At 49.2% G+C, this 57,836-nt stretch overlaps 3 protein-coding genes across 9 annotated transcripts; all 3 read right to left on the minus strand.

Annotated features, from left to right (window-relative positions):
* Positions 1–1,078: 1,078 nt before the first annotated feature.
* Positions 1,079–17,639, minus strand: NUCKS1 (nuclear casein kinase and cyclin dependent kinase substrate 1). 2 transcript variants are annotated; one of them, XM_056361460.1, is made up of 8 exons: positions 17,301–17,639; positions 9,162–9,211; positions 8,000–8,105; positions 5,905–5,960; positions 5,330–5,482; positions 4,929–5,081; positions 3,982–4,128; positions 1,079–3,290 (listed from the first exon to the last, which is right to left on the minus strand). In XM_056361460.1, exons 1-8 carry the CDS (start codon positions 17,315–17,317, stop codon positions 3,091–3,093), a joined length of 882 nt encoding a protein of 293 aa, XP_056217435.1. In that variant the 5' UTR covers positions 17,318–17,639; the 3' UTR covers positions 1,079–3,090. The 2 variants fall into 2 exon arrangements, with proteins under 2 accessions (XP_056217435.1, XP_056217434.1); XM_056361459.1 differs by having other exon boundaries at positions 3,982–4,131; positions 17,301–17,534.
* A 2,060-nt stretch (positions 17,640–19,699) lies between these two features.
* RAB29 (RAB29, member RAS oncogene family) lies at positions 19,700–29,341 on the minus strand. Of its 2 annotated transcripts, none has more exons than XM_056361665.1 (5): positions 29,185–29,341; positions 27,180–27,251; positions 25,302–25,483; positions 23,891–24,012; positions 19,700–23,214 (listed from the first exon to the last, which is right to left on the minus strand). In XM_056361665.1, the coding sequence occupies exons 1-5, from the start codon at positions 29,306–29,308 to the stop codon at positions 23,097–23,099; spliced, it is 618 nt and encodes a 205-aa protein (XP_056217640.1). In that variant the 5' UTR covers positions 29,309–29,341; the 3' UTR covers positions 19,700–23,096. The 2 variants fall into 2 exon arrangements, with proteins under 2 accessions (XP_056217640.1, XP_056217641.1); XM_056361666.1 differs by having other exon boundaries at positions 25,302–25,478; positions 29,185–29,200.
* Positions 29,342–30,710: 1,369 nt separating this feature from the next.
* Positions 30,711–52,177, minus strand: SLC41A1 (solute carrier family 41 member 1). Of its 5 annotated transcripts, XM_056361311.1 has the most exons (12): positions 52,056–52,177; positions 51,361–51,443; positions 50,217–50,972; positions 44,652–44,759; positions 40,507–40,578; positions 40,050–40,194; positions 39,807–39,953; positions 38,887–39,034; positions 38,182–38,261; positions 37,248–37,382; positions 36,113–36,261; positions 30,711–34,424 (listed from the first exon to the last, which is right to left on the minus strand). In XM_056361311.1, the coding sequence occupies exons 3-12, from the start codon at positions 50,589–50,591 to the stop codon at positions 34,239–34,241; spliced, it is 1,545 nt and encodes a 514-aa protein (XP_056217286.1). In that variant the 5' UTR covers positions 50,592–50,972; positions 51,361–51,443; positions 52,056–52,177; the 3' UTR covers positions 30,711–34,238. The 5 variants fall into 5 exon arrangements, with proteins under 5 accessions (XP_056217286.1, XP_056217285.1, XP_056217287.1 ...); XM_056361310.1 differs by having other exon boundaries at positions 50,217–51,443; XM_056361312.1 differs by lacking the exons at positions 50,217–50,972; positions 51,361–51,443; positions 52,056–52,177 and adding an exon at positions 49,618–49,717.
* Between the last annotated feature and the right edge of the window lie 5,659 nt (positions 52,178–57,836).

Below are 57,836 nucleotides of genomic sequence, written 5' to 3' on the forward strand. Positions count from 1 at the left end.
AAAGGCTCCAAAACTACAGCTGTAAAACAGAAGACAATCTTTTCAAAGTCATTTTCTTCTGTGAATGAAACTTTCTGCTTCGTGAAGAACTATTCACACTCCTAAAGAAAGGCATTTTTACAGCTCTCCTTCAAGAAATCAGAATGCTCAATACAAATTAATTAAAAAGGACATTTAAAAGTATTAAGTCTGCTGCTACTGAAAAATGTTGCATACTGAAGAAAAAAAAGTACTAACCTTCACACTTTTCTTCTATCTGTAAAAATGTAAACTGCTGTATTTCTAACAGAGTAACCAAGAGACTGTTAGGGCTTAGTGTTTGCACAAATCAGCAAAACAGTAAGATACAGAAAAAGTTACAAAATCCCAGTAGCAGTACAGGATTTACATAGTGTTTGGGTTGTGACAAACTCAAAGATAAGTATCATGCAGCCTGTAACAGCCATGAGAGATGAACATATGAGAAAGCAGAACAGTTCTGTAAGATAAAGGGCCAAAATTGCCAGGCATAAAATAATTCAGTCCAAAACCTGAACTGAGAACAACAGAAACATACTTTTCACAGCCTTAACTTTAGTTAACTGTGTTAGAAAAAACCCAAAGAATATATTTTAAGTGGAACTTACAAAATACACTCTTCAGGAAAAAAATCTCGTCTAGCGGGTAAAGAAACAGCTGTCTGACCAGATCAGCTAGAGGTATTCTATGTTTAAGTAATCCTTGTACTTGTGATACCAAAAAAACCGTAAGAACCCAACAGACAATAGCTTGAAACACAATCTGGACTGAAGGGGAACTGTGTGGACCAGACATTCACAAAAGTGTATGCTATCCCCAAATTTAATGCAAATGTTTTTTCTAAAATTCGGCCATTTATTTTCCCATATTACCTAAGAAGCACTGGACTAGGAGTGGAGGGAATGCAAGAGACTGCTCTCCCAGAAATCTGGAAGGTGAGAAGAGGTGTGGGAGAGGAGAGGGGATTACATTGGTTTCTTTTTCCAAGACTGACACTTGACTCCAGCCTTAAGCTGTTCTGCAAAACTAAACCACTTTAAAAAAAAAAAAAAAAAAAAGATTTACAATGGAAACACCGATCATCTTTATTGTAACGGCAACAGTAGTTTCATTATAGTAAAGAATGTTAGAGAACTTATTATAAGCCAAGGTAAAGTAATTTACCAGCCTCAATAAAATTCATGGCTATGAATCACACAAGACAATCACTCGGCTGTTATATTAATATTCCGTTCCACATTTTAGGTTCCACACTGTGCTCAACATCTTCAGGCTCCCTACGCCATTCAGCCAAGTGTCCTTCCTCTGGTCATATTAGTGTATCACACCTAAAAGCTCTCTAAAATCCAAAGAGGATTAAAAATCTGGTAGTATGTGCACCAGAAATCCAACTAATTAGCTGCCTTATGTTACCTTCAAGAGGCTGGTTACAAAATGTGTAGTTCTGTGACAAAAAAAAAAAAAAAAAAAAAAAAAAAAAAAAGATGCAAAGCTTGTCAGCTATAAGATAACTGTGAGCAACATACAGAAAGCACAAAGGGTTTAAGAAAAAAAAAAAAAAAAAAAGAAAAACGGCAGGTCCAGTTTTCAGTATTTCCACCAACAAACATGGCAGCAACCTCCATATTAGGGTTTGATAACCAAGGCTTGTGAAGTTTAATTGAAGTTAAAAAAAAAGGATATGGCTGCTTTCATAAAAACACATTAAAATGCCACCACACACATCTCAAGTGTCTTGCATTTCAAGAGACATCCTGCTTTTTTTAATAAAATGATAGCCCTGCTACACTGCTTCCAAACTCCCCTTCCTCCCAGCTTCATCCTTTAATACTGTCCCTATTCAGCACTTCTCAGGCTTAGGGAGCAGAATGATGACCAACAGTCAGAAGCAGACATGTCGATGGGGGAGCAAAAGCCTCCCACGCTGTAGGATGGAAGGATGAAGAAATGGAAGTGGTATCGTGGCGATGATCACTATCGATGGAAGTCTGCTGTCCAACACTGTAGCTGGAGAGGCTGAGAGGTATGACTACATAGCCTTTCTGAGGACAGATGGAGGGAGAGAAGAGAAACACTTAAGCGTGACTCATGGGATCCGAGACTGACCAGAGCATTACAGGAATCCTTTGCTTCACATTTATAAAAGGACATCCCTCGCCCCAAAAGCTAAAGAATTTAGTTTGATGCTACCCATTGATTTTTTTTTTTTTTTCCTTGGGACATCTTCCATAATATCAAATGGAAACCAGAGTTTTAAAAATTGTTTTCGATTTCTCTTCCCTATTCTGACCATCTACAGTCAACCTTGGAAGAAATAAAATAGGGTTAATGGATGTGAGAAGCTTGTAGGTTGTGTATCTGAGTTGTACAGGATGAGCTGCAATTTGCCTAAAGCAGAACAGTATTCTATCCAGTAAAGACAAAAGATCTCGCATCCTAATTGGAGGGTCTTTTCTAAATAAAAGACAGTGGACCATCTACAAGTCTCTTGATTGCTTTCCATGAAAAACGTGCCTGAATCCAAGAAACACAGGTTTCCTCCCCATGTTTCCTCTTCCTCAACTGGAATTCGTATCAACTACATTTTTTCTGAGAGTGAACTTGTATCAACAGAAGTCTGTTAAAGCATAGGTTCATTTTTTTCACATAATCAAATACAGAATAGTTTTAAGGAACTCTTACCAGCACTGGGAAATCTATTCTACTTAACGATTTGTAAGTATGGTTTCCACGTATCAGTCTCAAACCTTATTGCTTCACAACTGCAGTATCCCTTGAAAAAAATATATATTTAAATGGTCTGTTAATTTGTCTCAAATGGCTTTCAGATTTGGTGGGGGAGGGAGAACGGAATGGCCAACAGAGAACATTGACTTCAAAATATTACTGTATAAGGGTTTCCTCTTATTAAAAAAAGGATACACTGTATTAAACAGCTGAAAGTAAAGACAGCATTCAAAGCCCATGAGTCAAGCCACAGCCAAAACCGTGTTCTACCCCTAAGTATGTTTTCTTTTCCTTTTTCTTTTTTTTCTTTTTTTTTTTTTAAACAAAGATTTCCTCAACTGCCATTTAATCTTCACCAGAGGGTGCTTCATCTTCAGATCCCTCATCCCCTGACTTCTCTGGTGGAGGGCTGGCTGATTTTTTCTTTTCTGGGGGACTTTCAGGCTCTTCATCCTCTTCTTTGGGGGATGGGGTCTTTTCTTTTGTTGCCTTGGAAGCTGTGGGGCGGCCTGCCTTCCCTTTGCCTTTCACTGGACTGGGGGTCACTGAAAAAAAGAAAAAGCTTATAAAAGTTATGATCAGCAACAAAGACTAAAACATCACATGACTTTATATAAACAGGATTTACAAGACACTTTGGTAGCAGCTTTCATTTTGTTTTGTCCATACCCCACACACAGTGGGTTTGGCACTGCATATTAGTAAAGCTGAACTGAAAAGTTAACTAACAAGATTTAAAAGCTACTTAATTGCAAGTCCTAACAAATTACTGGATATGACATCATAAATGAATGTAACTAGCCTCCTGTCAAACCAGTACATACGTTGCTATTATGATTATAGACTTCCTGCAGAAATCAAATTTTCCTTTGGTTCAGATTTCTGCACCTTCCTCCACCCTGAAAACATCAAAGTCCACAAACTGTATTATTTGGCTACGATACACAGAAATTCAAGACTGCAGCATCTCAATAGGGAAAGTTTTGCAATCTAGGCAATTTTTGCCAACGAGACATAGATACCAACTCAATTTCTTATTTAAGAATTAAAGCCACCTTATTATTTCATAGTGCTGCCTTAAATCGTGGCATGAATCACGACGATACATGAATCAGCCCTTCACCATTACATGTGAATGCCTACCGACCCCTAGATTTCTATCGAGTCTTCTGTAGGAGAAAAAAAAAAATACTAACCCCTAAAGCAAACCATGTAACTTTCTTTGCATAGACTCACCTGTGGCCTTTAGCCTGGGCTTCGGCATTTTCTTTTCTTTCCTCTCAGGTTTGGATTTCTTGGAGACCTTTTTGTTTTTCTTTTTTGAACTGCCATAGTCACTATCATCATCATCTTCCATGAGGAAGTCTTCATCGCTTCCTGAATCTGCTGAAAGCACAGAGAAATTTAAGTTTGGGGGGGGGGAAAGGGAAGAGAAGATACAGTTGAGAGATCTGCAAGTTAAACTGCAGAGACAGGAAACCAGGACTCGCCAACCTTATGCGATTCCACCTATCTGCTTCTACTGTGCTAAAGAAATTTGACATAGCAGAAGATTTTACACTGGTAGGGATAAAGCACTAGTGTAGCAGTTACAAACAGTAAAGCGTTTTGAGGTCCTCAAAATATGCTCCATCTTAATACGTAACCCATCTCAAAATAAAGAGAATCTCTTGACAGGGAGAAGTTACGTGATCTTTTCAGTGATACCGTTACTCCATTCTGAAATCACGTTTGCACTCAGAACTTCAGGAACTTACTGCGGTTCATTACTAGCTGAACCCATCTCTTCTTGTGAAACAGAAGGTCCTACTTCGATCAATCAAGGATAAAGTACTTTTGCATCATCTGAAAGTAGCACCAATGCCTCAAAAACGAATGGGATAGCAAGCAGCAGCAAAAAGCATGACAAACTTTACAATAATCCTTTAGGGCTGCTTATAGAGACACACATACATCTTTGCTGGAAACTTCAAACAAGAATTCTACACATGAAAAACCCAAGTTCGATCTGTTGGAAAGATACACAGTAATAAGGAAGTTACTGAAAAGGACAACTTAGGTCTTCACTGTTGCTGTCAAAAAGCAAACTGCTCCTTCTGCTGTCTGGCCAGACCCATAAGCTCATGTGTGGTACTATACCCATGTCACATTGTAAAAAGTTAAAATCAGTCGCATTTACTCACTCTCCTGGAATTGTGCCTCATCATCCTCTTGTTCTTCCTCCTCACTACCCACATCATCCATAAGCATCTCTCGTTGTTTAGAAGCTGCTTTGGATGCTGCCTGTCGTTGCTGACGCACGTTTTTATGGTCTTCTTTCTCGTCCTCACTGTCCTCTGCAGCAAAAGTCACCAAGTGATAATGGAGATACAGAATACAAACTACTTGTCTTGAGGTAGCATGTGGGCAAGACAAAGGTCGAGTTATTCACAAGAAAGTTAATCAAGACACTCGCTGAGTAACTGAGCTACTAGGAGAACATGGTCACATTAAACCCAATAAGCACATTTCTGTAGTCACCCAACAATAATCATGTGCAATATCTTCCACTGCACGTACTAGCAACGACTTCTTTTTTTTTTACCTGCAGGCCTTTTCCTGGATTTGGAGGCTGCTCTCTTATTCTTCTCTGGTTTAGCCTTTTTTCCTTTTTTGCTTTTTTGAGAGCTCTCATAGTCACTGTCAGCTTTGCCATCATCTGCTCCTAAGTCGTCATCTTCACTGCCAAAATCTTCATCTGGAAGGAAAAGGTACAAATATGAAGTTTCTTCTATCATTCTGAAATACGGACAAGAACTACAGGGAAGAGATTAACATACAACTATCTACCTGTGAAGATAAGCTTTATAGCAGCATCATATTGCACCAAAAAAAATATGTTACCCCATACAGGGAAGAGATTAACATGTATATATGTTTATATGTATCTGTGAAGACAAACTATAGCAGCATCATATTACACACAAAAAAATGTTATCCCAAATCAGGGCTGGAAGTAAGAGCAGTAAAGGCAGCACCCAGTTTAAGATAAGTGTATTAGAAAAGTGCATGCTTCTCTACTCTGAGTATTTTCTTTCCTATGTCAAATCCTACACCAGTAACTCTTACAAACTGGTCTTCATTTTGAAGATACACTATCTGTACAATGTAGTTAGTTACCTGCCGAGTGTGAATCATCTTTCTTAGTCTTCACATCTTTTTCTTCTGAATCCTCACTGAAAATGAGAGGAAGACAGGGTCTGACTGCTGTTTTAACTTTGATTTCAGTCAGTGCTGTATGAAAAATATCAATTTTCAGAAAGCAAACTGATCTCTAGACTGGGAATATGCACTTTTTCTAGACATTACCACGTTATACTTCAGAATTACTCAGCTGTACATGTAGTTATCATGGTTGGAAAGATAATATTCAAACTCTGAATCACATACAAACTTACACGGAGTCAAGTAAACCAACCAGGAAATAATAAGGTTGAGCTGAACCATGCACTTCACTCTGAAACCTACCAATAATCCAGATGTCTTCCATTTTCCATTCAAATTCTGAAGTTTTACATGCTAATGCATGGCTGAGTCCATAAATGGAATAAATTCTGAATAGATTTATAGCCATCACTTGTCTTTATGTCATTGTTTTCCCCGACTCCTTCATTCTGTGTACATTGCTGTGCAGCACTTCACTAGCACATATTTGGTGTACAATCTCTCGGATGATCTGCTCTGATGGAGCTTCACCGCTCCCTTCTAGCGGTTTCAACCCTCATCAGAGGGTGTCCCTATCAAGCAGGTACTAATGTTCTGTTTTTATCCAAACCTCTATCATTACTCACTACCACTGTCCAAAGAGGGTTCTCCTTCCAGCATGTAAGAACATGCACTCCAATCAGAGAGTAAACAAGTGTTTTAAACAGAAAGGGTGAATAGTCTCTCGAGGGCCACTGATGTACAACATGTGCTTCGGGAACAGCTGAACTGCTGAGTTTGCCAAGGTCAAGAAATACAATAGATCAAATCTCTGCTACTTTCAAATTTGGCAGTTGAAGCCGACACACAACGTTTCTCAAGAACTCAGTTTAGATAACTGGCCACATTACAGCCCCTCAGGCCCATCTGTTTTCAGTCTCATACAGACAACTGTGTGTTTCAGTCACTGAAATGTATGAGTGCATTTTACATGCCAGCCCTCTGCAATGTTTGTAATACACATAGAAATGTTCTTACATACTTAAAAATCCTCAAAGCTAATAGGACATCAAGGTCAACTATTTAGTTGCTTTGGGAGCTGCCTAGCCCAATTTCTTTATATGTCACACCCATTAAATCTTTGATTTCAGGTGTTACAGGCATTTACCATGGTGAATACAGTCTCTCCCTCCCAGTTCACAACAGCAAGTGGTCCGTGCAAATATTCCCATGCCTACATTCAGCTTTCAATTTATAGAAAAGGAGCACAACAGGGAAGCCTCTGAAGCATACCTGCCAATAAGTTAGGTACATCCCAGCAAACAGTGCAACAGAATAAAGAGACACCTTGGGCTTATAGTGTAAGAACTAGCTGGCAGAACCTCCATCCCTGAAGCTGATGTCTGTCATGAAAGCAGTTAATTGGCTTAATAGTCTTATAGCAACTATTTGCTGACCATAATTATTGTAAAAAGGAAAATACCTTCACTCTACAGGAAAGACTTTCACTATTCCGTGGGCATCACTTAGAAAAGAGCCCTTTCCCACTGCTGGAGCTACTCAGTTATCAAAGCCAGTTACTTTGCTGATGAATTAGACAAACCCAGAAATAAAAGAACCACAAAACTAACAAATAGCCTAACTACTCCTAACTGCCACTGTACCATCCCATTTAATCTTTAACCACAGGAATGCTCTGAGCATACTGAAAAAACGATGGAAAATGAAATGCATCTTGCTGCTAACTTACCTGGATAACCATGCCAGCTGCCAATTTTTGTAACTTGGATCATACTCCTTCCTATTCCACCTATCTAGCTCTGGGAAACTGTTTTAATGACAAAGTGCTAATAACAAGTACTTTACACATTATTTCTGTGTCTACTCAGATAAGAAAGAACCACCTCAATGTCCAAGCTGGTTATGCAAGCTCTGTGATTGAGAGCTCTGTATCTTCTTACGCTGCAGGCCTTGAATTCCACTTACAATCGTTCCTCTTAGAAGATACTGCTCCCCACATAAAGAACAAGGTTTGGAGATACGTTCGTAACAGATTAAGTGCTTCTTTTACCTGTCCTCCTGAGAATTCTTCCCAGATCGCCTCTTATTTTTAGCCTCCCGGGGAGACGAACGGATTTTCTTGGATGGGGGGCCTGAATCTCTTCCATAATCTTCATCTGGACGGGACAGTACAAAATGGTTTTGAATCAAACTCCTAGTTCCCAGCAAACTGACTTCCTCAGCTATAACTTAAACTGACCATTTCATGCACATCAAAAAGAAGCCCTTCAAAAAAAAAAAAAAACAGACCACAAAGCTTCAAACAAAACTTTATAGAAGCAAAGTCCTGTCTTAAACTAGTGATTTACCTTTTCTTCTGCCAACAGCACAATAAAAATGCTGCGTACAATCAAGTCTGACACAGGAGTATTAGGAAACATATAAAAAGCCTCACAAAAGGACAGAGTAGCTCATTTTACAGCTAGTCACGAACAGAGTTATTTTGTAAACCTATTAAAAGTTAATATCCATACATATTTCTACATGCTTGTAACAGCAAAAACTATTTACTATCCTACGATAGGAAAAAGTACATCATTATATAGTAGCTTACAAAGTAACTTTTTACAACTATTACACAACACCTTATACGATATAAGTAACAGGACTGCAATTAAGAACTACATGTAATTGTTTTCCATTATTGATCAGTGCAACCTCATTTTGCAAACAGTAGCGGTATGTCTATTTTCTAAAACCACAAAACATATTCCATATGGTTTCCAGAAAACTTTGTTAATTCACACAGAACATAAACATATTTTTTTAGATGCAATTCACAAAAATGCCTGACATTATGGGATTAGTAAGTAGAGTCCACTAAAATAAATTGAAAACGTGTTTTACTGTAGAAAAAAAGTGGCATCAGGGAGATTCTGCCACAGAACATAACATAGACCAAGGAAGAAGACAGTTGCTGCCAACAGCCTCAAGGCACTACAACAATACAAGCATTAAATAATAAGATTTCTATCACCATTGTTTGTTTAATACAAAACATATGAGCATCATTATATTTTCAAATACTTATTAACAGTTCAGGCTGTGAAGAGCAGAAACTCCTTAGAATTTAAGTTAAAGATGTAACTAGAAGCAAAACAACTAACATGTGAAGCAATAAATGAACTGCTCTAGCCCAAGAATATTATATTGTTGAGAAAAAAGTCATTTACCAGCATCATCTGATTCCTGAAACTGGGAGTAATCGACCACCTTCCTGTTCCTGTTAAAAAGCCGGGGGGAATACAATAATTAGCAATTAATAATCTCAGAGTACAAAAAGGTTTCTTCAAGTTACAAGAAAGTGCCATATCCTTCTTCCAGTGCAGGATATGTAGCCCAAAAACATCCCATGAAAACTCTTACAAATAAGCCAACTATACCTTTGAAGTCAGAAATTAGTACACACAGTATATTCTAGCATTTTCCTAAGGAGGTATTAGAATATTCTCTGAATTTGAAAGTGCTTTCTGGTAAGAAGCACTCTCTTATGGCTCGTGACTGCAGCCAGGAAGAGCCATCTTAACCTATGCTATGCAGTTATTTCATTATTAAAAATATACATGTATCATCGTATACCACCATACCAGTGAAAACACTATTTTAAAGCGATGTCTTTACCCCAAGATTAAAGACACATTTAAAGAACACATCAGCCTGAAGTTTAAGCCACAGCTCCCCCTAACTCCCTGTCTCAAATCTATGATATTTAAGACTAGGATTCTAGGTATAAAACAAGTACACAGTCTTATCATTAATTAGATAAACATGTCTGAACTGCTCTTTTTTTAATTTCTGCTTCTCACAGCTCAATATAATCATGCCTGCTCTCTTACCTTCTCCTCGAGATTTCTGTTTTCCCATGTGATCCCTGTTTCTAAAGTATTTTAAGTTTTCACTGGGGACTTCTAGGAGCTTTCTCAATTAGTTACACTGATGCCCTAACAAGATGTAAGAGAGCTGTTACAATGCTTAATTATCACTAGGCTCAGCAAGGAAAGAAGATAGGAATTGCACCCAACTTGCATTTTTGGCTAGTGAATAAGCACAGACCAATACTTTCTTTACCTCATCAGCACCTTCTCTGCTCCCTAACCAAACTGAAACTAGCACAGGCAACAAGGTATCTATCATTAACAGTGAAAATGTGATGGTCAATTCTGGACAAAATTAGTTAACTACACAAGCAGCTATTACTGAAACCAATACCTCACTTGCCAACAAAATTAGAACCATTTCTCTAACTTCTGAAACCTAAAAACTGAGATGTCAGTAATCGTTGGCTGTTTTCTCAGCACCTGTCCCACCTACTTTACTGACAAGACATAACTGCCCTGTAATACAGCTACTCAAGGGAACCAAGAGAGCTACGCAACTGAATGATACTCGAGTTCTAGCTGGTAACGCCTCAGACTCCAAACATCCACCTCTTACAGCTGACGTGCAATAGGAGGAGGTGGCACAGCTGAAAAAGGCGCCAGAGATTCAGACACCCCTCCGCACATACTTTTTACAATCCCTCTGACCCAAAGCCAATGATTAATCTGATTCTACAGTAATCAGCACGTGATCTCACCTCCACAGCTAAAAAAGTCAGTCAAGCAGTAGGTTAAGTGACCTACCCAGCATCACAGCCTTCAGGACCTGCAAAGAGAAGCCAACACAAGCTCCATCCAGCACAGGAACCACAAAGCCCTTCCCCTGTCCCGCACCGCAGAGCACCAACTGTTGAATTCCACATTCTGTTCCCATAACCAAACTGCATTTGTGATTAACATTATGCATTGCTGATAAGACCCCTTAGCTGAAAGACACCCCAAAAGCCATCGTTTTGTTCTGGCTGTCGATCCATTCGAAATCAATTATAAGTTGCCCTCCTGTACAAGTACTTCTGTTCATGGCTTACAGCAGTAGCCTTCAAAAGACGAAGGAATATAATTGTTTTTCATCCAACCCTAGGCCAAGCCTCTTAAAAACAAAACAAAAAACCCCCACCAACCCCTCAAAAAACCAAAACCCCCCAAAACAAACAAGCAAACAAAAGGAAGGCTAGACCAGTCATTAGATTTCTACAGGTTGAATACCATCCAAGCTTCAGAGCAGGCGTGAGTGGAGCAAAGTACAACAGCAATGTGCTACAGAGAGCACTGCTCACTCACCCACAGCCCGAATATGGTAAAATACTGATTTAGGAATACAGCTACTGGCAAGCTTGTTATGGCATACCATCCAGGGCCTCAAATTTCTATTCCAACAGGCAGCCTTCCTGAAGATTGCCTCCTGAGCCATCTCACATGCGAAAAGACTGAATTTATTCTGGTAAGCATGTTAAGAACCATAAAGTTACTAAGTAAGATGTCTGATTCAGTGTAAGGATCAGGTATTAGGTTTTTTTCATCTAAAAGCGTAAAGAAGGAGGCGGGGGGGAGGGGGAAGTAGAACTGCCAGATATTTTGTTCTAGCAGCTTTGTAAAACAATGGTTTCTGACATCACTTCTCAAACAAGCAAGGTGGAAATTGCAGTATTACCACATTGTAGCAAGTTGGTCATACACAGCTTCATCTTGCTCATTTCAGTCAGACCCGTATTAGATCAGGTACTGAAAATGTAACAAGAGTCCGGTAAAACATTAAAGACATACATTGTCCCTATGGAAAACACCCTTCCTCTTCCTAAGCACTGTGTTTTCAGCTAGAAAGTAAACCATGCGAGGCTCTCATTACCTGATGAGCAGGAGCAGTGACACTTGTATTAAAAAACCCCAAGCAAACAAAACCAACACTATGGCAGAAGAAAAAAGAGAGAAGGCTGTTTGGCTTGCTTTATCTTGTTTTGCAGGGCAAGGAGAAGGGTGGAGGAAAGAAGGAATAGCTATACTGGTATTACTAAAGATAGAAACTTGCAAGTCTTCCCAACAGAACCAGAGAAGCTCACAGAGGCAGAAACATGAAACAAACTGCTCTTGCATCTGCCGTTCTCCTCACTCCACTCTTGTCTTTCACCCCATGTAGATCAACTTAGGTTTTTCTTTAAAACTGTCAACAGCAATGATGGGCAATGCTTAATAACTACGAATCTGTAAAGAGAGACTGCATCTTTCATCACACCAAGGTGATAAAAACACAGGAGTTAAGTTTGCTGGAGTTAAAAGCCAGGAAAAAAAAATGTTGCTGGTTTTGTCAATGGAAAGTCTCTCTTAGCCACTAGCAAAACCTAAATGTTAAGGCAAGCAGCCAGCCATAAAAAACAAAACTATTTGTTAAATTCATTTAGACTGAGCATAAAGACAGTCCAGTAGACATCCGGGATGGATATTGTTCAATCTGGTTTAAAACAGGCACTGAAATTTTAAGGTAACTTACTTGTTAATTCAGCTTAACATTTAAAGCGTGCATGTGAGAAGGGACTGGGGGAGGAAAGGTATATAGAGAAGTCCCGACAGCTTAAGTTTTAATAACAGCTGTCAGTCCTTCTGCAATAAAGAATAACTCATCTATTAAGTCATCAACATGTTACATCAGAAGCATTTACTTAGCAAAGCAATGCTCAAGTAATTTAATAAGAAATCAGAAATGCACAGTAATTCCTACAAGCCATACTTGGAGCCTACCAAACTGAAATTTTGAAATGACGAAAAGCATGTAATGATGTAAAAGGATTGCTTAACGCCTATACAACCGAATCAGGACTGCATAGTGATACCCCATCCTCAGCTAGTGAGGTCCCTAAACCTTCAGTCTTTAAGTCAGCATGTCAGAATACAAACTAACAATCAGTTAGAAAGCTTTTGTTTTTTTAAAATGGGAATGCTTAGATCCCCAGATATTTCCACAGGCATTAAAATCCACAGGTAAAGACCGTGTTTAAAAAATATACATGTACTTCTGAAAAGCAATGCTAGAAAGAGTCTTCAAAAAGCTAGTAACTGATCTCATCGTGCACTGAAGAGGAGTGTTTAGGTCAAATGGTTATCAGTAGAAGTATCAACCTTACACAACACTTACTCAACATGGCAAGTAAAATGAATGACATTAAATGGTTACTGAGATTTTTTATAATTATTATTATTATTATTTTAACTACAGCATTTAACCAATATAACCATCAAGCTAAGCATCTATGAAGTAAGTTATGGACCCTTCATCACTGTAAAGGCTCAGTGCGAGCCTGGCATAGACAAGAGTGGTCATTTTCACTTTCTGGTTCTCATTCCGGTTGATAAAGTTGTCCCACTTTGAGGTCAGCATATTATCAGTAAGTTTTGTCATTAAAAGCACCCCTTTGATGCCTTTTTTATACATAGGTAAGAAAAAATAGATATAGATAGGATATATTCCTTAGAGGTATTTTCAAAGTTGTGCAGAACAAAATATGCAGTGCTAGATTTAGGCCTTAAATGAACATTCACTTACAATTACGCATGAGAGTTGAAACATCGAAAACTAGTGACAGTTATGTACCTAAAACACGTCACTATGGTGTTAGTCTATTTAAAAATTGGCACAACTGTACTCAGACAAGACTCACCGACTAGAGGTTCCCAATTACAGAGGTCATTGTTTGGGTCTGGACTTGGTGTAACTCCAAACGTCTGTAAGACTAGGCACTGCTCATGGTATCTGCAGAATTTTTAGGGATACACATGACTTGAAACTCCATAAAGTAATTAAATTATTTATGCAGCAACAGTTTAAGCAGTCTTGTGCCCATCCTCCATTTGAACCTAACCACAATTGAGAAGATTTTAAAATACAGCAATGTTCTGATGCAGAGCAGGGGGTGAGGGAGGAGGGGGAAAACAAACCCAAAAAAACACACACACACAAATCAATTCTGCAACCTGTATTGTTCCTGGTATTTTGATTTTTTTTTTTTTTTTTGTACCTCTGCCTTGCTCTCTGTTTCTCTTTAGACTGGAAGCTTTCAGAGCAAGGATCACATCTTTTTACTTATCTGGAAAGCGCCTATAGCTTATCCCTGGACACTACCACACATTATTACTCAAGTTAAACGCCAGTCCCCAAGGAAGTGTTGCTTTCCCGCTACCCTATGGAAGTTTTCTAGCATCACAATACTTGTATTTTACATTGTCCAGGTACAACACTGGCAACAAGACAAGTTAAATTTAATAGATAAATATTTTCCCTGCGAGTAAAATTTCAAAGGACCACCCTTCCACCATTGTGCCAATGCAAGTCTGGGATTCAAGAGTTACTAATAAAGCAAAATTAAGTACATAAAGCCTTGAAGCACTGAGATAGATCAATTCTAACTGGCTTTAATCTTAAAATGAACAAACAAAACCACCCTGTGATTTCCATACTTGCTCACACTGTTTCATTTTGCAATGCCTGCAGGAGAGGAGTACCAGCAAGTGAAAGTGACCAGCAAGGAAAAGCAGAAGCAAGCTCCATCAAATTTAAAGTAAAAATTCTTAATTAAAGCATATTAATTGATGCTGTATACAAAAATAGTGGCTCAGAATGTTTTACTTCATTTGTATCCAAGTATAGATGGGCTGTAATAATGTAGCCACCAGTTCCAAATGTTCTTTGCAGTACTTCAGAAGAGTTAGCCACAAGATGCAGAGGCTCTGTAACTGTAAGTACCCTTACTTTTTACTTCTTGCTGTTTTCTAACAATAGTGCAGATACCATCATTATCCACGCAGGAGAACTTTAATTGTGTAGAAAGTACTTGGCTCTAAGTGCCAGACACATGAAGCCTGTAAATACCGGGACTTTATCACTACTATTTAACAATTTTAAGAAACTGACTTGAACAACCAGACTCAGACTTAAGGCAGTCTTCCACCAAGAACTGGAGTAGAAACTGGGGATATATGATGGATTTTATTAAGTTCATTGTTTCAGGTGTGCACATATTCACTAGACTAGCAGACGTAATACATCAATTCAAAGACCTCTGAATAAAGGAAAACCTTTCCAACACCAAATCTTATTCTGATGAGGAACCTTCCACCAGACTTCCGTATTACCAACAATATGCTGAGATAACTAGGACAAAAAATACAATTTAAAAAGTTTTAGGTTTAAATCCATTAGAAGAGTTCTCCAGTTACTACCCAGTAGAGCAATATAATGTATTAGCCACTGAATGTTTTCATTTTTTCCTCCTGAAAGGCTATTAAATACAGCTAAATAGCGCATTGCTAGATCTATTCCTGACACAAGCCAAAAAGTTTTCTGCTACTAACAGCCTGCTGGACTTTGGCACCTGATTTCCTGTAGCCCAGTGCCTGTCAACTGAGGGTAAAACAAGTCAGATCTTTCACAACAGTGCAGATTGTGGAGATATATATATATATCTTATTTTGAAATTATTATTTTTTAGAAACTGTCGCTTATGAAGTTATTTAATACAGAAACCTTAGAAGCTATACTTCTAAAGATACGAAACTTCCCTTACCTGTAGCAAGAGCCCAGTGCCGGCAAGTAAATCACCAGCAGAATGTACACTGAAATGTCACCCTGAGCAGCAAAGTCACATCACCACTGTATTTCAGAACACAGGCACTGTCATTCAAGATCAGACCACTAGTCCAACATCCTGCCTTGCAAAAGGCCAAAGACAGATGCTTCAGAGCAGTCCCATTAATCCACCTTTTTGACATGAAACAATTCCCTAAGGCTGGAACTTTAAGCTTAATCTGCCCTTACCTCTGCATGCAGGTATACACTATTGATCTAAGGAAGAGCTATAAACCCCCCAATTGTTTCACAAATCACTGTGCCAAACTCACCTACTTAGCAAGCAGTCCTAGCTTCCATTTTTTAACCTCATATTAGAGGTTAATAAGCATATTAGAGATATTACTTAAATATCAAGACTATAACCTATAAATGTACACCTGTCAAGTTTTACAGCTGCAACTGATTTTGTGTTTATTACTCCAAAAGATCCAAAATACCTAGGATCCACATCCCAGATCAGGCTTCCATGGAACACAAGTACAACCAGTTACTTAAAAGTATCTTGAGAACGAAAAAAAAATCAGAGCATTCAATGAAGACCTTATGAAACCTCTTATCTTTTCTATAAAGACAACTTAAACTACAAGTTCGCTCTCCGAGTACTTTCCAAAGAAAAGTAAAGAAGAATACATTCCTGCCCCCCAGTAAACTTTCAGACACATGGCAAGTTCTCTACACCGTAGGTTTCCAAAGTTACCGCGATTCAGCAACGCTGTTAAGATTACCCTGCAACTCCATGCTTCAGCGCCGTTTTAACTAAAGACACAAACACCCCGACCTACCTCCTTCACTGGTGGGGAGAAGACAGCCCGTTTAGCTAAACGGCCCTCGGTTTCCTCCTCTCCACGATCTAAAATAGGCCTTCTCGGGTGGGGAGGGGGAAACACCGGGAGGAAACCGACCCGGGAGAAGCAGTTACGCTACCGGGCGAGAGGGAAAGGGCGTGTGTTCACTGCTGTTCCTACCAGAGGGGGCGGCTCCTCCGAACTCCTCCCCTAAACGTGGTTTAACTTCTATGCACAGCCCCTCTCCTCCAGACCCTCGCTGGTCACGGCGTATTGCAGGCACATTCCCTCCCCCAACCAGCGCGGTCCGCTCTGCCCCCCCCCCTCCCCGGTTCCCCCCCCCCCCCCGCCTCTCCCCTGGAAGGGGGTGCAGGGGGCTGCGACAGAGGCCTGCTGGCGCACACCGCCTGTCTCCGCACGAAGTGGGTCACTAAGGTTCACTCTTCCCGTCAGAAAATGTGGGACGCGGGACGCGGCCTCCATCGAGGCCTCCGCCTCGCACCCCCCTCGCACCCCCGTAAGGGCGCAGCGAAACGCGCCGCCGCCTGCCTGCACCCCCGGCCAGCCCAGGGCCACGCTCACCGCCCGGCCAGCGAATCAGCAATAATAATAAAAAAAGAATTATATATATATATATATATATATAAAGTTGTGAGGAAAAGGGGGAAATACAAGAGCGAGCGGCCCATGCTGCATCCGCGCAGCCTCCCTGCCCCCTCCGCCGCGCACGCTCGCCGCCCCAGGCCACGCAGCCGCCCCTCGCCCTGCGGGAGCCCCGCCGCACGCCTGCCCTCCCCCGAGGGGGCACCGGCCTCCCCGCCCCGCTGGGGCCCGGCCCGCTTCGCCACGGGCTGCCCCTTCCCCGAGCACGGCCTGCGGCGAGGCCTGCAGGGGCGGGAGGGCCTACGCCGCCGGCCCGCCGCCGGGGGCCGGGCCCGTGAGGAGGGAGGGAGGGAGGGAGGGAGGCAGCGCTGGCGCCGCGGGTGGGAGGAGAGGCGGGAGCGGGGCCTCCGCGCTCCACCAAGGACTCACCTGACAGGCCTGGACATTTTCCCCGGCGGTTCGGGCCCGGCCCGGGGGACGCCGCCCAGCGCTGAGGGGAAGGAGGAAAAAAAACGGTCGCCTGGTGCGGGCTCGGCGTCGCCCGTCCCCTCCCCGGAGCGAGCGGGAGCCCTGGGCCCAGCGCCTCAGGCCGCGCCTCCGGAGCCGCCTCTTCCCCCTCAGGCGCTGCCGCCGCCGGCCCGCGCCCCGCCGCGGGAGACACCCGCTCCTCTGCGAGGGCTGCGCGGCCCCCCCGCCCCCGGTCACCGCTCCACCGCCGCCGCGGTCGCCGCCGCTCGCCGATCCCCCCCGCAAAATGGTCGCGTTCGCACCGCCGAGAGGATGCGAGCGGGGGGCGGTGCAGCCTACCCCGCTGGCACCACCTCCTCCCCCGCTCATTGGCCGCGGCGGGCGGATCGCCGCGCCCCATTGGCTAGTTCGAACCATCACGGCGGGCAGACCCTGCCCACTCTCCCCGCGGGGAGGGGAGAGGGGCGAGGACGCCCCACACGCTCAAGCTGCTCTGAGCGGCAGAGCGGGCTGCGCCGCTGCCGGCAGATTCGCCACCGGCTCCCGGTGCCCCCGGGCCGCCGTCCCGCGCCAGGCCGCTCCGTCCCGCCCCGCAGGGCCCGCGCTGCCGCGGCCCGCCCCCGCCCCGCATTTTCCCCGCGGCGCACGGGGCGCGGTGGGGGCTCGGGGCCCGGCCGGCAGATTCGCCGCGCAGGGGCCTGGCGTGGTTTTGGAGGGAAAACGCGGGGAAGCGGCGCGCCGCCTCGCAGCGGCCCCGGGGGCGTCGAGGGCCCCGCAGCACCGCCCCCGGGCCCGCCCGGCAGCGCCGCTCCCCCGGCCGTGCCCTCCGGCGGCTGCTCTGCCCGCCGCGCTCCCCGCGCCAGCCCGCGCAGCCCCGGGGCCTCGGGACGGGCCTGCAGGGCCCCGCGGCCCGCCGGCTTCCCTCACCGCGGCCCGCACCGCCCCCCCCCCGGGGCTCCCCTCAGGCCGGCCGCCTAACGGGAGAGGCGCGGCCGCGGCCCCGCCTCGCTGCTCGCCGGGGGCTGGGGCCTTTGCAGGGGCCGGAGCGGGGCCTGGTGCGGGCCGGGCAGCGCTCACCGCGGCTGAGGCGGGGAGGTTGGGCCCGGCGGGGAAGAGCGCCGCGCCGCTTGCCGCAGCCCCTTTGTCATGCACGCTGCCGCCATTCAGGGCCGCGCTTCAGAGCGCTCTGCCGGGCTACGAGCACGCAGCCGGCTACGGCACCGGGCCGGCCGGGGCAGCGGCACAGGCCTGGCAGCGCTCCCTGACCGCCCGGGGCTCCGGCAGCAACTGGCCCCGCTCCGCCCTGGGCCGTGCGTGCCATGGGGTTTGCGATACAGCTGCATGCATCTCTATTTTCACAGGGCTTCGATGTTTTTTTAATTTTTTTTCTTACACTGATTCGGTATGAAAGATTTTTTTTACAAAGAAATGCAGAAAATAAGAAAAGAAGCAGGTGCAGATTCCACGATCAGAACCGATTTTATTGCCACCGCCGCTTCTCCCTGGAGCAGTCGGTAGACAGAAAGAACACGCACAACTTACTCCACATCCAGGGAAGGGTTTTGGGTCTTTAAATTCCCTAGAAACCCCAAACTGCTCATGTTGTTCAGTGGAGGAGCTGCTTTTGCCATGGAAAAATAAAAAGTTTTCCACAGTCCATTAAAATGGCAGCTTCTGCCACAGCAAGGCACTTTGCCTTGCACTGGAATCTCTAAAGAGACTCATTCCTCCCTTTTATTAAAAACAGTACTTTAAACCATCTTCTTTACACATCGAGTTATTTGAGAAGACTGCTTTGACAATACAAATATGGCCAGCTTCTTACCTAATTATAGGAGTAATTTGAGTTCATTTAATGCCCTGCTTGAGCTTAATTTGTCTCCTTTGGAATGACTGCCGTTTTTCTGATCAATTCAGATGTGCCCTGTCCTTCATGCAAGTCAATACTCATGAAAATCAAGCTCATCAGGAAAGAAAGAGGGGCATTCAGAGCAACTGCCTGCCTGCATCGCCAGCCCCAAAATACACTCTGTGAATTAATGAGCCTTAAGGAGGAAGGTGTATTAACAAGCAACCACATCAAGGAATTCTTTTCTTTCTCCTCTTAGCTAGATATATTGGATTAAAAGCCACTGACTGACTCACAGATGCAAAAGTTTTGCATGCTCGTAGGTCAGTAAAACTACAGTAATTGAGACAGCGAGATGTTTCAGTAAAAAGGATCTAATTTGTTTTGCTGGCAACGCAGGGCAGTTCATGCTGTATGCTTTACACATGCCCTGTTACAGACAGCAAGACTTTCTAGTTTGAACTTGTCAACCCATTTGTTAGGACTGTTGAGACAGGAAAACAACAACTACTACTACACAAGCAATGTCAAACTTTTATTTCAAACTTTTGCAATACTGCAGTAGTTACTGATATGGAGAAAACCTCCCCGCAGTTTCTTCAATCTTTACATAAACACGGTAATACTGCAGCTTTACAGTAATCAGAACCCTGTGTCTTAAAGACTGCTGTGTGACTGCAAGCATTTAAAAAAAAAAAAAAAAAAAAAAAGCTGTTTTGATATTGTTGACTGGTTTCTGAACTATAGTCTGCCCTCATGCTTTCAAAATCTATTGCAGTAAAAATTTCCAGCTATGTGGACCCATAGTGCACTGTCATCAATATATAACATACACCGTTAAACTTCATATGGTTTTGAGTCCCGCGACCACAAATTAAAAGTTATAGGAATGAGAAACAACATGTGGAAGACAGGGAAATAAGTACAGTTGGCCCGGAGTCACACAAAGAGTACAAAGTCAAAGTAGGCACTGCAGAAGGGAAAACTTGGTGCCTTCGTTTTCAAAACAGATCATTCCTGACAAAGACACCAGTGAACCACAGTTCATCCGAATAAAGACAAGGCTTTTCTGATTCATATTTGAAAGACTCAAGTTTTTATCGGTCTGCATGAATGACACTTAATTTTGCTTAATATGTGTCTTGGAAACTGCTTCGCTCAAGTTGGCGTTTCCCTTTCAGTTGTTTTAAAAATGAGAATTATTTCAGCTAGTGCAAGCTGGGCACAATCAATTTTACAGGCAACCATTCTTTCCGCACTGCCTATCCCAGCAATGAGCATGTTTAGATGGGGCTTTTGAATCAGTTTGTTTTACAGGGCCAAATCAAGGTTCGTTTCTTTTGGTTTTGTTTCGCTTTTTTAAGCACCTTATGCGCCACAAGAGCAAGGTCTGAAAAAACAAACACATCTGCACAGTAAAATCGTTTTCCTGTCTGGTTGGGTTTTTATACCGATCTCAAGCAACGATCGTTTCTGTTGTCTATTAAGATGTTAGCAAGCAGTAAGCAGTGTGGAAAAATAAAAACCCCAACAACCACCAAGGCATACATCGGTACCGGAAACCACTGGGCAAAACAGAAATTATTTATATTAGAACAAAACCTTCTAAAAAGATCTTCCTTTGGCTTCTTGCTTGTTTCTGAGAGGCACTTACAAAAAAAAGGTCCAGATTAAAAGGTCCAGACACCAAAGAGGCACTGCTACACATCAAACCGACGTGCAAAAGGTACGAAGATGCTTTCCTGCAAGATGCATGGCCTATTGCCTGGGCCATTGGAACAGGAATTAGAAATTTTCCTTTCAGGGCCAAGTTTTTACTGACTTGAGTAGTCAGCTGGTCCTGGGCAGAGCTTTCCACTGGGTGCCTGCTTCTCCATCTGTTAGGACAGCTCTTAACACTTGACCTCGTTGCTGAAACACTTTGAGTCGCATATACAGAAATCGATAAATAACACATGAATCTTAATGGGTTTGTGACAGATCCTTTAAAAAATTAGGCCCTTCCCCCCATGTTCCCTAAAGAACTAAAGATACCTTTTTCTTTTTTTAATACAATGTTTAGGAAGTAGAATTCAGTAAGACAGTTCAATTTCGTTGCTAACCAGTTCTACGCGTTTCACATGTTTCTACAGTGAATCCAGCAGTGCAGAAAAGGTATATTTAAGTGCCTATAAACCCAAATTTGGCAGTGTTTGCACAACAGAATCCTTGCCCGGACATTTTAGCTTTTAATTAAAACACTGGAACACAACACTAGTTATAAATTTCTCAGCCCTTACTGTTTACTCATCGATCCTTTTAAACTCCAGAAAATGAGAACTCAGAACTTTTCGTGCTTAGTGAAGGCAATCTGCTCCTGTTCTTACCACCCTCTCCCTCCATCGATTATAGAAAGTAAGAAAAGACAGACCGAAGCAATACTTTGCCAAAGAAAAGTAACCCTAATTCAGCAGGAATCCGGACAAACCGATTTATAGCCCTGTTTTCAAATTAAACTACTTGGGAAAGGAAAACCGTTATTGAAGACCATTTGTCCAAATCCTGACTTAAAACATAAGCAAGACAATTCTAGAACATCGCATGGTGATGTAAAAGGCCTACAACGCTACGTAACTCCAGCCCCACAGACTGAGTTCGTTAACTCTCCCCAGATAACCATCTAGTGCGCTTCTACCAATGTTGTGTTGTTGGCAAGACCTCCACGGTGGGTACCTGGGGACGTGCTAGGGAAAGCAGGCATCAAAAGGCAAGCGGGGAGCGGTTCTTTTCGTTTCCTTTTGTCCTGCAAAGTCTTCTCCCTTGCTTCCCCCCACACCGCTGAAGCCAGCGGGTGAGCTTTCAGAGCACTGCCTGCCCTGCACCAGCCCCGCTCCCAAATCCGCTCCTCGCTACACAACAGTTGTGGGAAGGCAATTCATCCGCAATTGCAAAGCTGTAGCATACAGGGTGTTCTAAAAGTGAAAAGGACTGTTGTTCTGTCACACAAAGGAGTTTACAACCTATTCCTCATTCAGCTCTCCGTGCCCTAATAAAGCGGCACCAGAACAGAATACACAGGATTGTGCTAGGCAGAGGGCGAGGGAGAAGGAGTGGACAGAAGGCAACTGGGCAATTCTTGAAAAAATCCGAGGTCTCTGCTGTGTTAAGCACCACAGTCAGCACACACAAAAGTAAAGGCTGTGCTACACCGTTGCTCATATTCACGCTGATAATTTTACAGAGCTGGGACACCATGCTCATCCATATCTGGCTTCACATCGTGAGGACAGTTAGTGGCAAAGATGAGATGTGTTGGTCTCTCCAGGACACGTAAGCAGAGGTATGTAGTTCCAGAGTATGAAGTACGAGTTTGCTGTAATCCCACGCCAGGAATCCGCAGGCTCAGGGAGACCACTGGAACCCCGTGTGCAGCAAATGAAGGTCACTGTAACACCTGGGACTGGTGCCCCTATGTATGGTGGGTGCAGGTGGTGGGGAATAAAAGGTGCAACAATATTAAAAATGTACCTTCGACATCCTTCGCCCTGCCTGAGACAGGCCGTCACATGTCAGAAGACGAAGTGCTCAAAATTTGTTAAAAATATTAACTAATCCAAGCCATGTGCTTGAACATGGACCACGCTACATCACTAGCAGCAGAGCCTCCAGCTGCTGCTACACCAGGATAAAGAAGAATCTTCTCACTCCTCTCTTCTTTCCTCTCCTCACTCCAAGCCATTGTAGCAATGCTCTACTGAGAACGAATATGCACTAAACAGAAGACAGTTCACGATCGCGTGAAAAAAAAAAAAAAAACACACAAAAAAAAAACCAACCGAAAACCAGTGACAGCCAGTTTAGGAAAAAATGATGATAATAACAAAAGGCCATTGCTGCTAAGCCCAAGGCAGATGGTGTAGTCAGTGCATCTAACAGCAAGCCCAGCCTGGCGGGGTTGTCTCTTTGATATTAATATAATCCCCACTCCCGGCAGCAGAGGAACTTCCATCACCGGTGGACGAGGACATCATCTTTTCAATCAGCACTCTAGAAGACAAACAGATGTGAGTTTGTTTGGGTTGGGTTTTTTTTTTTTTTTGAAACCAGCATTGGGCACACCGTTTTTCAGCAGCGCAAAAAAAGAAACAGCGATTCATTCTAGAAGGACACAAACCTGCAGAACTGTAACGACTGAACGATGAGGTTAAGGAACCTCGTAGCACTGGCAGCAGCATTACTGCTGTCACCTGGCAGCACCAGAAGACTCTGCAGTGACTGGATAACTAACACCTACTGCAACCACCTCACCAGTATAGGAACTGGGACACCTCAACAGCCTTCCAAGTGCCACCTGCCCAACCTCGCCATCAGTGAATACCTAATCTAATATCTTTCAGAAAAGGCCAAATTCTCCATCAAAGGACTGGTGTGTCATAAAAGAATTTCTAAATCTTTGCACAAGAAGACCCGTCCTCCTGGTAGAGGCCAATACCTGAAAGAACATCCCCGGTATTGCTGAAAGAATTTCTGTTTCTAAAAGCACATCAGAGCTTAACCAGAGAGAGAGAAACTTCTTACCTTGCGGAATTCAGTTTCCCTTTGGGAGATTTACTTGCGTATTATTGCTGCTATTTGTTACTTACTGACAGCATTTCCCCTCACCTCAAAACGGCTGTGTCTGAAAGAGGGAATTAACTCCCAGATGTATCACCACCGTGCCTACCTCATGGACTCATTGATATTCTTGTTCTCCTTGACAGATGTCTCCACCCAACCAGAAAAGCCATTTTCTTTGCTGAACCGATCCACTTCTTCTCTTGTCACTGCCCACGGGGAAAGGTCGCACTGTAAGGCAAGAATCAGTCATTTTAAGTTTAGCCTTTTAATTTTTAAGCCGGGAGGAGAATTCTCTGCCTCAGCCCTGTACTGCCGGTGTGGAGGCAGGCAGGCACGGAGGCAGCGGGCAGGCTCAGCCGTTCGCATCTCCCAGATCGCAGGCTGATAGAGAGTTCTTGGGGCAAGGTTCTTAATGGGATGTTGCAAGCAGCAATATATTTATCTCATCTGAGATAGTGACACACCTCAGTCAAGCATGCATGGAATGGAGGTTCAGCCAGCACAGGACAAGAAAGCATCATCACTCATCCAAAATTCACCCGGCCTCTCAGCAGCACAGAAATGTGTTACCTGTGTGGTGTCAGGGAGGCAGCCAGGCTGACACCAACGGGGCATACGAGGAGGCAGTGAGAAACCTGTCCCCTAACAGCTTGTCTTAGCATGACTGCATCGTCCCTGGAAGGGTTCAAGGCCAGGTTGGACGGGGCTCTGAGCAACCCGGGCTGGTGAAGGTGTCCCTGGGGGCTGGAACTAGATGGTCTGTAAGGTGCCTTCCAACCCAAACCATTCTAAGATTCTATGTAGTGTGTACAGGCACACAGATTTCCCTAATGCAGAGGCAAATACCTTAAAACAGCTATCGGGGGAGAGCACTGTTTGTGGAGAAGTGGAGAAGAAAAGCCACCCTCCTGCCCACCCATCATGTTTTTGGGTGATCTCCAGTTTTAGGCTCTCTCAAACCAGGCAAGTCTCAAACTGAATCTGGAAAGGGCTGCCGAGCCAACGCTGGCACGTGAAGAACACAGAGGTAGTTTTTTAAATGAAAAAAAATAATACATCATTAAAAGACAGCAACTAATCTACACAGTGAAACTTGACACTGCATCCAAATGAAAACCAGACATCCCTCTGGCAGCTCTGAACAGAAACTTGACCTGCAGCGTCATACACGAGCTTCCCAGGCTACTGCAGATTAAAGACTGAAAAAGAAAAAGAAAGAAGGTACAGAGCTCGAGCTCTGACAGCACGGCACAAGGCACCGCGTCCCAGGACAGAGATGCTGTTGACATCTCCCTAGTGCCATCCCCACGTTAAGTCCTACCAGCGTCCTACTTATGGAGGAGATTCCTTGCTAAAGGAAGACAATTCAAGGAGAGTTAAGGAAAGGATTAGAAAGACCACAGGTATGGGGCAGCTCTAGGCAAGGCTTAGTGCTAAAGGCAGCTCCTTGCATTTTGCACTCCCGTGCACACGCAGGCACACACGCAAACACCCAGAGCGCGCCCAGAGCTGCTCACTTTGTTAGCCAGCAGCAGGCAAGGCACGGGGTTCCCATCCGGCAGCATGAGCTTGCTGTCCAAATCCTGCTTCCACTTCTGGCTGTTGCTGAACGTGCTGATGTTGGTGACATCAAACATGATAACGCAGGCTGATGCCTCCCTGTAGTACAGCCGGGTCATGGACGTGAAGCGCTCCTGCCCTTCAAGATCAAAAGGAAAAAAACGCCCCCCCCCCCCGAGTTAACACTTTAGATTTGTTCGTGCAAATAACAGGTTTATCACAGTACATCGTTCCCCCAACTGACGCTAACAATCTCCACTTAAATAACAAGGAAACGTGGGCACTGAGATGTGTCCTGCCTGGTGCACCTCAGCAACACAGCGCCAGAACTGGGACAAACTGGGCAGCTCTTAATCCTGACCCAGACACGCCGACGTCCCAGAAATACTTGCATTACTGCCAGTGTAACAATTTAAATGTTAGTGTCCCCGAACACAGGTTCACCTCGCCCCGAGCAGAATCCTGCCACCACAAGCCATCCCTGCTCTGGCAGGATTGTGCCCCTGGCACTGACACATGCTGCGGGCACAGCGTTACAGACCGAGCTCTCCAGAGAGAAAAATCCGATACTAAACAAGGCATCACACCCCACACACGCTGTTACGGCTGCTTACACCTTACACCCCGCCTGTACTACTAAAACTGCAGCCAGAGAGTAACTCTGCTGTGCCGCTGCACGGTTTGATTGCGTTTGTGTGGATGGGGACACAGCACAGAGCATTCCCATCACATCACACGGGTCAGCGGCACGGTGACAACCAGCATTTCTGACACCAGGGAGATTCCGCTGTGGGCTCCCATGCAGCCCCGTAGCTGGTCAACAGGCTTTTCGCTCTGAAGCCATCGAGAACTGAGCACTTGGAGTAACCTCAAGCCATCCGACTCTCTGCACACCTCCGAGGTGGCAGGGACTGTCGGTGCCTGCAGCCCCTTCTGCCCAGGGTACGACAGCAGCACCGTGACCAGCGTGGCCCCTCTGCTTTCCAAAACCTAAACGCCTTTTCAGGGCTGAAACTGAAATCAGTTTCTTGCTGCAATCCTCTTGCTTCAAACTTCTCCTTCCTGTTTTCTTTTTAAGGATTCCAGATGCATGCGTCGGAGCAGCGAAACCAGAGGAAACCACAACCCTGTTTTCCTGACTCCTCTAATCCAAAGGTGCCATTTTGGAGACGCTACTGCACCGACCTGTCCTCGGGAGCCTTGGGAACCGCGTTTCTCTGCACTTCTTCAGGGAGCAGGTGCTCCTTGCTCCACTTCATCGCATATAACGCCTGCCCCACTCCGGAGCCAGACCCATCGCCTCGGGGGCACCCTACAGTCTCCTCTTGCCATGACCGCTCCCCAGGGATCCTCTGGCTCTGCTCACACAGGTCACTGAGCAGCCAGATCGCAATCCTGATCCCGGCAGCCAGGGCAGCGCGAGGTCAGTGGAGCTGCTCCACACAAGGATCAGGCATTCCTGCCTATCATGCCAGAAATCAGGATTTTAACACAAAACTCGGGACTGAGAAGTTACATCTCCAGCTACAAATGAGCCTGTTTCCCTCTTCATTCTACTCTGGCTTTGAAATCAAAAAGAAAGGCTCAATCGGATTTATCATCTCTGTTGCTGCATTCTTTGCAGATGGGCTTTTGATGAAATATTTAAATTACTACCGCAAACTAGAGACAGCACTGTGAACCAGAGCAGTCCTGCCCCTTGAATCGACAGGCCTTAAGGATTTATTTTTGTAGCAGACTCCTACTGAAAGAGATAGAGGGAGAAAAAGATGGGCCAAGCCACTGAGAGCTTTAAATTCTGCTCCTGAGCAGCTTCAGGGTTCACGTGAACATACCTGCGATGTCCCAGAGCTGAAGTCGCACTGTCTCAGATTCCGACCACTGGACCACCTTCAGAGCAAAATCCACTAGAGAATCCCCCCCAAACAAAGGAAACCGAATTAGAGGCATTCTGCAATACAGGGCTTGTTTCTCCACACCCTCTCACAATTTCCCAGCACAGGCCAACCCAGCAACCGCCCTCACAGCCACAGCAATTTGTACTGGGCCAGCACCAGCACCAGCACCCACACCAGCACCAGCACAGACCAGCCACAGAGCAGGAGGGTCTGCAGGCGCTGACCCCTCTCCTCCATCACAGAAAACCGCACGGTAAGTGTTAAATCCAGAGGGCTCCACACCCTGCCCACTCCACACCCTGCGGGAGGATGACCACAGGCACACCAAATGCCTTCAGATAAGCAGAAGGCAGGCGGTTATCAGCATCCCATCCCTCCCCCGGGATGCTACGCTGGCCTTGTCCCTTCCTGAATTTCAGATCAGAGTGTTAAATAGCAAGGAAGGGAGCAGCGCTCCCCACTGCCTTGTGGAGGAGCCCAGCGGATCTGCTGTCGAAGCCCTCACAAGGGCGGCAGAGATGCTGCCCTGCAATCCTTTGGGAAGCAGGAGAGCAAGGTGGAGTTCTTCCAGCAAACACAGCGCTGGGTGGGCTCCACTCCCCCAAATCACGGGGCTTTTCAGCATCCTGGTCCTCCAGCGTCTGTAACCATCCCAAGCACAACCCTGGGCTCGGCCTCTGGAGCTGTAATGCCAGCACTAGACACTAACCAAGGGCGGAGGAAGCCGAAACTGCAATGCTCAGGAGTAAGAATTCCTCCTGCACATAACCCTGAACAACCACAGGCAAACAAAAGGACACCGGAGACCTTATTGCTTGGAGAGCTTTAAGAAAATCTTCCCTTGCCCGACCCTGCGTGCCAGTGAAATGCTGGATTTGGTGCTGTTGCCTGTCTTTGCTCTGCGCTGCCCAAACCGTTCAGCCGCTGGTACGTGGGGCTCCGAGTCTGCTCCACAGCCGCTGCCTGCGCCCACCTACACCCCAGCTGTGACCGGTGCAGGGAGCCCAGCGGGAAACGCTGCCTTTTTCTCAAATTGCCATGCATCAGGTTTTCACTGCAGGGGGAAAACTCTCCAGCTACGCAGCCAGCCGTGCTCAACAGGGCTGGAACTTACGGAAGCCAGGAGCAAACTAGAAAAAAAAAAATAAAATAAAAAGCAAACCACCTGCAGCTCTTACTGCTGGGAATGGCGGCTCCGCCCCAGAGGGATGCAGCTCTCCGGTGTTTTCAACTCCTAATCCATCCCCTCCCGACTCATGAACAAGATTTAAACAGCCGTGCTCAGCCCCCACAGTTTTGGAGATTTTCTGGGTAAAGCCCTGGCACCTCCCGCTCCCTGTAGGTTATTCATTTCCACCGATGTTAAACAAAGACCCCGCTCCCCCTCGCCCCCAGCATCCCCGCTCTGAGGCTGCGCCCCCCGCCCCGCACAGCACCGCCGGTACCCAGCGCTGCTTCACGCCGTTAAATCGGGCTCAGACCGACGCTGCTGCTGTGCTGGCCGGGCAGAGGGGGGGCTGCCGCCCCGGCCCCTCCCGGTTAAAGCTCCCGGGGGTGGCTGTTGCCGGGGGATGGGGACGGGGCGCCCCGAGCCTGCCGTGCAGAGGGAGCCGGGGCTCGCCGGGCTGCCAGCAGCGCAGGACCTGCAGCCCCGAGCTGCTACAGGAGTTGCAAAACACAGCGGCTACCGACGGGCCGTTGTTCCTGCTGCAGATTCTCGCTTCCACGTTTGCGGGGAGGGAGAGGAGCGAGCGTCCCCATCACAGCCGGAGCGGCGGAGCTCGGCAGGCACCAGCGCCGCTCACACCGGCACAACGGGGGCCGCGGTGCCCCTTCGCGGGGGAGACTCCGCGCATCCCCGCCCCGCAAACCGGCCCGCAGCGCTGCTGGCGCGGCCGCCCCCGGCGCGGCTCCCCGGAGGGCCCCCCCCCGCCCCGCTCACCCCCCACCGTGGACTTGTAGTGGCGGTTGAAGCTGTCGTTGGCGTAGCGCTGCACCAGCGACGTCTTCCCCACCGTGGCGTCCCCCACCACCAGCACCTTGAACATGCGATCGCGCTGCCCCATCCCGGCCCCGGCCCCGGCCCCGGCCCCGCCGCGGTCATGTGAGGGTCAGGTGGGGGCAGCGGCGGAACCGCCGCCTCTAGCGGGGCTGCCGGGACATGTAGTCCGCACCGCCGGGCCCGGCCCCGCACCCTGCCCCTGCCCGGCCCCGCACCCTGCCCCTGCCTGCACCCCGCACCCTGCCCCATGCACCCCCAGACCCTGCCCCTGCCTGCACCCCGCACCCCCGCACCCTGCCCCAGCCTGCAACCCGCACCCCCACGCCCTGCCCCTGCCAGAACCCCCCCCGCACCCCCAGACTCTGCCCTCTGCACCCCTGGGCGCTGCCCTCTGCACTCCTGCACCCTGCCCCTGCCAGACCCGCTCCCCCCCGCACCCTGCACCTGCCTGCACCCCGCACCCCCCAAACCCTGCCCCATGCACCCCCAGACTCAGCCCTCTGCACCCCCAGACCCTGCCTGCTGCATCCCTGGGCCCTGCCCTCTGCGCCCCTGCCCCCCCTCACCCCCAGCCCCTGCCCCATGCACCTGCGCACCCCCCACACCCTGCCCTCTGTACCCCTGCACTTCCACCCCCAGCCCCTGCCCTCAGCACCCCCAGCCCCAGCCCCACACACCTCCAGGCCCCCCAGCCCCTTTGCAACCAGCAGACAAATGAAAAGATCCCCCCACGCGCACACACGCGGATTCCAAAAGCAGCGCCACGGCCACGCCACTGCGGGGGCTCCTTCAGGGTCTTAATGCCAAAACGGCTCTCGCGGTGATGGGCGCTCAGGGCCTTCCCGCATCACTCCTTCCCCTCGGCCAGCAAAGGGCAACACACCCCCCTCCTGCCCTGAGACCACGGTGTCACAGCGGCCACCCTGACCATGGTGTCACACTGGCCACCCCGAGCCTGTGGGAAATGACCTCCCTGGCCTGGAGAAGCCAGTGCCAGCACAGTCCCGGTGGCAGCTCCGCAGCCCCTGGCGCGGCCGGGGCTTTGTTTTCCTCTCCACCAAGATCCTTGCTTGGGCGAGCGGCCAGGAGGCTCAGCCCTGCAGGAAGACACCCCACGAGCAAATCCTGCAGCTGGGGAGGATGGAAGTCCTTCGGCGGCCGCTAATTCCTGCCGATTGAGGGGCTCAGCGTGCCCCCCGAAGCATGCGGAGTGCTTCTGTCCCACACCCCTCGGCACAGGGGCAGGATCCCGCACACCGCAGTGGCTGCAGCAAACAACGCAGGGCACGGCCCTGGCCAGCCTGGCAACTGTCACTTGTCCCAACCACCGTTGGCTGCCTGTGCCGCCGTTTATTTGATTTTCTTAACTCTCACTTCACTGTCTATCAAAAGAGTTTCAGCGTAAGCTAAACAAAGCTGCAGAATGCAAGAGACCTTTAAGTGAGTAGAAAGGAAAGATGCCACAGTCCACATAAATAAATGTCATCTTTATTTAACCAAATATAATTTATCAGTTAAGTTGACATCTGTCAATTCAGTTATAGGAACTATAAATAATTAAGACAGTCTTTTTCCTTTAATAAAAAGAGTAAACCAGTATTTTTCATTTGCAGTCAGCTGTATAGTAGGCATGCATTTGAGTGCAACTGGTGGGAAAAGTTGTTGACCATCATTATTCTTCAATTTAAATTAGATTCTTCCCTGACCCATTCCCCCCTCCCCCACCTCAGACCGTATAGAATTGTACGGACGCCACCAGCCCAGCCCCATGACAGGTCTCAGTCACCTCTGGGTCTCTCTTCATTTTACAGGAGACCATGAGCGGTAGGTTCTTCCTCTGGGGAATCTTTTCTTGGGGAACTAAACAGTGATGTGACGCCTAAAAGACCAGGCGAGTTTCTCATATATACACATAAAAGCTGAAGTGTTAATGGAAGGAAGTCTCATATCTATTCCTCAACATTAGGCAGAAAAATGAGGTGAGCGGCACAGAATGCTCCAGAAGCCCCTGGGGCTTGGGTACAGCAGGGTGAGAAATTTGGGGTTTGTTGTTTATTTTTTTTGGAACAGAGCTTTGGCCAAACACGATCTGTGAGAAGTCACATCACAGGGGTGGAGCGCGCGAGGTTCAGAGCTACTGCCACGAAGGACACGTTGCAAAGGGACGGGGACAGCAAGGCTGACGTTACGTTAGCAAGGCGGAAAGGGGAAAACCATCTCTGAAATGGATCACCTGCTCTCCTGAGGGTCTGAGAGCGAGCAGCCTGACAGGGCAGGGATCCCCTCTCTGCCTCCGGAGCACCATGAACAGCTTGGGTGGGAGGAGGAGAACTCGGCGCACACCCACTGAAGCAGGAGAAGATTCTTCTGCAACTTCAGAGAGGTCCTGGAGCAGGCTAGAGCCTGACTGCCATTTGGTTTGGATACATCTGCTCCTGTGGCCTTCCAGAACTGGTTTCCCACTCGCCAATCCTGACCTTCCTTTCCAGCATGCTCATCTCTAGACTAAGGACCAGCTCTGCACCAGACGGCTGGGCTGGGACCGTTCCTGATCCCAGACTTACTTTGGTCTTGGCTTGGACCGTAAGTGGCGCATTAGCTCCATGTTCTGCAGGGAGGCAGGAGCTGTTCCTAACAAATCACTCCTTACCTAGAAAGCAAAACCGTCTGCACTCAGGGCAGGGCTTTGTGGAGCTCAGTTAGTTCTGGTATTGACCAGAGTAACAAACGGACCTCGCAGCCCGGCCTCACTCCCAGGAAGGCCAGCATTCCCAGCACCACAGCACACCATCTTCCAGCTGAGCAGAGGTGCCCAGCGCTGCTGGGACAGAAAGCTGAAAGGAGACCACCACCACTGGCTGGCATAAGAAACACAGAAATTACCCTAAAGGAGGAAACTGGGCCGATGAAGGATGGTCACGTTTTATGAGGAACACACTTAAAGCAAGAAGAAAAGCAGACAACCACAGATCCAGCAGCTTTCAGGTTATGTTCTGGGGCTGCAAATAAGCAGGACAGGCAGCGCCCAGACCAGGAGTGGAACCAGCACCCAGGGCCTGCCCAGCTAAGTAAAATGAGAGCTTTGCTGGCATTCCAGGATCAGGATGCAAGGTGCTACTCTGCTGAACACCGAGGGCATTCCCCCAGTGCTTGGCAAGATACTGGCAGCTCCCCAGGCTTTGGACAGTGCAGCACTGAAGTTAGGCTCCATGGGATATACTGTATTTTCCTCCGCCCTTGGCAGATGTTAAGAGCTTCCCCCCATGCACACTTACACATTCAATTTATATTCATGCATTACAGCCTGCTTGATAACGCCGTCTGCTTCAGCACATCATTTAAACTTGGTGAAGTTTCCAGTCGATAAGACCTGCTTACATGAAACTGCACTCAGTTTACTGAAGTGATTTATATCCAAATGGGAAAACTAAAAAGCGTCAAGTGCCGACAGCGCTCAGGAAGATCGTTTACAAGCGCCTCAGTCACGCAGCCAGAACAGGTTTTCTCTCATGCCACTGCAAACTGCGCGAGTCCGTCCAACATGCACGAGCAGCAGAAGAGAAGGCGCCTCAGCCATCACCGAGCCGAACAGCACAAAAAGCAGAAGGGAAAGAAGCAGAGCAGGGAACCCTGCGCTCACGGCGCTCGGCTGTAACCCTGATGCCAGATTTTCTGTGCCTGCTCAAAGGCAAGCGCGTTCCTTTGCTACAGCCCCGCACAGAGCGCTGCGCTGAGAACCAGGGCTTCGGACATCTGACGGCGCCCGCTGACCTGTTTTCCAGCTGGCAGCTACACAGACAGAGAAATCCAGCGGCTGAACATGGATGTCCTTTACTACCAGACACCAAGAGCCTTAATGCTCCCAAGTCTGAAATGCCTCGGGGCTCAAGTGGAAGAGCTATCGGGTGGCTTCTTCCCAGCTGCAGTGGGCCCGTCAGCAGCACTTAACAAGTGCAAGAAAAACTTAACGCACAAAATAGGATCTATTTTTCCATCTACCCCTCCAGGAAAGTCAAGAGAACTGAGCAGGCTGCTGTGAAAAAAGTGCTGTGCCCATACCAGCATGAGGGAGAGGCTTGCACACAGCATCCCTGCCAGCTCCAGGAGATCCTCCCGCAGAGCGCCGGCGGGCGGAGAGGGAGAAGGATGGATCGGGAGAACCCACAGCCTCTTCACAGCGCAGCGCGTATCCCTCTGTGCGCAGCAGTAGCTGAACTCGGTTCGTGATGGGAGGCAGAGCAAGGACCCTGCGCTTCAAGATGCTGCCGGGTGGCTGGCAAAAGGGAGCCAAAATCTGGCAGCAGAGACCAGCCTGCTCCCAGCCAGATTTTGGGGCTCTGCAGTCCTCCAACCCGAGACCGCTCCCTTTCCTCGTGGGCACACAGGAACGGGCGTTTTGGCATCGAGGACCCTTCCTCGCCATCTTTGCTAATCCCTCTACCAGAGACTCGCTTTGGATGCTAGGCACAGGAGGGGATTCAGAGAGCGAACACAAGGGAGGAGGGCGACAGGGCAGAGAAGATGGGAGATACCCCACGCCCTCCTCCATGAGGTTGTACTTTGCTAGAAGGTGCCTGTTCAGTAAAATAAATCTGAACCTTACCTCCAGTATTTAAAACGCTTATGAAGCGAAAAAAGCAGCCCTTCACCTCTAGTGACTGGGACAGGGTGGGCTCCCTGCACGGACTGATTAGTATCTTCGCTGTAACCTTGGTTCAGACATAACTACTATGAAATTGCACTTGGTGATTGTCTCGTTACACTTTTTTTTTGTCCTTCCTAAAACTAGATTTATTTTCTGTACAAACTCGGCTTGAAATATAAACCACATAAAATTCCCATTGAAAATAATGAGAATCCAGTATCAAAGATGAAGTCTCAAGAAAGACAGGGTGGGGGGAAGAAGCAAAGAAGAGCAAAGGTGCAGGAAAAGAAACAACAACAAAATGAGAGGAGGAGTAGAGCTGTGAGAAGGAGGGGGAAAACAGGGAGAGCTAGTCTCCCACATCGGAGTCCCGGTCACCGATGAGCCAGAGGACATGGAAGCTGAGAGCGAGCAGACCTGTTCCGATCAGGTCCCCCAGCGCTGTCAAGTATGGGATGGAGAAGTTGTCCGGATCGAGGTCCCTGCCCCACATCCAGTGCACCATCCAGTCAGCAATGTAGAGAAGAATGAGAACCTGGGAGGCAGGAAGGAAAGAGCCACATCAGCCACAAATCCCGACCTCTGCAACCCCCGTCTTCACGGAGCACCAGCTGGGGCCATTCCAGCTGGGCAGGTCAGGCTCAGAGATGCACAACCTCAACCCGAGGAACGGAGCTGGTGGGAGCTCAGACCCACCTTGCTGAGCACCACGCTGCAGGCAGTTAACGCGGGCTGCATCCCCAAAGCAACAAGTACAGCACAAAGAAGCTGGCGAGCTACAGCGGGCCCCTGGGCATCCATACCCCGTGTTCTTAACAACCTCTGTCCTGTCCTCCTTTAGCTTCACATGCCACCATCAAATTTAGGCTTAGAAGGGAGAGCACTGGCACTCAGGCACCAAAAAGTCTAAATTTTGCTTCTTGTTTTTCAGATCTAACCAGAATAAGCTTGAAGAGATAAGGGGCAAAGAGGAGACCTGGCAGCACTGAGGATGCTCGGGCAGGGACAGCAGCGCCTGGCTTCCAGAAATAAAAGAGCAGCTGCCCTGCAGCTGAAACTAGCTGAGGGTGATGCTCCCCGCATCTGCTTCAATGCGGCGAGAGGCACTTATTCTGTATCCCGAGACAGAAGAAATGTGTTGGCATTTGATCCTCTCAAGCGTTAGGCCTGGGACAAGGATTTGAAGTGGCTACAGGCCTGTTGCTGATGCCTCTGGGTGAATCTGGGGCTGGGAGGGTCTCGCTTAGGCCCACAGGAACCAGCAGATGGTGGTCCCTCTGTGCCAGCTCCCGCTCCAGCGCTCCCAAGCCCACAGGCTGCTCAGAGCAGAGGCTTCGCCGAGCGGCTGCGAGCGGAAGCCCCCTCGAAGCGCCCAAACGCCCAGCAGAAGTTCACAACCTAAATTTAGCCTCCTGGATGACAGCCCTCTGCTCTGGCCTCTGATGGATGCTCTGACTCATTTCCTCACGCTGGCTTCGGCTGTTGGTTTTCGGGGACACTGAAACCAGGCACAGCTCCCACAAGCGGAGTGGGTGAGCCGGGGAGGGCAAAGCTGGGCTCCATAGCAAACTCCCTAACCCGAGCGTCTCTCCCTGCCCTCCAACGCAGGCAGCCAGACTCCTGCAAGCAGATTTCACAGATTTCCCTGGATTTCACAGCACCAGTACCCCGGTCGGTGTACGTCCCTCAGAACAACCATCGCCGTGTGCTCACAGCTCCCACGAGGAGCCCAGGGGCCCCGTCCTGCAGAGCTGGCAGGTCCCTACGCTGCAGGGGAGGCAGGGAAAGGGCTGGATGAGCACACAAGGCACAGGGCCGCTGCAAATGCCACATCCTGTTCTCTTCACCAGAAGTTTTAGAATCGCTGAAGCAACTTACAGGACAGATTAACACACCGGAGCTAAGCACTTCTATCAGGAGGACTTAGAAGAGACAAGAGATTCAAAACTGGCCAAGGATGGTAGGAAGGAAAAATAGTGTGTATAGGTACCAACTAAGGAGGATTTGCTCAGTTTGATACCGGTTCTTTTGACAAATACAGTCTACTTGGCACACCTCTCCCCAGTACATACACCTCTCACCTAGGGACAGGGCGTATCGCTGTGCCTTCAGCAGGGTATCTACAACTTCACTGGCTGAACCCGTCCCCACCGCCGATGACACGGCAGCAGCCCCTTACTCCAGCCTGAGGAGCCTTACTCCCCCCGAGGGGCTCCAGCTTACCTGGAGAAGCGCTGCTGTCATGTAGAAGACTATGAAAATCAGGGTGAGTGTAGTGTGTCCACCTTGCATGGAGCTGATGGTGTAAAGGAAAACCAAGTGTCCGGGCACCACCAGAAGAAAGAGCACACGAGCAGAGCGAGAATTCACATCTGCAAAGAAACGGAGATGGGTTTCAGGCTTTAGATGGGCTTGAACACACAGCAACTCTGCAGCCTGCCTGGGCTCCAGGGGACAAGGCAGCACAGCTGTGGCCGAACCAGAAGCAGGGGCCAGCACCCTGGACCCTCACCCCTGAACTACGGATTTAGGCTGGAAGACAGTGCCCTGAATGGTGCCTCAGCTGTCAGGACACCCAAGGACTCTGCACCAAGCTCAGCAGGAGAGTTTAATTCTGTCCCCAGAGCAAAAGCTGTTCTCAGACCTCAGCTGCCCAAAGGATTCACATCCCACCTCTGACAGTGCAGAGCTGTCAAGAATTTACCATGAACACTAAATTTCCTTGGAGCCGTGTACCTCATCTGGTGGTCGGTTTTCTAAGAGATCACCACCACACTGGGGACCTCTCGCCCCTCCTCGCCGCTCGGGGACAGCCTTGGCCCAGAAGGCCAGGACCCAGGCTAACAAGGCTGTCTAGGACGTTTGGAGAATAACAGCCTCTGCCCACACTCTGTGCTGGAATGCAAGCTTGGGCTGTGCTCTGTCACACAACTGCCACAAATAACAGAGCCGCTTGGAAGCCTTTGTAAATGAGAAGCTTTCTGTAACTGCAGCTCTGCAAGCCCAGCAGAGCTGCAAGACTCAAGCAGCCTCCAGGCAGGTTTCAGCATCCTGACCACATCTGGAAAAGATTTAGAGGGTGGAGGATTTACAGTATTAGACAGTCAGGGCATGGGACTTGTGCACCACGTCCTCCTCATCCAGCAGAACTATGTCCTCTTGCACAGCAGCTCTGCTGAAGGTCCAACGGTCTCTAGAGGGCAGGGCAGGCCAGGGGACCAGCGCATCCCTGCGCAGGCAGCTGCCTCCCAGCAGTCCCAGTGACAATGCTCCAGCGACTGTCACAGCCAAGTTTAGCCAGCCAGCTGCAGGAACCGCTGCTGGCAGAAGTCACTATATGTCAACGCCTGACAGATACCTGAGCTGAAGAAAGTGCTGCAAGGGCTGGGGCACTTGCGAGGGGCTGTTTCGGAGCTCTCTCCAGGCATCCCGCTCATGTGCAGGTAAGTGGAGATGCGACTAGCCTGCACGGCCACCAGGTTGCCACCCACACCTGCAGATAGGGAGAGAGCAGCAAGATGAGATCTCAAACACTTTAAGGAGAAAGCACAGTTTGCAGCAGCCTGCAGCTCTGGAATTGCCAGGTGCCGGAATAATGTAGCACAGTCTATTTTTGACTCGAATTCCACTTTTGCAGGATGTAAAGAGCAGAGACAAAGCACACTGTTCTATGGTTTTCCTTTAGGCCCCTTAGTAAAATACATGCAACTATTACTGCAGCTTTGATTGGAAGAAATAAGCGAAACAACAAAAAAAAAAGATGAGTCAGCTGCCAAAACAGACACAGGAAGTCTAAAACTATTATTTTTTGCATAATGGAACTGTGGAACCCCCAAGCATAAGATGCATCGGCTCAGAATTAACTCCATTTATTCAGAAAGTAATAAGAAAAAAAGTTTCCCTGGTTCATTAGGCAGAAAGGACGTCAAAGCTTTATACCAGAAGCAATTCTATTTCCTGACTCTGAGTTGCAAATCCAAACTTTTATGTCACCAGGTGCCACAAGGCGCACATCTCTGACAATGGGGGTCTTCCACCATCGCGGAGGAATCATGACATGAAGACAGTTTTTGTTGGGCTCCTGGAACACATGTCTTTTTGGCAATAGCCTCCCAGGCCACCCTCTGGTGTGGCCGGCACCAGAGGGAGCCACCCTGATGTAAAACTCAAGTCAAACCATGTCTCGCTGGCAATCAAGAGAGTTAGGTCTCCTTAACCTGCCTGAAATAAGGCACGCAGGACTATTCCACCGTTCGCCAAGAGCTGCAGTACCAGAGTGGAAAGGAACTCACCATTAATAACCGGTGTGAAGACAGCCATTCCAGCAAAGTTGGGATCTGAAACTGTTCTGTCCAAAATCAAACCCCCAACGCTGCCGAGGGAAGATGGAAGAGGTCAGTACTGAAAGCTCATTAGGAAACGCACAAAGCACCGAGGGTTCTCTCTGCTGCAGGGTGTGCACCCAAGGGTGATATACACCTCTATCAACAGGCACCTATGGTTGCGGTTGTTGCACGTGATTTTTAAGCGTCGTTATTTGATAACAGAAGACAGTTTTACCAGGATCTTTTCTCATGGCTGCCAAAAACCATCAAAGACTAAATCCCCTAACGTGCAGTTTACTGCAACACGCTAATCAAAAGCAATCCCGCCCTTCAGAGGGCAGAGCAGAGGGCTCCTGTGCAGAGGGCTGCTAAACAGGACCCGTGTTTACTCTGTGGCCATGCCAGAACCTCCCTGTGCAGCAGCTGGGACACTGCTAAGGCGCTGGGTACCAGGTGCTTAGTCACCCCTGTGCCTCGGAACCTAGAGCCCTGTGTCTTTGTCTAGAAAACACACAGTGACCCCCAGTTTCCTGGCAGCCTGACTGTGGAAGCAGAAGAGGTCTGGTTCCCCCTCGCTGCTGAACCCACCGAGGGCTCTAAGAGGCTGAAAGGGCCAGGGCAGAGGGTGCACGTCTGTGTCGGGGGGAGAGGAACTCTCCCGTGCTTCCCTACCTGCTAATCGCCATTGCGATAATGACTGGCTCCCAGCCAGAGTACAACACCTCGCGCGTTGCCGCATTCTTCTTGGCGATGATGATCCAGATGGGCAGCAGAGCTATGAAGAAGGCGCATACCAAAGGGTTCACGTAGGCTTTGCTCTCTGAGGGGGAAATAAGCAGAGGCAACATATCAAGGACACATCCTGCTGCAGTGAGGCGAGGTGCTATTTCAGCTGAGCTCATCCAGCCTGCCTACAGACTGCTGTCACCCCTGGAGACAGAAACTCCGGCAAGGGCAGGTAAACAAGACCAGGCCAGCCTCAGCTCTGCAGGACACGGCATTTCCTTCTCCTGGTGTACTCACAGGGGCTTTATCAACAGATTCGAGTGAGACTTCTTCGATTTCAACTGCTCATTCCCACTTCCCTCTCCTGGGCAAGACCTCAAGGCGTTGCTTCACCTTTGGCTGAACCTGGCTGAGTCACATCCCCTGCATCCCAGTCACCAGGGAAGGAAGGTGGGAGGGAGGGAAGAGGAAGTCTGGAGGCTACAGCTGCAGCTCTGCACTGAGGATCCCTGGCTGGTGCCAACAGCACAAAAAGTAAAATCCAAAGCTGCCTTCTCTCCTACTGCTTTAGCCACAGTCAAGTCCCTGGCACTCGGAAGGGGACAACCTCTCCCTTACTACTTTACCTGGTGAGAAGGAAGCATGCAGATCCCTGCCAAGACTGTCTGCCGCTACAAGGCAGTAAGAAGGTCCATTTCCTCCCCTTATCAGCTCTGACTAGGTCTCGCTAACTGAGGTAGCTTCCAGGCCAGGCATCCTTTATACCCCGAGAACAGAAAGGGTAAAGGAAGAGGGTGAAATGAGAGGGAGATGCAGCAGTGCACGGAAAGACCAGGGAGAGACAAAGGCCTTTTGTTGCCCCTCACCCAACTCTTTGTACAAGCCCCAGCTGATCCCTGAAAGCAGAGCCAGGGTGATGAGATCCCCTAGGCTGGCAGCAATTGGCGTGGCGACGTTATCAGGATTGATCCCCATTTTCCTGGATCCGATGATGACCCCAATCATAATCATGCCTGCAACCAAAAAGAGGAAGAAAATGTGATGAGGCCAAGGGGAGCCCAGCATTTCAGGAAGAGGTACATGGAGGGTGTGCAGGGTCCGTCTCTCACCCAGAACAAGGGAAGCAATGAAAGCAGTAGCCACACTGCTGGCACAAAGCAGGACAGCATGGTCAATGCTGAAGTGCCCGTCTGGGATCCATCCAAATACCACTGCTGCGATTGAGGCCAGGAAGCCAACCACAGTAGCCTGAACCTGAAAACAAAAACTAGACAGTGACCAAGAGGACTAAAGAGCAAAATGGTCGCGGGGTGAAGGAAGAGGGAAACACCACCAAGGGTCCCATTTCAGGTGGATTAGCACCCAGCAGGGAAACACCAAGTCTAACCTACAGGGCAAACCATTACAGTAAGGTGACCGTGGGACAAACACGTGCCGTTTGCCTCCCATTAGACATGCAACATTGACAGTCAATAGCAAACCCCAGGCGTTTAGACCTTCTGACACTTGTCACAGCTGGGCTTGCACCAGCTACCAATATTTCCACTTTCACCTTCTTTTTCTTACCTGTATCAGAGCCATGTTCCCTGTTATCATCTTCCAGAGCTCTTTGGGTGTATCCATTTGGCCAATATTAGCCTGCAAGAGGACATTGCAACACCGTTAAAGACCAATGGCATTTTGCACTTGTTAACAGTGAAATACGTTCCTGCCTTCCAACTACACAAGTTTGTGCCAGGAACAGGAGATAATCATGACCTCAAACCCTAAACTCTTACGGGAGAGCGATCCAGTGGAAAAGGCGTGTGTGTTTGCGTGTGCACAGCTGGGGCACAGCCCTGCGGTGACACCCCAGCCCGTGACATGCAGCTCTGAATGACACTTGGGCTGTACACCCTGGGTAAATACAGTGCCTATTCCGGTCTTGTACTCCAGAACACCAAAGCTGTTCCCAGTTTCGGCACCTTCCCCTTCCCAGCTGCAGGAATGGGATGCCGCTCTCCTACGTGGCGGGAGCGGAGCCAGACCCGCTGCAGAGGGGGTTTTGAAGGGAGCGTGAAGGGGAATCGACGTCAATAGAACATCTGATGAAAATCTTGCAAAACAACAAGATATACTTTGCCCCAATGCAGAGTCACACACTGCTGCTTATTTACTAATTGAATTCACCCCACCGGTGATCAAGCCAAGCCTGGCTCTGGCCCAACAGGGCCACGCTGCCCCTCAGGTCAGCCAGCCAGGAGGGACGTAGGGGTGCAGTGACTCTCAGGTCAGCCATGTGCCCCCAGCTCCAACATGGACCAAGGCCAGAGCAGCATCATGTGGGCAGAGGAAGCTGGCAGCAACAACTACTGCTTCAGTTAAAAGCTGAGTAAACAAGGCTAATGCCACGTGGAGACATCCTGAGTAGCGGGAAGCAGCCATGGCACACGGGTCATCTGGCACCGCTACAAGCTGCGGGAGATGCTAATCAGACTAACCAGAAGAGACGGAAAGTTGCTTTAATTCCCTGGCATATGATCCAAAATAGCCCAGCAGAATCACTGCAGGCTGCCAGTTACTGCAGAGCATAAGGGTTCTGCTCTTCCCTAGCACCTTCTAGGTCTTTATGGAAAGCTGGAAGAACGGATAAGCAGAGGGTGTAAGCTTATATCGAATTTCGTATTATTAGAAGTGGATGACCATGAAGAGGAAACAAGAGAGAGGCTCAAACAATCTGAAGTGGTAAATGCATGTTGGGAGTTACTGGCTGACAGCATCAAACTCAAACTTCGGCACACCAGTCCAGCAGCAGTTTCATCCTTTCACATTTCCTTGCTGGCCTCTGCAAAAAACCAAAGCAGCAGTGATCCTTCTGCTCCCCTTCCTGCATGCACTTGAGAGAGCTGCCAGCTCTTTTCAAGCAGCACCGAGATGCACCCATCTCTGGAGTGACTTATTCTGATCAGTTTAGTGGAGAGGAGGAAGAAATGGGGGAAAAAACAACAAAAGGTTGACTGGAGTAGCACTGAGCACATCCAGCACAGGAATTTGAGCTCCATATGAAGCTTGACCTTAAAATTCCAGCCACATGGCAATTAGGTTGGGATTAACGTAGCCTAGCTGTAGTCACTGGCAACAGGATTTTAATCCTTTAACTAATGGGAGAGTTTTGCTTCTTAATTGTGAAAGGAATTTTTGAGGTGCCTTAATGCAGCACTAATTAGAAACCTGCAGTTTGAGAAACCACTCCAGGCTGCATTCCTGCAGAGAGAGCATGAGACCCACACCATGAAGCCCTGGTCGGAGGGGACCTCCCTCTGCACGCCTGCACGTGGGTCCCCCACAATGAGGGAAAAAAAAAAAAAAGTAGCAAGCCGGAGAGATCCTGCTCTCCCACCATGCACAGATCCAAGGAGGTACAGTGCGAGGGTCGGGGAGTTGTGTAAAGGCAGCACAGCCTTCTCTCCTGGGGCAAAGGAAAGCAGAGGACAAACCCTGGGTGCTGGCCCAGGAGGGTAATGCCACCCCACAGCTGTCAGCTGAGGGGCAGGAGGAGGCACCAGCAGACCAAACTGGTGTAAGGGCAGCAGCTGCTCGGCACAGACAGGCAGGCGAGGCGGCTGGGTGCTCCCTGTGCCAGTTCCCTTGTGACCCTACCGCAGCAGATAGGGGAAAGTTTTGCATTCCCGTGACTTTCTGCCATCTCATTCCTCTGCCAAACCGGCCCCAACGCTGCTCCATGCCAGCCCCGTAAGAGAAGAGGGCAGGAGTGCCATGCTGCCTTTGTCCCAGGAGAGCCGAGCGCGCGCCCTGATAAGCCCGTGCCTCAGAAAGTGCAAGCTGGCCAAGGCCAAGAGGGAGAACGGCCTGTGTCTGGGGCAGCAAGGATCCTGACATGATCCGAACAATGGAGAGCAAATAAAACAAAGGGATTTGTTTCCCAGAACGAAGGGGCAAACAAAGCTCAGCCTGCGACACAAGCTGCAGCACTCAGCCTGTCCCTGCAAGCCCCAGCACCAGAGCGCAGCTGGGCCGGGAGCAGCACGAAGCCTCCCAGCAGCTTTGTCCTCCCCAGCAGCGCCTGGGGAGAGGAGACCCTTACCCAGGGGAAGCAGCCACAGCCCAGCTTTCGCCAGGCACATCCCCCCCACGCATCCCCCCGGGCAGCCCAGCGCCTCGCTCCTCCAGAGAACCAAGAGCAAGGCCTGAGTCCAAGAAGCTGGTCCCCACAGCAGGAATTGGCAGGCAGGGGCTGGGGTGCAGAGGCCGAGCCAGGGGCCAGTCCAGGGAAATGCTGTTGGCCTTCCTGCTCCCCAGGGACTACAGAGACAACCTCAGACTCTCAGAACATGACGCTCCTGTGCCACAGGTTCCGTGGATGAGCATGGCATCCCTTAGGGTATCCACAGGGAGCTACTGCGTAAGGGACAAGGGGGGCGGCCGGTGACAAAGGCTGGATGAGCAGCTCACAACGCTGGCTCTGCTGCCACCCAGGAAGGCACCAGAAATCTTGGGCCTCGGAGGCCAACAAGAAGCTGCTGCGGAGTGAAGAGTCACAGCTGGCATCACCCCACTGCTCAAGATGGAAGAACAAGGACAGCAGATACACAGAGACCTTTTCAACGCTCTCCTGTGCCTTCTCCTGCAGCAACCAGGCAGGGGAAGGCTGAGAGGAAGGGAACATGCCAAGAAGCAGCTCTGCCGGCTATGCTTGGTGCTACCACCCAGGCAGGAGGTCCTCCATCCCCACACCCCAGTGAGCACTCCCCGAGGGGCTCTCTTGGGCCAAGGTGCATCGGTTCCTTTGCACTGTCAAGGCCAAGACGAGGCCGCTGGCTGCCAAGGGCTCCCTCTTCCAGCAGCTCACAGCACAGGGACAGGGAAGAGCTCGGAGCAGGCAGCTCACACCTTGCAGCTCCAGGAGTCACAGCTATACGCACTCCCATAATGGGAAACACAGAAACATCAGGCAGTCGCTTGCTGACACGCTCAAGCAGAAGATGCTTTGCAGAAGGAAGGAGTATTATTGTCCCTGTTAGGAGAGGATGTCGGTCTCTCTCCAGCGCCGCTCAGCTACAGAGACAGACTGCTGTGTTATAGAAACATTAAACACAAAGCAATTCATTTACAGCTGGACTAACGCAGTATTCTGAGGAGCTAACAGAGCCTGCCCCCATCTCTCACAGGGAACTCACTGTTTCACAGGAATCAGACTGAATTCTAGCAAAAGAAATGCCCAGCCATGCCTCTCCATCAACTTCAAGAGGCTGTCAATCCACCTGCTAGCTCTCACTGCAAGGTCCCCTCCGTTTTGGCCTTTGCTGTACGGTTCCCTCCAGGCTCTCTCCTCTCCTAGACCTCCTGAACCCGGCTTGTTTCAGCCTCCTTTGATGACGTGCCTGCCACCAGCTTCCTCACAAAGGAAACTGGATCCAGGCCTCCAGACATTAAACTGCCCAAGTCAGTTCACACACCGCGCCTCCAGGCCCACAAGCAGCCATGAGAAGGAAGTGAACTGCCAGCAAAGCTTAAGGACTATTAATCCTTCAAATCTGATCAGTCCAGTGGGATGAGGACACCTTCCCAGCATGCTAAACCATGCTAAAAGGTTCTGGGTTCTGTGGTCACTGACTGAGAGATTTTTGTCCAGCCCCCACACACACATGCACCTTCCCACCCCTTCCCAAACCAGGTATCCCACTCCCTCCCTCAACTCCCTGGATACTCACAGCTGTCGAAAGGCGAGATGCCAGAGTCATCTCTAGGTTCCCCTTCAGGCCCAGTAACGCAGGTACCAAGATAAACACCTCAGTCACGTATTTGAAGACATCCCAGTGCTGCAAGATTAAAACAAAGACAGACCATTAAAAAATAATCATGGCTGTTAGAAACCGTTGCTTTGGACTCAGCATCACTCACCCAACTGCCTCTGCAACCTGGCACTGCCCATGTGTGGCCCTGAGCTGACAACCCAGGTCCCCTCCTAGTGCCACACTTTGACTTTTGCAGCGATATCACTGTGTTTGACCTTCAGGTAGTAGTGACAAGATGTTCCTGCTGAGCTTAAAAACCGGATCTCAGCTTGCAACTTCCAGTTAAAAATCCCCCAAAGATTAACCACTGACAAAATGTTTACGCATGCAGAGGCCAAAATAGGGAAAGATGAAGAGACTTTGCCCAATACTTGCAGTTTTTGGCAGAATCGAGTACTGAAGTTCAGTCCGTCTCAGCTGAGAACCATTCCCTACATGTAGGTCTTAGAAATAGATTCTGGAGCAAGGCATTGCTGTCCCCTGATCCTGCTGGCTCCAAAAAGCAGCCCATACCCTCCTGGCACCTACATTGCTCAGGTATTTACCAACTACTCCGGCTCTACGGTCAAGTCAGCTCCCTGGGGCACGAGGCAGAAATGGTTATTTAGAAAAAACCAGAGTAATTGCAGGGTAAGCAGTATTATAGGAGAGCAGCTGGCTTCCATGAAAACACAAAACCACCCCCAAAAAACCTCACAACCGCATTTAAAAAAAGCCCTGCGAGCTACACAAACCTCACTGCCCGATTCTTTAGTTTCATGAATATTTTGCAAGAAGGCCCTGTGTCCAAAATAACTCCCGCTTCCCACATTGCCCGACTGCCATACTCCTTAAAGGACACGAGCACAGCTGGAATCACGCTCTCAACAGCTGGCTGCTGCCCTGAACATGTTAACAGTCACGGCTCTCACAGCTCTCTTTTTGCAAACGTTACCTGCAAAGGGCTCCCTCTCTCCGAGTGCTCTCCTTCGCTAGTTAGCCTGGTGGTGTGACACAGCCAACAGGACATGTATTTCTTTCTAGGACAAGGAACTCTATCGGCCAACATCTTAGAGCAAATACAAGTTACTCTACCTGCATGACTAATACCTTCCTGTGGGGAAGGACTTCAGTTATTTTTGTTTATTTTTCCATCTTTGTGCTGCTTGCCTTCACCACTGAGACAACAAATTCCAAGTTTCCTGCTAGGTCCTTTGCAATACCGCATTCAAGCTGCACTCACTTGAAAAACCATTTGAGAGAAAACTGTGATCACAGGAGGCAGGTAAGTGCTTAGACAGATGAACTGAGAACGTTTTTCCTCAAAGGGAAAAAACTGTTTCCCAGTTAATAAAAATCCCCTTAATCTTTCTGACAGCTTGGTAAGACAAGCTAACCGTGTTCTCCAGCTCCCAGGTGCACGGATGAAAGCTGCTCAGCTATTTCAGGCACAGCGACAACCCTCTCTCTACTTGAGGACAAGGCTCTCGAGGGTACCCAGTCTCCAGATTTTCTGCATGCAATCAACAGTCCTCTCCCGGCCGTGGTGATGGGCAGCACCTAAGGAAACCTCCTGCAGTCCCTGCTCCAACCACCCCACACCCAGCTAACCTGAGCTTGGCTTCCGAGGTCTTTCCACCGCAGCCAGGGGCACGCCGGCAGGGTACGGCTCTGCACGACCCCCCGAGCAGGGGGACATTTGAGTTCAGCGTTCGCTGCTGACGGGGCAGGAGAGAGCATCAGTCTGAAACACTTCATCCAGCACAACAGCACATCAGGCCGTGCTTTAAGGTCACATCTAGAAGAGGGGAGCTCGGCTCTCCTCAGACTATTTTTAGGCAGGCATTAAGATTATTTTTGCTACTTGTACCGGTGAATCCTTTCCCTTAGCACCTAGAATTCAATCAGCAAGCAACACGCTCCCACTCCCCAGCAGGACAAGCTGGGTGTCACCAGCATCATTTAATGAGAGGAACATCGTCATTAGACTGCAGGCTGGAAGTGCTGTGCAAAAGTTTCCTGGCTCTTTCTGCCTCCAGAGATGGTAGAGGCAGGGTCAGGCAATAGCCAGCACAAGTCCACAGCCCTCCCTCACCTTGTCCCACCCCTGGCTTTGTAAATGAACCTTTACAGGCGGCTGCAGTGCAAGCTGTGCCAGAAGCCGCTGTAACTGGAGCCTGCTAAAGCAGCTCCCTGAGCAAGACAGGGGTGTTCCTCGAGAAAGGAACAGAAGCCATCTTTGGGGAAGGAAAACAAGGAGATTTCTGCAGACATCAGCAGCTTGCTCACTGCAAAGAGCAGGACCCATGGGCTCCTGCCAACTTTCTTAATATAAGATATTATACAACATTGGTCTATGGGCATTCAGTACGTCTTGAAGGCCTCCCTGGCTCCTGCAGAGAACAATGACGTGGCTCCGAGGCGAGAACCACAGCCAGACTGTTTGGGGCAGTCAAAAAAAGGGAAAGAGAAAGGAAATACAGATTTAAGTTCAGGACACTGAGCTGCTAATATCCCTCTCCCCCCTGTAGCAGTCCCTCCGAGAAGCACACAACTAAGCTGCTTTCAGGGGCGAGGAGGGAAGCTAACACGGCACACAAAATCCTTCAAGATCGGCCAGTCTGCTCCACGTAAAGGGGAGTGCAAGGGAAGCAAGGAGCTGGGAAGCAAGGGAGCTCCCAGCTCGCTTTCAGTGGAGTCGGGGAAGAGAATTACAGGGAGAGGCACTTCATCTCCAGCACCTCCTCCCTGCCCTCTGGGGAGGAGCAGCGGAGAAACCAGAAGTAATCTCCGTGTAACTTATTTCAGCTTCATTTTCTGCTAAGCCCGCAGTCCCTTTGAACACAAATCTACCCAGATGACAGCGCCACCAGAGCCTGGGCTCTCCTGTGCAGCACTGGAGGGGTGAGGTCGGACCCTGGCCTGCCAGAGGTTGTGGAAGAAACATCAAACCCCAGGTGGTGTTTTGCAGTTTCCTCCAGGCTGGCTGCCTCTCGGAAGATTTGCACCTGCAGAAAACACATATTTCCAGGGTAACAGCTGCCTCAGCTGCTGTCATTTTTAGTCACCACATGCGAAGTTAAGGCGTACAAGAATCATGAGTAACAGCGTGGTTTTGCTCAGATTATAGCGGGACGGTGACTCATGACAGCTCAGAAGGGAGGGCTGTGCTTCTGGTGGGAGCTATGACTGCCTTGGTGCAGCTCCTTTGCATAGCGAGCTTCTCCCAGCGTGCTCCCTCCAAAATGCCAAGGAGCAAGTGGCCTTAGCAGGACAACTACAGCTCCAGGGCTGGCAGTCCCCCCCAGCCCCAGCTAAGACCCCCCCTCAGAGGGATGCTGACACTAGAGGTGGTCAAGCAGTGGAAACGAGCTGACTCCCTCCTCCATACGAAACACTGTCCACCCCATCCGAAGACCCTCCAGGGAGCAGGCAAGTCTGGAAAACAACAATTGGGGCTCTGCTGGGAGAGGGGACTGTGCCCATAGTGCAGAAAAAAGCAGCTGGTACGTTCACATGTCACCTTGCCCAAAGGTCTCTCCAATCCCTAAAGGGAGCAGAGGCAAATTCAGAGGGACACAGTAATGGGACAGCATGGCCAAAGGCCAGGGCTGCTTGTTTTCACAGTGGGGAGACCAATTACAGCTGGCTGATTAGTCGTTTACCCTAAAGAGAGGAAATTGAGTGCATGGAGCCCTCCATCCATCACAGACCATGGCTGCATCCAAAGCAATGGGACTCCAGTCCATCCCAGTGCACCAGCTACCCACTCCACATGCTTATCTCCTTTCATCCAAGGCCTTGAGCCTCTGGAAAGCCAGTTATCAAGATCAGCTCCCCAGACTCTGCAGGCAAGACAGCCAAGACCACACGCTCCCCACCCCCTTTTCTACCCGATGGCATTTAGATGCCTCATTTAATCCCAAGGCTAAAGGGAGTTAGAGGAGTTGGCAGAACAAGCTGCATAGCCACACGCTGAGCTGCTGTGGGACAGAGGACTTACGAAGCTTTATTTCTAATGGCTATTAAAAAAAAAAAAAAAAAAGGCAGGAGAGCACAGGACTCTGCCACAGTATCCCATCCCTGCCTCCCTCCTCCCCAGCCAGAAAGGCTGCTCCTTCTCCGGGCAAGGTTTTATGTTGGGTTCAAACCACCCGCTCAGGGAAATTACCAGGAGAGCCACACATGAGTTCACAGAGACCTTACTAAGGGAAACATGCTTGAAATGCCTTTCTTTTTAAGAAAAGTATTCCGGTAAATCTCTCCCGGATTAACTTAGTGCAGCCAGCCTTTCCTGTTCTGAGTCACTTCACGGCTCGCTCTCAACAGGTTGCATCAAGAGAAACCATAAGGATGACCAGCATGCAAAGGCATGCAGCGAAATAAGCCATTAGGGGCAAAAAAGCAAGCAAAGTGACTGCTTGACCACCCACAAATACGAAAAAAGCCTGACTTACCCTACTGGCACGCAGCTCGGGTGGAGATAGTCATAACTGCCAGCAATACAGACAAGCGACCGGCATTCGAGTCTGTCCATGCCAACACCGCGAGGGCTTGTTTACCCCACTTAAGCAAACAGAGGAGATTCAAGCAGAGCATTTTGGGTTGACCACAGCTCCAAAATGGCTGCCTCCTCCATCCAAACAGTTTCATAAACCTACACAGCATGGATGATCAAGCTTTGTGCCTCAGTCACTGTTCTGGGCTGGGCATCAAAGTAACTCTGTCAGAGCAAAGCAGAAGTTAGGCAGCTGAGCGGCTGCCAGAGACACACACGCTTAGAAAACACCCATGAGAGAGACTAGAACAGGAGCCACGGTTTGCAAAGTCGCTTTACCCATATAAAAGCCTAAACAAGCTGCATGGGTGCTGGGTTCCTACAGCATCACCTGCCACAACAGACCTCGTGAAAGATCACGTCTGGTAACACGGCAGTTTTCATCCAGAGGTTAACAGCCGGCTCTCTGGCTGGCCCTTCCCAAGGATCACCTCCGCACAAGAAGGCAGCACAGCGGCCACTCAGCCAGCCTTGAACCTTTGGATCAAGCCGCCATGCAAGTGTGCCGCACGAATCATTAACCCGGCTGGCACGAGCCTGGTGTGCCGGGACAGCGCAGCAAACGTCAAAGATGGAAAAGGGACACAGGACCCGTGGAATTAGTGACTGGGATGTCTACAGCCACCGTCAGGGAAGGCTTTGTTTCAAGCTGTGATACACAGAGTAGTCTCAGTACCCAGGTAGGTGCTTCAGCTGCAGGCGTGCCAGCTGCAACCTCCTCCTCTTGAGGCAGCTGCGGTGCATAGGTGCCTGCAGCCTCCCCTACCCTCACTGCAATCACTGAGGTCTCCCCGTTTCCCCTGACCAGCATGCAAGGTAACTGGTCTCCTCCCCTCACAGTTCCTAGCCTTGGCATTTCAGTCCCTCCTGGAATGGGATCAAGCCATGGTCTACAGAGACAGCATTCAGAGACCAGTGCCGTGCCAGGGAAGTATCAATCCTACCTGCACAATGTCCAGCACCATTCCAGCAGCAACTGTCCCAAAACCTGCCAGGAGGAACGGAAAGAGGACTTGCAGCCCGATGGAAAAGGAGGTCTCCTTGAGGGGTGAGGCTGGCTCAGGACCTCGGTCTGTGCTGGTGTCATCGCTTTCATTGCTCTGGCTGCCATTTTCCAGCAGGGCATCTTCTTCTCGCACCCCTTTAGCATTGGCACGGGACTCCAACACCACCGCTTCTACCCCGTCACCATCAGGTCCCAGGAAATCTGAGGGCTCCACCAGCTGCCCCCGGTCCGGACTGGTGAGACAGTCCACGGGCACAATGGGCAGCACAGCCCCATTGGCCTGGTGGGTCTCCTGCTCTGGCTTGGAAGACATGCTGCAGAGAGGCTATCCTGACCCTTGACTTGATGGGTCTACAGCCAACAGCTGTTCCAGAAGAGATCTTCTGCCAGAAGCTTATACAAATGGCCTTTCCAGCATCTAAAGGCAACCTCTCCTATCCCTGCTCGCCTGCCTTTGAGTGCAGAGACTGCTCCTGCAGCAGAGATCCCCATCAAGCAAAGTCCAGAAATGGAGGACACCAACCAGTGAGCTAGCAGGGAACGCTGCAGGGACTGGAAACTACAGCAAATTCACTCTAGTTCTCCTTTCCAGCACCGTGCAGTACAGCAGCCACCAAGACAGGATCCAAGTTTTTCTTCTTTGATGCGTGACACTTTAGCGCATCTTTCTCCAGGTCCTCCAGCAGCACGACTGCTGTGATGGGGCACACAAGGCAGAAAGAAAAACAGATGAAGACCACCGAGTAACACAGAAGCTTAAGGGCATGAGGAAGGCGAGAGTAGCTAAGAGAGGGGCTGGTTTTTAAAAGATGATATAATCCAGAAAAGCTCTTCTTACTACCAGGGCTTTGTCACTTTCTGCAGTGGCACCGTCCCCCTACAGAATTTGAGTCTGAAGGTTCCTGTGGGCTTTTGCTCAGTTTCAGCCTGTTTTGTGCCCTCTGCCAAAACGGCCAGCAATGCCAGCAAGCTCCAGGCGTCACTGTCGTCCTCTTCTTCCAGAAGAATTTCTCACCTTACAGCACGAGGCAGCAAGAGTTCTTATTTAAAGTAACAGCAAGTCCCCAGTTAAGGTTACTTACTGAGCTGAGCAGGCTGCAGGGTGGGAGCTGGCATTTGGGACAGCCTTAGATTTAACGTCACCCTCCAGGAACTCGTCTTTCACCTGAAATATATGGGAGGAAAGCAGATATTCTATGGAGCCTCCTGGCAGGCAGCATAACGGTTTATTCATTCAGGAACATTTTCCTCCAGCGCATGTTCAAAGCCGTGCCTTCAACAGACGGCCATCAACGCACAGCTGCTAGCCACAGCACCCCTTGGCTCTTTACACCTTCTTTCACAAGCCTTCGTGCGCTTCGGGGGGGGCAGTGCCAGGGCCCGCGGGGGGCACAGCAGCTCTGCCCCCCCGTGCCGCACAAGCCAGCACCCAGGAGGGACCCCCGAGCCGCAGGACGAGGGCGCCCTGCCCGGAGGCCGAAGCCCCCTACCGTGAGCCCGGCACAGCGGCGGCTCTGCCCGCTCCCCGGGTGCCGCAGAGCCCCGCAGCCCCCTGCGCGGCGGAAGCGCTGCCGGGCGGGCGCGGGGGGCCCGCGCTCCCGTAGCCCCGCAAGCCACCACTCCAGCGCGGCCCCGGCCGAGGCCCGGCCCCGCCGGCAGCCCCATGGAAACGCTGCCCGGAGCCGAGCGGAGCTTCCCCGGCCACCGCACCGCCCGCGCCCCTTCCCGGCACGGAGCCGCCGCGGCCCCGGTACCGCCGCAGCGCCCGGTAACTCACCGCTGCGCACCCGCGCCGCTGCCCGCTGCCCGCCGCGCTCCGCTCCGCACCGCTCTGCCCCGGACCCGCGGCGGGCTGCCCCGCGCCGCCCTGACATCACCGCCCGCCAATGGTGGCCCTGCCCCGAGCGCCGCGGGCCGCCCCTATTGGCTAGGCGCGTGTGGCGTCACACCTCGCCCCGCCCCGCAGCAACCGTGCCGGCGCAGCTGGGGGTTGTCAGGCGGGAGGCCACGCCCCTTCGCAGCGCGGAGGCGTGGCCTGCGGTCACGTGGCGCTGAGCCTGCATGGAGCCACCGGCGGCCGCCACCCTTCCCTCCGTCCCGCCATGCCCCCACCCGCCTCGCCATCCCGCCTTCCACCCCCCGGCATCCCCCCCTCCCATCCCCTTCTCCATCTCGCCATCCCCCCCAGCTCGGCATCCCTCCTTACACCAACCCCCCCCCCGCCCCGCCATCCGTCCATCCCGCCGTCCGTCTGTCGAGCGCGGGGCACTCCTCGCTCACCTGCGGCGCTGGGAGGAATGGCTCCTCCATCCCCCTCCCCGCCATCTGCCTGCTGTCACCGCGCTGAGCCAGGGACCCCCAGCCGATGGGGCGCAGCGGTGCTGAGGCACGCTCCGGGGAGGGCTCATCCTCCTGCCTGGGGAGAGGGGGTCACAGGTCACACATCCCACCCACCCACCCAGGTCACTGCCATCCCACCCACCCAGGTGCTCCGGATAACCCCCCCGGCCAGGAAAATACCCCTCGCTTGGGTCTGCTTAAAATTACTCCAAAATAGCAACCCAATGGCGTTCTATCATTTTAATGCTATAACTTATTAAGCACAGCTTTGGTACATTGTCATTTTGGGATGGAGGCCCAGGACCACCAACACGCTACAAGTGGTACGCGCTGGCTTTTCTCTGTGCCAGACCCAAAGGCTTCTCTGATGTCATTCAGCAAAGAAAATCGTGCATATTGTCACATACTTTGTCACTTTACATCTCCATACACCACACTGTCCCGCAAGAATGTACATAAAAAGCAGCAGCTTCTGCTACAGAGGTCAGTGCCTCACTGCTCTGTAGAACTCTGCGGTTTTGAATCAGAAGAGCTGGTTTCATTCAAGCTTTCCTTTTCTTTTTTTTTTTTCCTCTTTTTTTTTGTATGAGTGGAACTTTTGACCAGTTGTTTTTTCCTTCCTGCCTCTCCTTTCCTCCCAGGAATGGGTCAACAGCAAGTTACTACCTGGAGTGATTACAGATTCCCAGCTCCATGCCTTGGAGACAGGTCTTGAGCCAATAACGGTCGCTGTGACACAAGCACGTGTGTGAGGGGAAGAGGGAGGGCAACACAGGAACTGCATCGCCCCACAGATACACTGAACCAAGTGTGACTAAAGCTGGTGACTTCATTTCTTAAGGAGACGAAGGTAGTCATGGTCAATGGCAGCAAGAGATCCATTGTGATCGTGACCCCTCTAAAGCTGTGCACTGTGCTACTTCATTTCTTTCTGCTTGTGTTAAAAACTGAGCACGGGGAGCTTGCTTTCCTGAAATACTTGTTGCTTTGGAAGAAAAGGGTGACAGGCACACTTGAAGCAGAGCTATATACTTACATAAAGCAGCACAAAGATAGCTCAGATGAACCCACTTCGGTCTTCTAACTTTCTCAAGCCGAAAAAACCTTTGCAAATGTGTCTCTTCTAAGCAAGCTAAATTTTTGGAGCAGGTGAGCAGAGGGCTACTTTCACTGTGATAAAGTATCTGGCAAAGTGCACTGGGCTTTGTACCAAACTGCTGCTACAGTCTACTTGAACCTATTTCAAGGGGTGATGAGCATCTGCAGCCATTTAAATGATCCTAAGGAGCTCCTGGTGTTACAGTGGCAAAGAGACATCAAGGAAAACTTGAGACATACAGAGACGATGTCTTAACTAAAGCTGTGGCAGTTCCACGCTCAAGAGTGGAGTTCCAAATCCTGCCTCCAACCCTAGCCTCCGTTTTCCTTTGTCCAAATAAACCTGGTCTGTAAGGCTCTCTTTACAGCCTTCATCTTTCCTTCCTGACTTGGAAAATCTGTATCTCCCCCAGAGCAACCATTCTTCCCCCACACCTCTAAAAACAACGCGCTCCAAAATGTGACCTTGTTGATTAACAGACCGGCCAGCTGCACGCTCAGGAAGTGGAAGCGCAGAGACAAAAGCCGCCTGAGACAAGAAAACAGAAATAGATAAAATCCCCACCAGTGACACTGACACACAGAGATCAGAAAGGCAGAGGATGAAAGGGCAGGAAATGTGTTTCCAATTGCAGGGTAGCAGGTACCAAAGGCAACAAAATGCTTGGAGAGGAAAGTTTACCATTGAGCTACACTAGATCACAGAATGTCACATCCATGTGTTTTACAGGAGCCACGTGACTTTAGCACTACCAAGCTGTCCAGCTCTTGGCCAGCACTCAGTAACGGCCTAGAAGGCCATACACAAATATGTACAGGATGATTTTTTTTTCTCCCTTTCACAGAAGAATCCAGCAAAAGAAAGTAGTTTGGCCAAAGTCACTCGACAAAACCCACCTAACAGAGCTGACAGCGCCTTGAGGTCCCTTTGCTCTCTGTTCCAGTTCCACTGTCTGTCACAGGTCTAAATGCTGACCTGAATGAAGTCTCAGCTGCCTTTGACCAAGGATTCTGAAAGAACTTAGTTCTTAATTACTTGTAACCAGAAATTTCAACAGGCAAACTCAAAGACTGAACAGGTTATGAGTAACGACTTACCCCTGCAGACGTCAGTCCAGAGCAAAAGCAGTTCATGAGGGCAGGCAACAACGTCAGAAGCTGACCCTAACGTGGTCCTGATCCGAAAGAAGAAATGCAGACCACAAAGTTCTGTTTTACCAGCCTGGAAGCAAACAAAACCATCACCATCCTTTTTTCCAAGGTCTGAACGACTACCGCTCCCAACTGCGTTCATGTGTCACCCACGTGCTGTGCCTGCTGCAACAAACACAGGCCAGTCTCTGCCAGGTACATCCCTAGGGCTTTTGGCCATGTGAGAGCATCTGGCAGAGAAAAGCTGAAAGGTCCTCGCTTCCTGCGTTCCACGAGGCCAGCGGTTCCTGTGTCAGCAGCTGCTGACCCAGTGATAGTGTGGACACCTGTCATGGAGGCACTGAGGACATGCCTCACATTTCTGCTTTGTTCTGGATATAAGCTGTGAATTCATTTGTATTCAGAGATAAAGCTGAAGAAAGCATGAACACCACAAGGCTGACCAGAGCAGAGGCTGATATTTAAAAAAGTATAAATGAATATCACCTCTTAACTCCCCCATTTCCTATTCCACAAAGACCCTCTCGCTTTCCAGAATCCCAGGGAGGACGTTAGAGTAACCTTTTCTGATGTCCATATACAACTAGGCAGTACTGTATAACAATGTTTAAAAATCCAAGGGGACTGGGACAGATAGAAGTGCTCCAGGGCAATAATTATGATTTCTTCCCGAGTACTTACACAGCTCGTCCAGTAGGCTGAACTCAGACCTGTACTGAAGCTGGACTGCGATCAGTAGGTGAGCTAGTAAGTTTAAAAGGTAGTTTACATATGCACATGACAGATGTAGTGGCTGCAGTACAGCTAAATAGAATCTGGGAAAAAAACATTCAGGTTTTCTCCTATGTGCTTTCTGGAGGAGTCCATATCCCTTACTCTGGCCATTGGATCAATCTGTGATGATAATCCACTGCTGCCTTTCTCTAACCACCTTCACCATATGGAAAACATGAAAATAACTTGTTGTGGCTGTGGTAGTTAGACAGAGAGAATGTAGAGAGCCTCCGCACTGACACAGTCAGCACAGTCACTGCGTAAAGGATTACTGCCATGAACTAGAACAAGGTTTTTTTGGTTACTCAATTAAATAGCTGAACTGCAGCCAGGCCCCTTGTGCAAGATCAGGCACAGCGTTCAAGTGAGCCGAGTATTTACAGGGCTACAATAAACCATACAATTGTGCTGGATTAAAAATATAAATTAAGAGATGTGTGAAAATCACCCTGGGATATGCTACATGACTTGCATGCTGCTTCCCATACCCCACTGCCCAGGCCGTGACCAACTCATGGGGAAATCCATCAGTGACAAAGAGCATTTACCCTTTGTCCCCTACCCCCTGCATTAACCACCCTTCCATGTGGTCATTTTCCTTCCTGCTGAGAGCTGACTGCAGCTTCCTCTGGGGCCCACCATCACAGCTCTTAAATCAGCCAGAGCGATCTCTACTGAGCGAAGCAGGTCACTCCCTTCCCCACCATGCTGAGCTCTTTATCTCTGCCGCCTCTGCTACCCTGGGAAGCTGTGGAACCGGAAAGTGGAGCCAAACCCCCTGCACGGCAACTCAGATGACACGCAGCCTTCGCTGTGCTGTTCCGTTGAGGAAAATAATTCCCTCGGCAGCACTTCCACACACCTCTAGGCCTTGCTGTGGGCACTGAGAGATGCTGGCATGCAACTATCAATGCTCTACCAGAGACCCCACAGGTCACAGCAGCACAGTTTTCTTTAAAGGGTTATTGCAAGAGCCTGGATTTGGGGACTGAACTGTGAAAATTTCAGAGTGCTAGCAAGCTCTGCGCAGGAGCTACGGGTGGGAGCTGAATGCGTTCGAGACTCCAGTACTGAAGACCAGTGGAGGTCAGGATTAAGGGTCACAGGCTGAGCTACAGGCGAGGACTGCTGCTCTATAACAGCAAAGGATCCTGCAGGCTATGCCTGAGTGGCCTCCAGGTGCCTCAGTGGATGTCATGCTCTCCAGTACTGATCAGATTAGGGCTCAGTGGCATGGGCTGAGCTGAGCTGAGCGGGGAAGCTTTCACAGCACCCGCCTGAGAAAATGGATTTCACCAGCTCCATGACACACCAAACGAAGTGGCAAAAGAAGAGCCAAGACTATGTCAGACTCAAGGCTGGAGGAAACAACTTCGTAAACACCTTGTTCCTCCATTCTCCTCCAGCTCTGTGCCCGAATTCTTCATGGTCACTTTTGGCTGAAAATAAACCAAACCCTTTTAAATAAAGGCCAGCAACAGAGTTTTCTTTAGAAAACGCAGGTGTGGAATGTGACCTCTTCTGCATCATGTAGCAGGCCTGCATGACCCTAAATCAGCTGGTCTGCTAGCTAGCAGGCTGCTATGGCTGGACAACTACAGACACATTAACTTTGGGTAACTGCTCTCAGAAGAATAGCGGTTTTGTAGACGTGGCTGCAAAGCAGAGCAAAAAATGAAGTTGCTATGGATGTAACACAGGAACACATTAACACACTGGAATTGGACTGATACAGCGTTCAAAATCCCATTAGGTATGACACCAAAATATATGTCTTCGGAGCAGAAAAGCAGGCTTTTCCTTCTCTGATGAATCAGAGGTAATTGCATTACAAATTAGAAAACTCATTACAAAAAAGAAAAGCTCAGAGAGCTATTAATCTGCATTTTCATGATGTACTCTGCGTCATCAACTACTCACAGAATGCAAAGTTGTACGCAGCCCTAGCAGAAAAGGCCAGTGCATCATCCTTACACTAAGATTTCAAATACCAGTCAAGATGAGAGATATTCTCTGGAATCATTTCATGGAAGCAGTAAAATGGGGTGGAAAGAAAACCAAGAAAACTGTTCTGTCAGAAGCGTGCAGATACCAAATCACTGAGTGATCCTTCAGAATTGTGGCAGGTAAGCATGACACAGCAGTTAATATGATAAAATAAGGAAATTTATGAGTACGAACGGCAAAGCTGCGG

This window comes from Falco biarmicus, chromosome 16, assembly GCF_023638135.1.
Source record: "Falco biarmicus isolate bFalBia1 chromosome 16, bFalBia1.pri, whole genome shotgun sequence".
In the NCBI taxonomy this organism is placed as follows: domain Eukaryota; kingdom Metazoa; phylum Chordata; class Aves; order Falconiformes; family Falconidae; genus Falco; species Falco biarmicus.

Excerpts from the sequence above, each read along its gene's own strand:
- NUCKS1 (XM_056361459.1), bottom strand. Across the intron at positions 5,483-5,904 it reads AGATGATTCACACTCGGCAG|ATGAAGATTTTGGCAGTGAA; the intron begins GTAACTAACTAC and ends TTTTCCTTCCAG. Across the intron at positions 5,082-5,329 it reads ATCCAGGAAAAGGCCTGCAG|AGGACAGTGAGGACGAGAAA; the intron begins GTAAAAAAAAAA and ends CTTTTGCTGCAG.
- RAB29 (XM_056361665.1), bottom strand. The coding sequence starts at position 29,308 with ATGGGGCAGCGCGATCGCATGTTCAAGGTGCTGGTGGTGGGGGACGCC. Across the intron at positions 27,252-29,184 it reads CTACAAGTCCACGGTGGGGG|TGGATTTTGCTCTGAAGGTG; the intron begins GTGAGCGGGGCG and ends GGGATTCTCTAG. Across the intron at positions 25,484-27,179 it reads TCAGCTCTGGGACATCGCAG|GGCAGGAGCGCTTCACGTCC; the intron begins GTATGTTCACGT and ends TTGATCTTGAAG.
- SLC41A1 (XM_056361311.1), bottom strand. The coding sequence starts at position 50,591 with ATGTCTTCCAAGCCAGAGCAGGAGACCCACCAGGCCAATGGGGCTGTG. Across the intron at positions 40,195-40,506 it reads GGAACATGGCTCTGATACAG|GTTCAGGCTACTGTGGTTGG; the intron begins GTAAGAAAAAGA and ends TTTTGTTTTCAG. Across the intron at positions 37,383-38,181 it reads CTTCACACCGGTTATTAATG|GTGTGGGTGGCAACCTGGTG; the intron begins GTGAGTTCCTTT and ends CCCTATCTGCAG.